The sequence below is a fragment of the Oncorhynchus clarkii genome, chromosome 2, assembly GCF_045791955.1.
Source record: "Oncorhynchus clarkii lewisi isolate Uvic-CL-2024 chromosome 2, UVic_Ocla_1.0, whole genome shotgun sequence".
NCBI classification, from domain to species: domain Eukaryota; kingdom Metazoa; phylum Chordata; class Actinopteri; order Salmoniformes; family Salmonidae; genus Oncorhynchus; species Oncorhynchus clarkii.
In genome coordinates, this window is record NC_092148.1 from 93,476,097 (window position 1) to 93,547,977 (window position 71,881).

The 71,881-nt window shown below is 44.1% G+C and overlaps 4 protein-coding genes across 4 annotated transcripts in view; all 4 read left to right on the top strand.

Annotated features, from left to right (window-relative positions):
• The first annotated feature begins 320 nt into the window (after positions 1-320).
• Positions 321-36,309, top strand: LOC139378553 (protogenin B-like). Its single transcript, XM_071120828.1, has 20 exons — positions 321-390; positions 1,161-1,460; positions 6,911-7,055; positions 7,396-7,532; positions 7,719-7,899; positions 8,176-8,291; positions 9,584-9,743; positions 10,026-10,273; positions 13,032-13,196; positions 13,625-13,930; positions 18,356-18,544; positions 24,957-25,052; positions 25,256-25,442; positions 27,371-27,498; positions 28,220-28,390; positions 29,696-29,884; positions 32,242-32,365; positions 33,762-33,909; positions 35,365-35,472; positions 35,608-36,309. The coding sequence occupies exons 1-20, from the start codon at positions 321-323 to the stop codon at positions 36,307-36,309; spliced, it is 3,870 nt and encodes a 1,289-aa protein (XP_070976929.1).
• An 11,376-nt stretch (positions 36,310-47,685) lies between these two features.
• Positions 47,686-50,880, top strand: LOC139383247 (probable ribosome biogenesis protein RLP24). Its single transcript, XM_071127697.1, has 3 exons — positions 47,686-47,823; positions 48,342-48,427; positions 50,717-50,880. Exons 1-3 carry the CDS (start codon positions 47,768-47,770, stop codon positions 50,821-50,823), a joined length of 249 nt encoding a protein of 82 aa, XP_070983798.1. The 5' UTR covers positions 47,686-47,767; the 3' UTR covers positions 50,824-50,880.
• A 5,240-nt stretch (positions 50,881-56,120) lies between these two features.
• Positions 56,121-58,734, top strand: LOC139383254 (cAMP-regulated phosphoprotein 19-like). The gene is made up of 3 exons (XM_071127706.1): positions 56,121-56,354; positions 56,943-57,065; positions 57,347-58,734. Exons 1-3 carry the CDS (start codon positions 56,292-56,294, stop codon positions 57,521-57,523), a joined length of 363 nt encoding a protein of 120 aa, XP_070983807.1. The 5' UTR covers positions 56,121-56,291; the 3' UTR covers positions 57,524-58,734.
• A 5,932-nt stretch (positions 58,735-64,666) lies between these two features.
• LOC139378560 (unconventional myosin-Va-like) overlaps positions 64,667-71,881 on the top strand; it is a 31,269-nt gene continuing 24,054 nt past the window's right edge. Inside the window, exons 1-7 of the mRNA XM_071120842.1 lie at positions 64,667-64,853; positions 66,240-66,350; positions 68,518-68,689; positions 70,599-70,743; positions 70,905-71,061; positions 71,195-71,338; positions 71,694-71,775. Of these exons, the coding sequence (XP_070976943.1) occupies positions 64,827-64,853; positions 66,240-66,350; positions 68,518-68,689; positions 70,599-70,743; positions 70,905-71,061; positions 71,195-71,338; positions 71,694-71,775 (838 nt within the window). The 5' untranslated portion in view covers positions 64,667-64,826. The remainder of the gene's footprint in view (positions 64,854-66,239; positions 66,351-68,517; positions 68,690-70,598; positions 70,744-70,904; positions 71,062-71,194; positions 71,339-71,693; positions 71,776-71,881) is intronic.

The following is a 71,881-nucleotide window of genomic DNA, read 5'->3' on the forward strand; positions in this document are numbered from 1 at the left end:
AATGAGTAGGTGTGTCCAAACTTTTGACTGGTACTATACATGTAGTGTGTTTCCACTAGTGGTTCCCCCCTGCCCACACCCGCGGCCGACCCGCAGACCCCTCGCCACACAGTTTGGGAACCACTAGTGGAAACCCACCACATGCGCCCCACGATTAAAGCTTGGCTCAAGAAGCGCATGCGCCGTCAGGGGGGTGGGGTCTCAGCCGGAGTCTGTCTCAGGAGTTCTCAGCACCGGTGTCATTCGTCATTTGAGGGAGGCTCGCAGCACGATGGGGAACGGCGGTCCTCCTTTATAGAATGACAGGACAATCGGAATAAATGGCGATTTTGAAAAGGAATCGATACCAGCAGTGTTTGCTGTGTTTTGTTTTGTTTATTCAACTATCAGGTTAAGTAATTTTTGTTTTCTTCCTGTATCTTTTCTGTGTCAGTAGTTCTTTGCAACTGCAAGAGAGTTTGAGGTCCGTGTGTGTGTGTGTGTTGTGTGTGTGTGTGTGTGTGACCAGACATAAACTGTACCAGACCGGATGACCACAGAATGTAGCCACAACCTTTTGGGCGGATAATATACCGGGCAAAAAAAAGGATGCACGATGAAAATTTTTTTATATAGTTTATAACGTAAAAGGAAAAAACAAGTTAATATTCTGTGTAAAATGCTATGATTACATAGTTTAGAGGAATCGAGTGACTGACTTGAGTGGCGGTGATTGTTTTGGCCAGTGTCCAGTTGTTAATTTCTGCATGGACCAAAACCATGCATTCAAATATTCAAATTAACGGATTTTTCCCAATTCAAACGGACAATTTGGTATATATTTTTTGGTCTCATCAACACTGTATTGTGTACCAAGTAACCTGAGCAATAACTAGGCTATACACTGTATCAGAGTTATTTATTTTTCTTTCTATTTGTAATGTATTTATCAGGAAATACATGAAACGGTCGAGAATTTTACACTAAAAGCTATACACTGCTATAATACACTGCTATGGTAACCATGCAAGTATTGTGCAATACATAAGTGCCCAATAGAGTCCCCCAGATCTGACAGGACAGACCTAACATATGAATGCCTTCCTCTCCATCCATCCATTTCTCCATCCTTCCTCCTCCTTCCATCTCGTTAACGGTCCCCTCTCCTTTCCATTTCCCAGGTGTTTTTTGTTTCAGTGAGCTCTCCTTCATCACAGAACCCAGTGATGTTGTAGTAATAACCAGGGATCCAGTGACCCTGGACTGTGTGGCCCACGGACAGCCTCCCATCACCATCAGATGGCTGAGGAATGGAGTCAGGGTAGAGGAGAGCGAACGGCTACAAATCCTGTCCAACGGATCACTGTACATACCTGAGGTCAGGAGAGACGGAGAGGAGTCAGACAAAGGGTTCTATCAATGCCTCTCTCAGAATAGATATGGAGCCATATTAAGCCAGAGATCCCGACTGACTATCACAAGTAAGTATGGAGCATGAGGCAAATACAATGTGTCACTGGAAAGCATTGTGTATACCTCTTAACAGGTACATCAAACACATCGTCGCAGGTTGTATGTAGAATGCTATAGAACAACAACAACAACAACAACATTTGTAATGACACACACAAACACGTTATTGAGAAAAGTCCTCAGTAAAGTTTTGCCTGTCATTAGAAGTTGTCCAGTGTTTTTAGGAAGTGGACAGGCCTCTCCTTATTGGTGGTAAAATATTATTGTGGAGTTATAGACTTCTTTCAAAGTTTTTTTTAAACATCAATTAAGTACTGATGGACAGTCTGAAAGATAATTAAATACTCAGGTTAACAGGTTATATGTGTAATTTAGGAAAAGTAATATGGAAGCGCGCGCACACACACACACACACACACACACACACCATTTCCTGGAAAATGGGATCAGTCAGTCTGCCGTGTTCTTGTGTTGGTTCATTGTCAGTGGAGACCAGTGCTCTCTCTCTCTCTGTGATTGTCTGTCACTTTTAGTCCTTTGTCTGGCCTGCCTTGACTGTTCCTTACTGGCCCTGACGGTTCCTGACTGTTCCTGACTGTTCCTTACTGGCCCTGACTGTTCCTGACTGGCCCTGACTGTTCCTGACTGGCCCTGACGGTTCCTGACTGTTCCTGACTGGCCCTGACGGTTCCTGACTGTTCCTGACTGGCCCTGACAGTTCCTTACTGGCCCTGATTGTTCCTGACTGGCCCTGACTGTTCCTGACTGGCCCTGGCTGGCCCTGACTGTTCCTGACTGGCCCTGACTGGCCCTGACTGTTCCTGACTGGCCCTGACTGTTCCTGACGGTTCCTGACTGTTCCTGACTGGCCCTGACTGTTCCTGACAGTCCCTTACTGGCCCTGACTGTTCCTGACAGTTCCTTACTGGCCCTGACGTTTCCTGACAGTTCCTTACTGGCCCTGACGGTTCCTGACAGTTCCTTACTGGCCCTGACGGTTCCTGACAGTTCCTTACTGGCCCTGACTGTTCCTGACAGTTCCTGACTGGCCCTAAAGAAAAGACTCTGTTGCAGGGCATTAGTTGTGTCCACATCTCAGTGGACAGGACAGCTGTATTCCAGCTATATATTCTTTGTTTATCAAAAGCAACACCAATATCGATGTTGCTTAGTTTATTGTAAGTTTTGATAATAGTTGTTAGATCTGGCAATGATGAGTGTGGCTCCTAAAGGGTTAAAGGTTTTGGCCAGCTGTATGGAGGCTGGGGAGGCAGAGGTTGGAGGAGGGGCATCTCTCTTTCTCTCTGCTGCTCCCCATCATTCCCAGAGGCCCAGAGAGGTCAAGGGTTGCACGGGAAAGTCTTTGTGATGTCACCGCCCGGCCTAGCCTGCTCTGAGCTCTGTGCTGGGTCTGGGGGTTGCCCTGTCCTGCTGTCCTCTGTCCTTTCACTAGTCCGTTGGTCCTTTCAGTGGCTCTCTAGTCGCTGACCTCTCCCACACTCACTATCATTGTCAAGGGCAACTCTATTGTTCTATGTATGTATAGACTAGGCCCGATCTGTCATGCGGGTGACTAGGTTGTATTATCAAACATCTGAAGAAGAAAAAAATGCTCAGGAAAGGAAAGCTACGAGAGTTCTGTGATGTTTATTATTATGTCTGATTTCAGTTTGATAACAGTCGTGTTCTACCACTGATGTCATAGAGCAACGTGCTCTATGACATCACACTACACCCGCATCTTTACAATCATACTACAGCAACATTGTTTCATATTCTAAAACAAAACAACTAACAAAAAAACAAAGTCTCTTTTTTTTTTTTTTTTTTTTTTTTTTTGGGTAGACAATAGCTGACCAGACCGATAACAGTCTTCGATCCGACCAGGTCTCCCCCCCCCCCCCAATTTGGGCTGAAATTGGATGGACATGGGGGGGGGCTGGGTTTGAACCCTGACCTCCTTTAAGGGAACCTTTGTGCAGTCTGACCTGTCCATTGATCTGCTGTTTACGACAAAGCTAGACTGGGCTGACCATATTAGTGGAGTAGTCTGCTGCCCGGGCCACACCCCCCCCAACATGGCTGACCCCGACCACCGGCAGAAACCCCCACCAGAGAGGATGGCCTGGCCTCTTATCTATGGGTGGGCATTTAGATCATCTTAGCAGGGCCCAGGGTAGTTGGCTCTGGGTGGTGAGGACCTAGGCCTACATTCCATGGTGCCATTGTTATCAAGATGTTTCTCATGTTACAAAAAAATATTTTTTTAAATTTAATATTTTTACAATCCCCCCTTTTTCTTCCCAATTTCGATCTTGTCTCATCGCTGCAACTCCCCAACGTGCTCGGGAGACGCGAAGGTCGAGTCATGCGTCCTCCGAAACATGACCCGCCAAGCCGTGTTTCTTAACCCGGAACCTGGCTGCACCAATGTGTCGGAGGAAACATCGCTCAACTGATGGCCGAGGTCAGCTTGCAGGCGCCCGGCCCGCCACAAGGAGTCAGTAGAGCACGATGAGCCAAGTAAAGCCCCTCCTGGCAAAACCCTCCCGGTTTTGGTTGTGACACAGCCTGGGATTGAACCCAGGTCTGTAGTGACGCCTCAAGCACTGCGATGCAGTACCTTAGACCGCTACACCACTCAGGAGGCCCTTAACATTTTTTTAATAAGATATTTAGGTGATTATCATATGCAATGGGGAAGGCAGCCATTTGATTGCTGTTCTCTCCAATACAGGGCAAGGATGACCTTCTCAACATTAGGTTTAGCTTTTATTTGTGTACAATATTGTTCTTATTAGGCTTCAAATTAAATAGGAAATATTTTTTATTCAAATCTGCTTGGGGTCTTTAACATGGTATTGATCTGGTCCTGTGACTGGGGTCTTTAACATGGTATTGGCCTGGTCCTGTGACTGGGGTCTTTCACATGGTATTGATCTGGTCCTGTGACTGGGGTCTTTAACATGGTATTGATCTGGTCCTGTGACTGGGGTCTTTAACATGGTATTGATCTGGTCCTGTGACTGGGGTCTTTAACATGGTATTGTCTTGGTCCTGTGACTGGGGTCTTTAACATGGTTTTGTCCTGGTCCTGTGACTGGGGTCTTTAACATGGTATTGGCCTGGTCCTGTGACTGGGGTCTTTAACATGGTATTGGCCTGGTCATGTGACTGAGAGAGGTCAGATGTGTTATCACTAAAAACACACATATTGAAGGGTAAACATTGATCTGGTACCTACCTATATGTTTCCAGTGGATTTGTGTGAGTTTTAGGGTATGCTTATGGAAAGATTCCTAGTTAACATCACTGAGCTCATCACTCAGCCATCCTGACTAAAATGGACACGACGTTAGTTTCTGTTGTTTCCAATGACACATTGTGTTTGTATTACATACTCAATGGTCAGGCAGACATAACCTTCTAGTGTTCGTTATTGAAGATCTCTGTGATGATTCATTATCATACTTTTATTATTTATATTCCTCCTCCTCCTCGTCTTCCTCCTCTTCCTCCGCCTCCTCCTTCTTCATCTATCTGCAGTCTTAAAGCCCTATCTCCTGAGAGCCAGCCCATTGATTCGTGTTAATTTATGACCTAATCATCATTCAATGCCATTCTCCCATTGATCTATTGATTGTTCTATTGATCCGGCCAGCTGACCAGCTGCACAGATGATTGGCTCAAAGACAAGAGCGTGGTGGCTGGGCTGTATTAAACTCCCTCGTGGGTTCAGATCACATTTATCAACGTCAGGATTTGACAAGACTTGACCTTATATCTTCAAACTATTAGATTGAAAGGTGAATATTCAAATTCCCAAGCAAAGTTGTTGAAATCAATGCAGACGTTTTGTGAAACACTTGATAACAAGTTCATCAGAGAAACGTTTTTAAATGGTTGGGGTCCTACAGACCATCCAGGCAGCCATTTGTTATTAACTGCCTCACCTGGACTTAATGGTCAAGTAAATAAATTCATTTGAATATGTTGCACCAATTTGCATCTAGAACTCATGAACTCCCTGGTTATTCTATGTGTGTTCTGAGGGCAGTCTGTGTGTTCTAAGGGCAGTCTGTGTGTTCTGAGGGCAGTCTGTGTGTTCTGAGGGCAGTCGGTGTGTTCTGAAGGCAGTCTGTGTGTTCTGAGGGCAGTCTGTGTGTTCTGAGGGCAGTCGGTGTGTTCTGAGGGCAGTCGGTGTGTTCTGAGGGTAGTCGATGTGTTCTGAGGGCATTCGGTGTGTTCTGAGGGCAGTCGGTGTGTTCTGAGGGCGGTCGGTGTGTTCTAAGGGCGGTCTGTGTGTTCTGAGGGCGGTCTGTGTGTTCTGAGGGCAGTCTGTGTGTTCTGAGGGCAGTCTGTGTGTTCTGAGGGCAGTCTGTGTGTTCTGAGGGCAGTCTGTGTGTTCTAAAGGCAGTCTGTGTGTTCTAAAGGCAGTCTGTGTGTTCTAAAGGCAGTCTGTGTGTTCTGAGGGCAGTCTGTGTGTTCTAAAGGCAGTCTGTGTGTTCTGAGGGCAGTCTGTGTGTTCTGAGGGCAGTCTGTGTGTTCTGAGGGCAGTCTGTGTGTTCTGAGGGCAGTCTGTGTGTTCTAAAGGCAGTCTGTGTTCTGAGGGCAGTCTGTGTGTTCTGAGGGCAGTCTGTGTGTTCTGAGGGCAATCTGTGTGTTCTGAGGGCAGTCTGTGTGTTCTAAGGGCAGTCTGTGTGTTCTAAAGGCAGTTTAGAACATTGAGACTCGTGGGCAGAAATACATTGAGTCTTAAGTTGAGTGAACACTGCTTCCTTTGGCCAGACTGTGTGTTGTGGAGAGTCAATACCAAACAGAGTGACCACTGCTTCCTTTGGCCAGACTGTGTGTTGTGGAGAGTCAATACCAAACAGTGACCACTGCTTCCTTTGGCCAGACTGTGTGTTGTGGAGAGTCAATACCAAACAGAGTGACCACTGCTTCCTTTGGCCAGACTGTGTGTTGTGGAGAGTCAATACCAAACAGTGACCACTGCTTCCTTTGGCCAGACTGTGTGTTGTGGAGAGTCAATACCAAACAGAGTGACCACTGCTTCCTTTGGCCAGACTGTGTGTTGTGGAGAGTCAATACCAAACAGAGTGACCACTGCTTCCTTTGGCCAGACTGTGTGTTGTGGAGAGTCAATACCAAACAGTGACCACTGCTTCCTTTGGCCAGACTGTGTGTTGTGGAGAGTCAATACCAAACAGAGTGACCACTGCTTCCTTTGGCCAGACTGTGTGTTGTGGAGAGTCAATACCAAACAGAGTGACCACTGCTTCCTTTGGCCAGACTGTGTGTTGTGGAGAGTCAATACCAAACAGAGTGACCACTGCTTCCTTTGGCCAGACTGTGTGTTGTGGAGAGTCAATACCAAACAGAGTGACCACTGCTTCCTTTGGCCAGACTGTGTGTTGTGTCCCATAGCTAATTGGTCTTTCATTGTGTGCTCCAGATATCTCACCGTTCGTGGTGCACCCTGTGCTTTTGGAGGTGACTGAGGGTTCCGTGGCCAGGTTCACCTGTCAGGTGACCTCTAACCCTCCTGCCAGCGTGACCTGGGAGCTAGACCAAAGCACACTACCGCTGGAGACAGACAGGTACAGTATATATGAATATAATGTGTTTTAATGTAAAAAGGTTCTTACAAGCGATGTTCAGGGTCTGCAGCTGGACCATGCTTACCTTGACCACGAGTTGTGGTCAAGAAGCATTTGTCATTCCACTCCATAGCTGTATAGTTTTTAAAATATTCTTAAAATCAGACTAGTATGGTATTAATATGTGTGTTTATGTTAGGGTACAATTCAATATACAAGACCGCATTTGTCTCTTGAGTTTACTTCAATCTCATTGCTTTTTTTGGGGGGGGGGGTTGTGTTTATACTGTTCTATCAGGTCCTGGTACTAACTATCACTGACTATACCGTGTCTCTCTAGAATCACAGTCCTGCCCAACGGAGTTCTCCAGATCCACAACGTCCAGCTAGAGGATGCTGGGAAGTACCGCTGTGTGGCCACCAATATCGGCAACCGCGTCAACAGCAGCGAGGCAACGCTCTCCGTTATCAAACCAGGTAATTGAGAATAAGAACTGTCAACAAAAACATTTATTCAATAAAAGAAGCAATCTGTGTATTTATCCTATGGACAGCTGTATCACGTCTCCACTTCCTGGTATATTTCCATTAATGTACATAGAAACGTTGTTTATTGCTTTAATGCTTACTTGACATGTGTCTTGGTCTTCCTGTCTGTTTCAGGTGTTGGCCCTAAGCCTCGTCAGACGCCCCGGATCGTAGCGGGCCCCCAGAATGTGACGGTGTCCCTCCACCACACTGTGGTTCTGGAGTGTATCGCTACGGGCAACCCCAGACCCATCATATCCTGGAGCCGAGCCGACAGTAAACCCATTGACGTGTACAATGCCAGGGTGCTGGGCAGGTAAGACAGACAAACACCATGGATGGTTTTTGAATCACGCTTAAACTGAGAATAAATGATCTGACGTTCGCCCCCAATACTGCTGTTTACTTCGTTCGTGGCCGACTGTACCTTTAATCAACGTCCTATATAGCTTGGCCTTTTAAATCAGTGGTTGTATTAGTATTATTTAAGACATCTGTTGTGTTTTATGTTCTTTTGTTTTCACTACGGTGTTTTGTTTTAATGGTAAAAGTGTGTTTGAAATGCGTCAAGTTTGATGTGTTTTTCTGTCAGTGGGAACCTCTTGATCAGTAATGTGAAGCCTCAGCACAACGGAGTCTACATCTGTAGAGCCTCCACACCAGGAACTCGTAACTACACCAACGCTGCTGCCAACCTCACCGTGCTCGGTGGGTACAATACTTGGGGTACATTTCCTTCCTGCACAACAGAATAAGCCTGTTCAGTCGATAATCTTCATTGAAAGTGTTTTTTTGTTGTTGTTGTCCAGGATTGTCTTAAATCTGTGTCTCCGATTCCAGAATCTTATGCCCGTATTCATTGCTCCAATATACAGTGGGGCAAAAAAGTATTTAGTCAGCCACCAATTGTGCAAGTTCTCCCACTTAAAAAGATGAGAGAGGCCTGTAATTTTCATCATAGGTACACTTCAACTATGACAGACAAAATGTAGAAAAAAAATCCAGAAAATCACATTCTAGTATTTTTAATGAATTTATTTGCAAATTATGTTGGAAAATAATAATAATGATGAAAATTACAGGCCTCTCTCATATTTTTAAGTGGGAGAACTTGCACAATTGGTGGCTGACTAAATACTTTTTTTACCCCACTGTATGTGTTTTCAGACAACAATGTAAAGTACTGGAACCACAGAGATCGAACTGTTATATTGTCTTTGACCTCAACCATCATCCGTGTATCTTTTGGATGGAATTGAATAGTGTTTTTTTCAGACGCTCAAAGAGCTTTATAATGTAAAGGGGAAACTAACCTCATCTACCTGTTAAAGGGGAAACTAACCTCATCTACCTGTTAAAGATGGAAACTAACCTCATCTACCTGTTAAAGAGGGAAACTAACCTCATCTACCTGTTAAAGATGGAAACTAACCTCATCTACCAGTTAAAGATGGAAACTAACCTCATCTACCTGTTAAAGAGGGAAACTAACCTCATCTACCTGTTAAAGGGGGAAACTAACCTCATCTACCTGTTAAAGATGGAAACTAACCTCATCTACCTGTTAAAGAGGGAAACTAACCTCATCTACCAGTTAAAGAGGGAAACTAACCTCATCTACCTGTTGAAGAGGGAAACTAACCTCATCTACCAGTTAAAGAGGGAAACTAACCTCATCTACCAGTTAAAGAGGGAAACTAACCTCATCTACCTGTTAAAGAGGGAAACTAACCTCATCTACCAGTTAAAGAGGGAAACTAACCTCATCTACCTGTTGAAGAGGGAAACTAACCTCATCTACCTGTTGAAGAGGGAAACTAACCTCATCTACCAGTTAAAGAGGGAAACTAACCTCATCTACCAGTTAAAGAGGGAAACTAACCTCATCTACCTGTTAAAGAGGGAAGCTAACCTCATTTACCCGTTAAAGATGGAAACTAACCTCATCTACCTGTTGAAGGGGAAACTAACCTCATCTACCCATTGTTATGTCCCTCCAGAGCCTCCGTCCATGGTGGAGAGGCCAGAGAGCCAGACTCGTCCCAGGGCTGGCACTGCCCGCTTCATGTGCCAGGCTCAGGGTGTGCCCCCACCTCGCATCACCTGGCTGAAAAATGGAGAGGAGGTGCACTTGAACGGCAGGATCAAGATGTACAACAGGTAGAACCTTAACGTATTCCACCTTATTAAACTTATTAGACAATTCACCACTTATCCCTAAACAAATCAAAATAGATTTAGCTGTTTCATTTTCTTTTGGATTAGAAAACTTCACAGTTTCAGTATAACAAGAACAGATTGTAGTAATAGTGCCCTACAATAAATTTGCGGAAATCTAAACACAATGTCTACATAATAAAAACTTTATAAAAGGGAATTGGGAGAACCCCCCCATTTCCTGATTTTACTCGATGTTCACTAATTCTGTGTTTCCCTCCACAGTAAACTGGTGATCACTCAGATCATCCCGGAGGATGATGCCATCTACCAGTGTGTGGCGGAGAATGAGCAGGGCAGCGTTCTGTCCCTGGCACGCCTCATCGTGGTGATGTCTGAGGACCGGCCCAGCGCGCCCAGGAACATCCACGCTGAAACCATCTCCTCCTCAGCCATCCTACTTGCCTGGGAGAGACCCATCTACAACGCTGACAAAGTCATTGCTTACTCTGTACACTACATGAAAGCTGAGGGTAAATGACTTGTTATAAGCTTGTATGAGCCTTAATAATGTCCTTATTACAGATGTAGGATCTTAATTTGAGCAAGTTTGCTACAGCAGGAAAATAATCCTGCAGCAGCAGGAATTATTATTATGTGGATTCTAATTAATGGACATTTTTGGAAAGGGTTGAAATATATTTCATGAGGGCAAATCAAGTCTGACGTTTCAAAGTGGAAATTACAAACTTTAGAAGCCTTTTTAAACCTCAAAAACATTGCAAGTTTGCATTTCCTGCCGTGCAGGAAAATTCTCAGCAACAAAATAGTGATCAAATTAAGATCCTACATCTGTATAATGCTGACATAAGTCATCACATACTCTGTACGCGACATGAATCCTGAAGGCAGGATTAAAGACAGAGAGAGGGAGAAATAAACATGTCGTCTTACAAGGATAGATGACAAAAGGAATGTCTACAAGCCGCAGCTATCGGATCCCTCTAGGAAAAGAGATGATTTATCGGAAGGGACTTTCTGGTTAAAACACGATGACAATTCAAATACTGTTTGATATGTGGGCGTTCTAAAGAAATCACTGGCGAGAATAACAGAGGCGTGGAAAATGTATTTTTTCTTCATACATTCATCTTTTCTGTCCAGAAAATAATTTTATAAAAAAAATATATATATTTTGTACCAATTTATGTTACAGGCGCCAAAAGTCACTGAGAACTGTTGCAAATTGTGGTTGAAGTTTGTTGAACTTCACAATGAAGGTATTGAAAGGAGTGAGTCCAGTCCACCTCAATAGACTATGGAGGCAGGCAGGGCTCTAACCTCTACGGCTCTAGTAGTCTAATGTGTGACCAGCTTTCCTTGGAGGCCATCTGTTGTCGCCACGGCGAGGTCGAGGTTTAAGCAGGAAGAATGGCCTACGCTCCAAAATAACAACAGCTACGGCGCGCCATTGTCCACCCTCAACCTTCTCAACCACACCGCTCTCGCTCTTAAAGGGACAGGACACCATTTTCTTTAAAGCCTGATATAATGGTTTTGAAATAGGACTTACTCTGTCTACTATTCCAGACCAAACAGACCTCCAAACACTTGTAATGTTAGAAGATAAAATCTACAAACTATCAAAATAAAGAAAGTCACACACTCCATATATAAACTCCCAGCAATTTAATGGGTATTTACCAACATTTCGACATCACTGTGCCTTCCTCAGGGTCCACAAGGAGAACCTGAAGAAGGCACAGTGATGCCGAAACGTGATGCATTAGTCAGCACCTCCACACAAATAATGTTTTTAAATCAGAAGATAATCTAGAAACATTAGTTAACTGACATTTTAAACAACAATAATTGCTGACAGTTGCTAAAAAAAAAAACACTTAAAAAGTGGATACAGACAAATGTAAACAAAAAGTTTTTCTTTAACTTACAGGTTAGGACTGTTTAAGGCCTTTAGGCAGGAAAGACATGTCACAGGGAATGTGACTCTGCTCTGCATTAGGTCAATGTTTACAGAAAAAAGACTACCCAGCAAACCAGAAACATTCCCGGAACATTAGCTAAGATTCCCTGCAATAGTCCAAGGGCCACCTACCAAAAATGTGTTGCTCCGTGACCCAGAAAACTGAACTGCAACATTATGTATATAGTGTTATGAGCATGAATGATTCAAAACTTGTAAAAGTTGCACATACATTTTTTTTTTCTTTAATCAAAGTTATGATATTTAGCATCAAAAACACAGTTTCACTTTGGTTACTTTTGTTGCACACTGGCTCACAGAACTTCTCGGTTAATATAAGGCCCTTTGGGCAGCTGTACTTAGCCTACAAGGGCCATCATTGCTCTTTCCTGCTCGCTAAACTAAAGACAGGTCAACGTTTGCTAGCTTACACTGATCTCAAAACATGCAAGGGTCCTGACAACTAAATAAAATACTGTTCTGGCATCTGATATTTTTGTTGTTGTTGCTATTTAGCTTGTTATCTCGCATTGTTTTTGGATTCCTCCGGTCCGGTCCGGTCCGGCGCTTTCTTTTTGCAGACATGGACAATGGAATGTGTGTAACAATGGTAACCAAGATTTAACATGGCAACCTCATAATGTTGCTAGGGGAAATTACCCAAAATGGGATATGATTTTGAAATTGTACCTTTTATTTATAATATTTTAATTAATTTGCCATTTTTACAAGTCACAATTTTTTCAACTTAATTACAATTATCTACGAAATAATGTTGCCATTTTCCAGTTCTGTTTCAAGGCTGGTGGGTAGCCCTTTGACTGCAAGTTATAGTTAAGGTTTTATCTAGCGTTAGGATAACATCCCCCCCCAAAAAAACATTCAAACAATGTTTTTTTAAATGAAATATCCGTAGAACGTTCACCTAACTATAATGTTGTGCACAACATCTGTAACAGCCACCCACAGAACATTCCCCAAACGTTCTAATTAGGTTTCCAGATCATGTAATAACACACATTTTGAGCATACAAAATGTCGCAAACAAAATGTAAGAGCAACGTTCACAGAACCAATTTTGGTTTGCTGGGTAGTTTACCCAAACAGTGAATTCAATTTGTTTATATACCACAGAGTTATGAAGATCTCTGGTCTTTTTATATCTATTTTATTAGTTTTTATTTCTCATTTATTTAACCAGGTCCCATTTGAGGTACTTCCTCTTTTTTTAAAGGGAGCCCTACATTTGAGGCATCTTACACGTTACGTTAAACCTATGCTTTTCATCTGCTGCCTGTCCGTTCCAGGACTAAACAATGAGGAGTATCAGGCAGTGATTGGCAACGACACGACCAGCTACATCATAGATGACTTGGAGCCAGCCTGGAACTACTCGTTCTACATTGTGGCCTATATGCCGATGGGAGCTAGCCGTATGTCTGACCAAGTCTGTCAACACACTCTGGAGGACGGTGAGTATAAGGCCATACAAATTTGTATACTTTTTATTTTCTTTCACACCAATAAAATATACTTGAATTGAGTTGAGTTGAGTTGAGCAGTAGAGGACAGGGACTCAATGATTCCTTTCACTAAATCGCTTCATTTGAGATAATATTGCCGTAATATTCAGGTGAACGATGTGAGTCAATGTATTATCATATTATTATATCATATTACTATTTATTATATTGAATATACGTATTCACTCGCGTTATTCTTCAGATATTGGCTCTTCTGAAGAAGGTTTTTTACCTTTTGTAATGATGTTAAACATATTATGTGATCGTTTTACCTCGATTAGTTGATGCACTGATTGGAAAGTCGCTTTGGAAATGAGAATCTGTTAAATGACTAATATATAATGATGTATATGATGTCGCTCTTCCTGTTCCCTCAGTGCCCCTACGTACCCCGGAGCTCAGTCTGACCAGCCACAGCCCTACAGACATCCAGGTGTCGTGGCAACCCCTGTCCACCAAACTGTCCCGTGGTAACATCTGGGCCTACCGACTCTCCTACCGCACGGCCACAGACGCCACGGTTTTGTCTGTGGAGCTGGCCCAGAACAACACCCAGTACCTCCTCGGTGACCTTCAGCCTGATACCATCTACCTTCTCCGGATCTCTGCAGCCACCAGGGTGGGGTGGTGTGAACCCTCCTCCTGGACCTCCCACCGCACTCCCAAAACCTCCAGTAATAAAGGTGACTAACATCACACCCTAACCCAAAACCTCCAGTAATAAAGGTGACTAACATCACACCCTAACCCAATACCTCCAGTAATAAATGTAACTAACATCACACCCTAACCCAATACCTCCAGTAATAAAGGTAACTAACATCACACCCTAACCCAATACCTCCAGTAATAAAGGTGAATAACATCACACCCTAACCTAATACCTCCAGTAATAAAGGTGACTAACATCACACCCTAACCCTAACCCAATACCTCCAGTAATAAAGGTGACTAACATCACACCCTAACCCAATACCTCCAGTAATAAATGTAACTAACATCACACCCTAACCCAATACCTCCAGTAATAAAGGTAACTAACATCACACCCTAACCCAAAACCTCCAGTAATAAAGGTGACTAACATCACACCCTAACCCAATACCTCCAGTAATAAAGGTAACTAACATCACACCCTAACCCAAAACCTCCAGTAATAAAGGTGAATAACATCACACCCTAACCTAATACCTCCAGTAATAAAGGTGACTAACATCACACCCTAACCCTAACCCAATACCTCCAGTAATAAAGGTGACTAACATCACACCCTAACCTAATACCTCCAGTAATAAAGGTAACTAACATCACACCCTAACCCAATACCTCCAGTAATAAAGGTGACTAACATCACACCCTAACCCAATACCTCCAGTAATAAAGGTAACTAACATCACACCCTAACCCTAACCCAATACCTCCAGTAATAAAGGTGACTAACATCACACCCTAACCCAAAACCTCCAGTAATAAAGGTGACTAACATCACACCCTAACCCAATACCTCCAGTAATAAAGGTGACTAACATCACACCCTAACCCAATACCTCCAGTAATAAAGGTGACTAACATCACACCCTAACCCAATACCTCCAGTAATAAAGGTGACTAACATCACACCCTAACCCAATACCTCCAGTAATAAAGGTGACTAACATCACACCCTAACCCAATACCTCCAGTAATAAAGGTGACTAACATCACACCCTAACCCAAAACCTCCAGTAATAAAGGTGACTAACATCACACCCTAACCCAATACCTCCAGTAATAAAGGTGACTAACATCACACCCTAACCTAATACCTCCAGTAATAAAGGTGAATAACATCACACCCTAACCCAAAACCTCCAGTAATAAAGGTGAATAACATCACAGCCTGATAGGGTGATCCAGATTGGTCAGGCTACTGTAATGATGTAGTCAGGTCCACATCTGATTGGTCAGGCTACTGTATTGATGTAGTCAGGTCCACATCTGATTGGTCAGGCTACTGTATTGATGTAGTCAGGTCCACATCTGATTGGTCAGGCTACTGTAATGATATAGTCAGGCCCACATCTGATTGGTCAGGCTACTGTAATGATGTAGTCAGGTCCACATCTGATTGGTCAGGCTACTGTATTGATGTTGTCAGGTTCACATCTGATTGGTCAGACTACTGTATTGATGTAGTCAGGTCCACATCTGATTGGTCAGACTACTGTATTGATGTAGTCAGATCCACATCTGATTGGTCAGACTACTGTAATGATGTAGTCAGGTCCACATCTGATTGGTCAGACTACTGTATTGATGTAGTCAGGTCCACATCTGCTTGGTCACTTATAGAAGTGTATCCCAACTGGTGGGTCATGGTCAGTTCCTCATGGCTTATGGATAAAGTTTAGGGTTATGTGGTAGGGATAGTCTTCTCACACACAGTGGTTGTGTTTCTCTCTGTGAATTCCTAGCCTAACCTAGCCTAGCCCCATGCAGAGTTCCTCAAGCTGGTTTCAAGCGCACAGCGCAGCAGGTGTTTATTGTAAAGGACCACAGGAGGAGGCAGGTAACTGGGTCCAGGGGCAGACAGAAGGTCATACACAGGAGGAGGCAGGTAGCAGGGTCCAGGGGCAGGCAGAAGGCCATACACAGGAGGAGGCAGGTAGCTGGGTCCAGGGGCAGGCAGAAGGTCATACACAGGAGGAGGCAGGTAGCAGGGTCCAGGGGCAGGCAGAAGGTCATACACAGGAGGAAGCAGGTAACTAGGTCCAGGGGCAGGCAGAAGGTCATACACAGGAGGAGGCAGGTAGCTGGGTCCAGGGGCAGGCAGAAGGTCATACACAGGAGGAGGCAGGTAGCTGGGTCCAGGGACAGGCAGCAGGTCATACACAGGAGGAGGCAGGTAGCTGGGTCCAGGGGCAGGCAGAAGGTCATACACAGGAGGAGGCAGGTAACTGGGTCCAGGGGCAGGCAGAAGGTCATACACAGGAGGAGGCAGGTAGCTGGGTTCAGGGGCAGGCAGAAGGTCATACACAGGAGGAGGCAGGTAGCTGGGTCCAGGGGCAGGCAGAAGGTCATACACAGGAGGAGGCAGGTAGCTGGGTCCAGGGGCAGGCAGAAGGTCATACACAGGAGGAGGCAGGTAGCTGGGTCCAGGCGCAGGCAGAAGGCCATACACAGGAGGAGGCAGGTAGCTGGGTCCAGGGGCAGGCAGAAGGTCATACACAGGAGGAGGCAGGTAGCTGGGTCCAGGGGCAGGCAGAAGGTCATACACAGGAGGAGGCAGGTAGCTGGGTCCAGGGCAGACAGAAGGTCATACACAGGAGGAGGCAGGTAGCTGGGTCCAGGGGCAGGCAGAAGGTCATACACAGGAGGAGGCAGGTAGCTGGGTCCAGGGGCAGGCAGAAGGTCATACACAGGAGGAGGAAGGTAGCTGGGTCCAGGGGCAGGCAGAAGGTCATACACAGGAGGAGGCAGGTAGCTGGTCCAGGGGCAGGCAGAAGGTCATACACAGGAGGAGGCAGGTAGCTGGGTCCAGGGACAGGCAGCAGGTCATACACAGGAGGAGGCAGGTAGCTGGGTCCAGGGGCAGGCAGAAGGTCATACACAGGAGGAGGCAGGTAGCTGGGTCCAGGGGCAGGCAGAAGGTCATACACAGGAGGAGGCAGGTAGCTGGGTCCAGAGGCAGGCAGAAGGTCATACACAGGGGGTCCAAAAAGGCAACAGTACAGGCAGGGAAAAGGCTAGTAACGTCCTCCGGGAGACCAGCAATAGGTTGATAACAGGAAATCCGATAGGCTTAAAGTACATGCATTGAATAGGAAAAAAGGTGTCGTTAGTGAGGCAGGCCAAACTATCATACACGGGAGGAGTAAATCACGGGAAAAACAGAGCTCCGAAAGACGTGCGTCACATAATACCTCACAGTGACGGGGTGCAAAGAACTCAACTAAATAGTGTGTGATAATGACATACAGGTGTGTGAACAGGTGATTAGAATTTAGGTGATTGGGATCTGCGTTCAGGGGATCTAGGTGTTTGAGGGTGTGAGTTGGAAGCAGACGTTACAAGATGTGTGTAGGAAAGACGTAAACTCCTAAATCCGAATCGGCCCCTATGTGCCCTGGCCTGAAGCGGTGCCTGTATGTGTCCTTCATCATCCTCTTCATACCGACTCTCCTTCCTGTGTCCTTCATCATCTTCTTCATACCGACTCTCCTTCCTGTGTCCTTCATCATCCTCTTCGTACCGACTCTCCTTCCTGTGTCCTTCATCATCCTCTTCTTACCGACTCTCCTTCCTGTGTCCTTCATCATCCTCTTCATGCCGACTCTCCTTCCTGTGTCCTTCATCATCCTCTTCATGCCGACTCTCCTTCCTGTGTCCTTCATCATCCTCTTCATGCCGACTCTCCTTCCTGTGTCCTTCATCATCCTCTTCATGCCGACTCTCCTTCCTGTGTCCTTCATCATCCTCTTCATGCCGACTCTCCTTCCTGTGTCCTTCATCATCCTCTTCATACCTGTTCTTCCTGTGTCCTTCATCATCCTCTTCATGCCGACTCTCCTTAATGTGTCCTTCATCATCCTCTTCCTCCCTGCTCTCCTTCCTGTGTCCTTCATCATCCTCTTCATGCCGACTCTCCTTCCTGTGTCCTTCATCATCCTCTTCATACCTGTTCTTCCTGTGTCCTTCATCATCCTCTTCATGCCGACTCTCCTTAATGTGTCCTTCATCATCCTCTTCATGCCGACTCTCCTTAATGTGTCCTTCATCATCCTCTTCATGCCGACTCTCCTTCCTGTGTCCTTCATCATCCTCTTCATACCTGTTCTTCCTGTGTCCTTCATCATCCTCTTCATACCTGTTCTCCTTCCTGTGTCCTTCATCATCCTCTTCCTCCCTGCTCTCCTTCCTGTGTCCTTCATCATCCTCTTCATGCCGACTCTCCTTCCTGTGTCCCTACATCATCCTCTTCATACCTGTTCTCCTTCCTGTGTCCTTCATCATCCTCTTCGTACCATACTCTCCTTCCTGTGTCCTTCATCATCCTCTTCGTACCGACTCTTCTTCCTGTGTCCTTCATCATCCTCTTCGTACCAACTCTCCTTCCTGTGTCCCCACAGTGCCACCTGCCCCACTGCTGCAGCAACTGGAGCCTCTCAACTGCACCTCCATCTTGGTTCGATGGCAACCATCTCCAGGCTCCGTGGTCGTCCAGGGTTACCGGCTCTGTTACCATGAGGAGGGCCAACCAGAACAGCCCTCCATCCAGCTCCAGCCTGATGACACAGAATACACCATCAGTGGCCTGGGTGAGTGATAGTTACAGTAGGTATAGATTGGGTATAGGCGGGTATAGAAATAGATTTGGGGATAGATTGGGTATAGATTGGGTATAGGCGGGTATAGGTATAGATTGGGTATAGGTTGGTTATAGACGGGTATAGATATAGATTGGGTATAGGTGGGTATAGATATAGATTGGGTTTAAGTGGGTATAGGCGGGTATAGGTATAGATTGGGTACAAGTGGGTATAGATTGGGTACCACTGGGTATAGATTGGGTACCACTGGGTATAGATTGGGTACACGTTGGTATAGATTGGGTACAAGCGGGTATAGGTATAGATTGGGTATAGGTATAGATACCCAATCTATACCTATACCCACCTGTACCCAATCTATACCTATACCCACCTGTACCCAATCTATACCTATACCCACCTGTACCCAATCTATATCTATACCCACCTGTACCCAATCTATACCCACTTGTACCCAATCTATACCTATACCTGCCTATACCCACCTGTACCCAATCTATACCCACTTGTACCCAATCTATACCTATACCCGCCTATACCCACTTAAACCCAATCTATATCTATACCCACCTATACCCAATATATACCTGCCTATACCCACCTGTACCCAATCTATACCTATACCTGCCTATACCCACCGGTACCCAATCTATACCCACTTGTACCCAATCTATACATATACCCGCCTATACCCACTTAAACCCAATCTATATCTATACCCACCTATACCCAATCTATATCTATACCCGTCTATAACCAACCTATACCCAATCTATACCTATACCCGCCTATACCCAATCTATACCTATACCCACCTGTACCCAATCTATATCTATACCCACCTGTACCCAATCTATATCTATACCTGCCTATACCCAATCTATACCCACCTGTACCCAATCTATACCTATACCCACCTGTACCCAATCTATATCTATACCCACCTGTACCCAATCTATATCTATACCCGCCTATACCCAATCTATACCCACCTGTACCCAATCTATACCTATACCTGCCTATACCCACCTGTACCCAATCTATACCTATACCTGCCTATACCCACCTGTACCCAATCTATACCTATACCCACCCGTACCCGATCTATACCTTTACCCAATCTATAGACCTGTACCCAATCTAAATCTATCTAAATGTATACCCGCCTATACCAAATCTATACCTATATAGATTGGGTACAGGTGGGTATAGATATAGATTGGGTATAGATATAGATTGGGTATAGGCGGGTATAGATTGGGTATAGATATAGATTGGGTATAGGTGGGTATAGATATAGATTGGGTATAGACATAGATTGGGTATAGGTGGGTATAGATATAGATTGTATATAGACATAGATTGGGTAAAGATATAGATTGGGTATAAGTAAGGATTGGGTATAGGTGGCTATAGATATAGATTGATATAGACATTGATTGGGCATAGGTGGGTATAAGTGTAGATTGGGTATAGATTGGGTATACGTGGGTGTAAGTATAGATTGGGTGTAGGCGGGTGTAAGTGTAGATTGGGTATAGATTGGGTATAGGTGGGTGTAAGTATAGATTGGGTATAGGTGGGTATAGATATAGATTGGGTATAGGTGGATATAGATTGGGTATAGGTGGGTGTAAGTATAGATTGGGTATAGGTGTGTATAGGTGGGTGTAAGTATAGATTGGGTATAGGTGGGTATAGATATAGATTGGGTACATGTGGGTATAGAACTCCAGCTTGAGGACACAGAATGAAACATCAGTGGCCTGGGGAGTTTCTGGCTCCCTGTGTAGTTGTTAAACATTAGGGAGGGAGTGGGGAGTTTCTGGCTCCCTGTGTAGTTGTTAAACATTAGGGAGGGAGTGGGGAGTTTCTGGCTCCCTCTGTAGTTGTTAAACATCAGTGGCCTGGGGAGTTTCTGGCTCCCTGTGTAGTTGTTAAACATCAGGGAGGGAGTGGGGAGTTTCTGGCTCCCTGTGTAGTTGTTAAACATTAGGGAGAGAGTGGGGAGGTTCTGGCTCCCTGTGTAGTTGTAAAACATCAGGGAGGGAGTGGGGAGGTTCTGGCTCCCTGTGTAGTTGTTAAACATTAGGGAGGGAGTGGGGAGTTTCTGGCTCCCTGTGTAGTTGTTAAACATCAGGGAGGGAGTGGGGAGGTTCTGGCTCCCTGTGTAGTTGTTAAACATCAGTGGCCTGGGGAGTTTCTGGCTCCCTGTGTAGTTGTTAAACATCAGGGAGGGAGTGGGGAGTTTCTGGCTCCCTGTGTAGTTGTTAAACATCAGGGAGAGAGTGGGTAGTTTCTGGCTCCCTGTGTAGTTGTTAAACATTAGGGAGAGAGTGGGGAGGTTCTGGCTCCCTGTGTAGTTGTAAAACATCAGGGAGGGAGTGGGGAGGTTCTGGCTCCCTGTGTAGTTGTTAAACATCAGGGAGGGAGTGGGGAGGTTCTGGCTCCCTGTGTAGTTGTTAAACATTAGGGAGGGAGTGGGGAGTTTCTGGCTCCCTGTGTAATTGTTAAACATTAGGGAGAGAGTGGGGAGGGGCTTATTTTGTGTATGCACTGACATCTTTTAATGTCTTCTTGCTCTTTCTCCCCGTCCGTGCCCGATCAGTACGGCCTGACCCTTGTTTCCAAAACAGACCCCCCTCTCCATCTCTGTCCTGGTCCTGTTTGTGCTGTCTTACCAACTCTTTGTGGTCATTGTCACTTCTGGCATCACGATGACCGTATGAGTTGTGAAGACGGCACACACAGAACTGGGACCAGGCTACTCTAGTCACTGTCCAGTCCCCTCCCCAGTGTCTCTCCATTCCCTCTCCCAGCATTGTGTGAGCAGCAAAGCCTCCAAGGGGGTCAGAGGTCAGGGCCCAGATGTTCTTCCCACCACCGTTTCCCATGGATCTCATCCTTGGCTTGCATACGTTATCCCTGGCTATTGTACTATAGCCACTGGGCCAGAGCTCCCCCCTGACTCCTTGACTAGCACTCGATTTCCAGCAGGATGGGGTGAGGTTACCACCACACCCCACGGCCCCCTGGGACTGGCCAGAGCTAGACAGACAAAGGACCTATGACCTATGGTCTTGAGACAGTGCAATTCTCTAATCCAAGTCCACTGTCTGTCCGCTATTTCACAATGGCCTCTGTGATGTCCGAGGGCTGTGGGTTCGATTCCCACGGGGGACCAGTATGAAAATGTATGCACTCACTATTGTAGTGACTCTGGATCAGAGACTCTGCTAAATGACTCACTACTGTAGTGACTCTGGATAAGAGAGTCTTCTAAATGACTCACTACTGTAGTGACTCTGGATCAGAGAGTCTTCTAAATGACTCACTACTGTAGTGACTCTGGATAAGAGAGTCTTCTAAATGACTCACTACTGTAGTGACTCTGGATCAGAGAGTCTGTTAAATGACTTACTACTGTAGTGACTCTGGATCAGAGAGTCAGTTAAATGACTCCCTAATGTAGTGGATCAGATAGTCTGCTAAATTACTCACTACTGTAAGTCTCTCTGGATAAGAGAGTCTGCAAAATGACTCACTACTGTAAGTATCTCTGGATAAGAGAGTCTGCAAAATGACTCACTACTGTAAGTCTCTCTGGATAAGAGTGTCTGCTAAATGACTCACTACTGTAAGTCTCTCTGGATAAGAGTGTCTGCTAAATGACTCACTACTGTGAGTCTCTCTGGATAAGAGAGTCTGCAAAATGACTCACTACTGTAAGTCTCTCTGGATAAGAGAGTCTGCAAAATGACTCACTACTGTAAGTCTCTCTGGATAAGAGTGTCTGCTAAATGACTCACTACTGTAAGTCTCTCTGGATAAGAGTGTCTGCTAAATGACTCACTACTGTAAGTCTCTCTGGATAAGAGTGTCTGCTAAATGACTCACTACTGTAGTGGATAAGAGAGTCTGCTAAATGACTCACTACTGTAGTGGATTATAGTGTCTGCTAAATGACTCACTACTGTAGTGGATAAGAGAGTCTGCTAAATGACTCACTACTGTAAGTCTCTCTACCTGCCGCCCCCGTCAGATACATAATATGATTAGATCTCAATCTAGGCTTTTAACAGTTAAAGGATTTATCTGGAAGTAAGTTAATAGATTTATCTAGAAAGAAGTGTATAGATTTATCTAGGACGTTTATAGATGTATCTAGAAGGAAGTTTATAGATTTATCTAGAAGGAAGTTTATAGATTTATCTAGGACGTTTATAGATTTATCAGGAAGGAAGTTTATAGATTCATCTTGAAGGAAGTTTATATATTTATCTAGAAGGAAGTTTATAGAGCCTGGAGGAGGGTAGATAGAAAGCTGGAGGGGCGGCCAGGTGGAGGGTAGATAGAAGGCTGGAGGGGCGGGCAGGTGGAACAGAAGGTCCCGACAAGGGGAAACAAAGGGGGCTCCTCCTCTACTCAACTCTACTCAACTCTACTCTACTCAATTCAATTCAAGGGGCTTTATTGGCATGGGAAACATGTGTTAACATTGCCAAAGCAAGTGAGGTAGATAATATACAGAAGTGAAATAAACAATAAAAATTTACAGTAAACATTACAGATACAGAAGTTCCAAAAGAATAAAGACATTTCAAATGTCATAGAATGGTCTACTCTCTCCTCTCCCACAGTCCTGAAGCCCAGATTCCTTCTGTTCTATCTTGGCCTGACCCTTGACCCTAGTCAACCCCCCTTGTCCCAGGGGCCTTGGGTCCTAGCAGCTGAATGCTGCCTCTGGCCCCCGCACCCCAGCCCCTAGCCCCAGGACTCCCACCAAGCCTCCTGGTCTCATCCCCCCCATCACCACAACAACAGGCCTGGACACACACACACACACCACCCCTCCCCTTTCCACTGGTCAATACCCAGAACCTAACCTTTCACACCAAGATATAAAACAAATCCTTAACGGTCCCCTAAAATACGTCATGATTTAGGAGATGGTTAGCGTGTGGTGCGTTTTCAAGTGAAAGACACTGAATTGAATTGCACCATTTTTAAAGAGCGATTGGCCCTAAAAATCAACTTCTCATTTTGAAAACGGCCAATCTGGCATCGGCATATGAGTCAGAAACATTGATTCTAGTGTCAAAATCGACTATAAAATGTAAATGGAATAATTTTAGCATTAAGTATCTAGCAAGCTCAAAAGTAGGTGCCAGGCTCACCATTTTGTGTCAAGAACTGCAACGCTGCTGGGTTTTTCACGCTCAACAGTTTCCTGTGTGTATCAAGACTGGTCCACCACCCAAAGGACATCCAGACAACTTGACACAACTGTGGGAAGCATTGGAGTCAACATGGGCCAGCATCCCTGTGGAACGTTTTCAACACCTTGTAGAGTCAACATGGGGCCAGCATCCCTGTGGAACGCCTTCGACACCTTGTAGAGTCAACATGGGGCCAGCATCCCTGTGGAACGCTTTCAACACCTTGTAGAGTCAACATGGGCCAGCATCCCTGTGGAACGCTTTCAACACCTTGTAGAGTCAACATGGGCCAGCATCCCTGTGGAACGCCTTCAACACCTTGTAGAGTCAACATGGACCAGCATCCCTGTGGAACGCCTTCAACACCTTGTAGAGTCAACATGGACCAGCATCCCTGTGGAACGCCTTCAACACCTTGTAGAGTCAACATGGACCAGCATCCCTGTGGAACGCCTTCAACACCTTGTAGAGTCAACATGGACCAGCATCCCTGTGGAACACTTTCAACACCTTGTAGAGTCAACATGGACCAGCATCCCTGTGGAACGCTTTCAACACCTTGTAGAGTCAACATGGACCAGCATCCCTGTGGAACGCCTTCAACACCTTGTAGAGTCAACATGGACCAGCATCCCTGTGGAACGCCTTCAACACCTTGTAGAGTCAACATGGACCAGCATCCCTGTGGAACGCCTTCAACACCTTGTAGAGTCAACATGGACCAGCATCCCTGTGGAACACTTTCAACACCTTGTAGAGTCAACATGGACCAGCATCCCTGTGGAACGCTTTCAACACCTTGTAGAGTCAACATGGACCAGCATCCCTGTGGAACACTTTCAACACCTTGTAGAGTCCAACGCCTCGACGAATTGAGGCTGTTCTGAGGGGAAAAGAGGGGGGGGAGACACTGAACTCTGTGTGTGTAGGGAACGATCAGCTAAGACCAAGAGGTCGTCTGCCCTCCAGCTCTTAGGGGCTAGTACTTTAACTGAAAAAAGCAAACTTTTGTTAACTTTTCATATATTTCTTATGTTTTGACTGATAATGGCCATTTCAGATTCGCCTTTTGTTCGCACTGATGTTTTTAACGCGAACGTGGGTCAGTTGACAATAGACAGAAAATATAATATATATTTCCACAGAAATGATTTATTAATCTATCATTCAATGTTTTCCAGACCCAAGGAGGAAGTACCATGTGAAACTGTTGGCATTAAGCCTTGTAGGAGATGGTTACCAGGCCGACCAGACACTCAGCACCCCAGGATGTGTGTGTAAGTAAACAGAAAAATCGGTTAAATCCGCTTCAGCTTCTGTTCATCCTGAATTCTACGTGGGCCTCTAACACATCTCCCACTACCATAAAAATACTTATTCAACAATCTGAAACAATCGCACACATTTTCTACAGGAAATGTTATTTTGTTTTTGTGACAAATTGTTTTGTTTTCCATCTGTGTGTGGGTGTGTCTTGTAGCTGTACGAGATCACCCGGTGGCCTCCCCTCCAGCCCCGGACCATGTGAGTGCGGTGGCTAACAGCTCGTCAGCGGTGTACCTGCGTTGGAGCCGTCCTGCCTTCGCCTCTAGGAAGGCTGTCAGCTACACAGCTCGCTGTACGCCTGTGGGCCTGATGAACGCATCAGCCATACGCTACATTCAGACGTGAGTTCATGACCATTTTTTCTGCAACAGAACTGCTCGTGATCTACAAGATACTTATGATCGTCAATAAGAAAAGAGGCACTCTTCATATAATTAATACATATAATAATTAATAATTATAACAAATAATAATTCATAATTATAATAATTAATACTTATAATAACTAATAATTATAATTATTAATAATTGTATTAATTAATTATTTTAATAATTAATCAATAGTAATTATATTAAGTGATTAATAATAATTAATAATAATAATAATTAATGAATAATAATGAATAATTATAATGATTAATAATTATAATAACTAATAATTGTAATAATTAATAATTGTATTAATTAATAAGTAATAATTCATCAATAGTAATTATATTAATTGATTAATAATAATGAAGACACACTAATTATAATAATGAATTATATGAAGAATGTGCCTTGGTCCTTCTTTTTGATGACCAATTCACCCCTTTGACCAAAGAGCCCCTTCTGTCTACCAAAACGTACTATTGTTTACCTTAGTAACGCTCCCCTTCCTCCTCTTTCTACAAGATACTTATGATGTTTATACCTGTATCCTGGAGTCCGTTGAGGAAGAAAAATACTTTACTACTAAGATTATTATACTGAACAAAAATATGAATGCAACAATTTAATTGATTTTACTGAGTTACAGTTCACATGAGGAAATCAGTCCATTGAAATAAATTCATTAGGCCCTAATCTATGGATTTCACATGACTGGGAATACAGATATACACATCTGTTGGTCACAGATACCTTTAAAATAAATGGGGCTCAGGATCTCGTCACGGTAGTTTTGTGCATTCCAAATTGCCATCGATAAAATGCAATTGTGTTCGTTGTCCGTAGCTTATTGCCTGCTCATACCACAACCCCACCGCCACCATGGGGCACTCTGTTCACAATGTTGACATCAGCAAACACCATACCATACCATAACCCCACCACCACCACCACCACCACCACCATGGGGCTCTCTGTTCACAACCCCCCCCCCCCCATCACCATGGGGCTCTCTGTTCACAACCCCCCCACCACCACCATGGGGCTCTCTGTTCACAACCCCCCCACCACCACCATGGGGCTCTCTGTTCACAACCCCCCCCCCCCCCCATCACCATGGGGCTCTCTGTTCACAACCCCCCCACCACCACCACCATGGGGCACTCTGTTCACAACGTTGACATCCGCAAACCACTCGTCCATTTGACGCCAAACACGTGGTCTACTGTTGGGAAGCCAGTGGGACGTACTGTCAAATCCGCTAAAATTATGTTGGAGGCGGCTTATGGTAGAGAAATTAACATTCAAACCTCTGGCAACAACTCTGGTGGACATTCCTGTAGTCAGCATGCCAATTGCACGCTTCCTCAAAACTTGAGACATCTGTGGCATTGTGTTGTGTGACAAAACTGCACATTTTAGAGTGGCCTTTTATTGTCCCCCCCCCCAGCACAAGGTGCACCTGTGTAATGACCGTGCTGTTTAATTAGCTTCTTGATATGACACACTGGTCAGGTGGATGGATTATCTTTGCAAATGAGAAATGCTCACGAACAGGGATGTAAACAAATTTGTGCACAACATTTTAGAGAAACAAGCTTTTTTTTGTGCGTATGGAACATTTCAGGGATCTTCTATTTCAGCTCATGAAACGTGGGACCAACACTTTCTACATGTTGCAGTGTACTTCACTACTATGCTATTGTCCATTTACATTGTCATTTTTCCGATCGTGGAAATTGATATTGCACGTGGTGATTTAGTTTTACACTTTTACTTCTCTTCTGACAAGAGATTGAAACGCGACATTGTTATGAACATGGGAGTGTGTTTCTTTTTTTATTGAACCCTCTCACGATTGCTAATATTTATTCTGGGATGTCTGTTTTGTCCTCGTCAGTACCAACCAGAGTGTGCTGATACAGAGCCTGGACTCCAACACTCGCTATGAGTTGGTGGTGCGTCTCCATGTCGACCAACTGGACAGTCCCTGGAGCGTGGTTGTCTTTCAGAGGACTCTACCAGCAGGTAAACAAACCTCTTATTCTCTTCTGACGCATCATGTCACGTTTCCCAAGGATAACGAGGATAAAGAGTCCTTCATGATCTATGCATTATGAAGGAGTCTATTTAACTTTTTTTAAGTGACATCAACAGCTTCCTTCCCAGTCTACTCTGAGATGTTCCCGGCCGGTTCTCTGCCCTGCACCTTGAGACTGATGCCCCATGTATATAGATAGAACAACAGTCACCTCATATTCTGTGTGTATATATACTGTTGTTGACTCACTGTTTATGTATATACTGTATTCTCAACGTAGCTCATCCTAATATACCTACTACTGTACATACCATTTTCTTCCAAGTGATCTACTGTCTGAACACAGCAGGTATTTATATTGTGTATTCAGACACCGTTCACACTGATTTATCTACTCTCGTTTGTTAGACTCATTCTGACATTTTTGTTGTTGTTTTGTATTTGGATTATTTCTGTATTTGCTAGACATTCTACAGGCGCTGTTTGAGCTAGTAACGTAAGCATGACGCTGCACCTGCTATAACACCTGACAATTGTTTTTGTACGCGACCAATAAACTTTTTAAAATTAAAATTGTATTTGAGATGGGCGAGAACCAGCGAACCCATGTGCACACAATAACATTCACCAATCAAGGCCAACTGTACTAGATGACGGATACATTCAAGCTAATTAAGATATTTAAATGACCCCTTTTCTGTTCATCAGCGCCCAGCCACCCTCCCGAAGGTGTGAGGGTGTCTCTGATTGAGGACGGCACAGCCCTGGTTTCCTGGAGGGAACCAGAGGAGAACAACCTGGCAGTGACGCACTACACCATCCTGTACGCCTCACAGAGGGCCCGGCTGGCCGGATACTGGCAGACACTGCACAGGGAGGGTGAGTGGAACAGCTAGATACTGGCAGACACTGCAGAGGGAGGGTGAGTGGAACAGCTAGATACTGGCAGACACTGCAGAGGGAGGGTGAGTGGAACAGCTAGATACTGGCAGACACTGCAGAGGGAGGGTGAGTGGAACAGCTAGATACTAGCAGACACTGCAGAGGGAGGGTGAGTGGAACAGCTAAATACTGGCAGACACTGCAGACGGAGGGTGAGTGGATCAGCCAGACACTGCAGAGGGAGGGTGAGTGGAACAGCTAGATACTGGAAGATACTACAGAGGGAGGGTGAGTGGAACAGCTAGATACTGACAGACACTGCAGAGGGAGGGTGAGTGGAACAGCTAGATACTAGCAGACACTGCAGAGGGAGGGTGAGTGGAACAGCTAGATACTGGCAGACACTGCAGAAGGAGGGTGAGTGGATCAGCCAGACACTGCAGAGGGAGGGTGAGTGGAACAGCTAGATACTGGAAGATACTGCAGAGGGAGGGTGAGTGGATCAGCCAGACACTGCAGAAGGAGGGTGAGTGGATCAGCCAGACACTGGAAGATACTACAGAGGGAGGGTGAGTGGAACAGCTAGATACTGACAGACACTGCAGAGGGAGGGTGAGTGGAACAGCTAGATACTAGCAGACACTGCAGAGGAGGGTGAGTGGATCAGCCAGACACTGCAGAGGGAGGGTGAGTGGAACAGCTAGATACTGGAAGATACTGCAGAGGGAGGGTGAGTGGATCAGCCAGACACTGCAGAAGGAGGGTGAGTGGATCAGCCAGACACTGCAGAAGGAGGGTGAGTGGAACAGCTAGATACCAGAATATACTACAGAGGGAGGGTGAGTGGAACAGCTAGATACCAGAATATACTACAGAGGGAAGGTGAGTGGAACAGCCAGATACTGCAGAGGGGGGATGCATGCAACAGCTAGATACTAGCAGATACTGCAGAGGGAGGATGAATGTGATGGTTAGACAGCCAGATACTGCAGAGGGAGGGTGTGTGGAATAGCTAGATACTGGCAGATACTGCAGAGGGAGGATGAGTGATATGGTTAGACAGCCAGATATTACAGAGGAATTGTAAACACAGGTGGACATTTTGGAAGGGGAGGGTCTGGAGACAGGCTTGGGCAGAAGCTTTGAGAGCAGAGTGTTTGAGTCCGTTGAGTGCAGATTTAAACCTTTCTGACGTATCTGACCAGTGTGCATCCCAGATTTGTGTCTGGGGTTTTGGGAATGGCTGTGTTATGATGCATTCTATTCCAGTCCGCTTTAAAAACCTGTCTGCTGTCCCTACAGGAAGTAACACCATGGCCCTGCTGGAGCGTCTGGAGCCTGGTAACGTCTACCTGGTGAAGATCTCTGCCTCCAACCAGGTGGGAGACGGGCCCTTCTCTACTACTGTGGAGCTGGCCCTGGGGCCTGGGTCTAGACACCGAGGGAAGAGCCCCAGGCACTCAGGCAGCGGCTCCTCCTCAGACACCACAGGTTAGTTATGTCGTAGTGTTGTTGGACTGGAGAGTGTTGTCGCAGTGTTGTTGGACTGGAGAGTGTTGTTGGACTGGAGAGTGTTGTCGTTAGCATTGTCGTAGTGTTGTTGGACTGGAGAGTGTTGTCGCAGTGTTGTTGGACTGGAGAGTGTTGTCGCAGTGTTGTTGGACTGGAGAGTGTTGTTGGACTGGAGAGTGTTGTCGTTAGCATTGTCGTAGTGTTGTTGGACTGGAGAGTATTGTCGTAGTGTTGTTGGACTGGAGAGTGTTGTCGCAGTGTTGTTGGACTGGAGAGTGTTGTCGCAGTGTTGTTGGACTGGAGAGTGTTGTTGGACTGGAGAGTGTTGTCGTTAGCATTGTCGTAGTGTTGTTGGACTGGAGAGTGTTGTCGTTAGTATTGTCGTAGTGTTGTTGGACTGGAGAGTGTTGTCGCAGTGTTGTTGGACTGGAGAGTGTTGGACTGGAGAGTGTTGTAGTTAGTATTGTCGTAGTGTTGTTGGACTGGAGAGTGTTGTCGTTAGTATTGTCGTAGTGTTGTTGGACTGGAGAGTGTTGTCGCAGTGTTGTTGGACTGGAGAGTGTTGGACTGGAGAGTGTTGTAGTTAGTATTGTCGTAGTGTTGTTGGACTGGAGAGTGTTGTCGTTAGTATTGTCGTAGTGTTGTTGGACTGGAGAGTGTTGTCGCAGTGTTGTTGGACTGGAGAGTGTTGGACTGGAGAGTGTTGTAGTTAGTATTGTCGTAGTGTTGTTGGACTGGAGAGTGTTGTCGTTAGTATTGTTGTAGTGTTGTTGGACTGGAGAGTGTTGTCGCAGTGTTGTTGGACTGGAGAGTGTTGTTGGACTGGAGAGTGTTGTCGTTAGCATTGTCGTAGTGTTGTTGGACTGGAGAGTGTTGTCGTTAGTATTGTCGTAGTGTTGTTGGACTGGAGAGTGTTGTCGCAGTGTTGTTGGACTGGAGAGTGTTGGACTGGAGAGTGTTGTAGTTAGTATTGTCGTAGTGTTGTTGGACTGGAGAGTGTTGTCGTTAGTATTGTCGTAGTGTTGTTGGACTGGAGAGTGTTGTCGCAGTGTTGTTGGACTGGAGAGTGTTGGACTGGAGAGTGTTGTAGTTAGTATTGTCATAGTGTTGTTGGACTGGAGAGTGTTGTCGTTAGTATTGTCGTAGTGTTGTTGGACTGGAGAGTGTTGGACTGGAGAGTGTTGTCGTTAGTATTGTCGTAGTGTTGTTGGACTGGAGAGTGTTGTTGGACTGGAGAGTGTTGTCGCAGTGTTGTTGGACTGGAGAGTGTTGGACTGGAGAGTGTTGTCGTTAGTATTGTCGTAGTGTTGTTGGACTGGAGAGTGTTGTTGGACTGGAGAGTGTTGTCGCAGTGTTGTTGGACTGGAGAGTGTTGGACTGGAGAGTGTTGTCGTTAGTATTGTTGTAGTGTTGTTGGACTGGAGAGTGTTGTCGTTAGTATTGTCGTAGTGTTGTTGGACTGGAGAGTGTTGTCGTTAGTATTGTTGTAGTGTTGTTGGACTGGAGAGTGTTGTCGTAGTGTTGTTGGACTGGAGAGTGTTGTAGTAAGTATTGTGGCTAGTGGTCAGTGTTGTTGGACTGGAGAGTATTGTCGTAGTGCTGTTGGACTGGAGAGTATTGTCGTAGTGTTGTTGGACTGGAGAGTGTTGTCGTAGTGTTGTTGGACTGCAGAGTGTTGTGGCTAGTGGTCAGTGTTGTTGGACTGGAGAGTATTGTCGTAGTGTTTTTGGACTGGAGAGTGTTGTAGTAAGTATTGTGGCTAGTGGTCAGTGTTGTTGGACTGCAGAGTGTTGTAGTAAGTATTGTGGCTAGTGGTCAGTGTTGTTGGACTGGAGAGTATTGTCGTAGTGTTGTTGGACTAGAGAGTGTTGTCGTAGTGTTGTTGGACTGCAGAGTGTTGTAGTAAGTATTGTGGCTAGTGGTCAGTGTTGTTGGACTGCAGAGTGTTGTAGTTAGTATTGTGGCTAGTGGTCAGTGTTGTTGGACTGGAGAGTGTAAGTAAGTATTGTGGCTATGTACAGGGTGTTACGGTACAGAGTCAAGGTGGAGGCTATATACAGGGGGTACCGGTACAGAGTCAAAGTGGAGGCTATATACAGGGGGTACCGGTACAGAGTCAATGTGGAGACTATATACAGGGGGTACCAGTACAGAGTCAATGTGGAGACTATATACAGGGGGTACCGGTACAGAGTCAATGTGGAGGCTATATACAGGGGGTACCCGGTACAGAGTCAATGTGCGGGGGCACCGGTGTCAAGGTAATATGTACATGTAGGTAGAGTTATTAAATTGATGTGATTACTCAGTGTGACATGATTTCTCATGTCTTCCAGTGTTCTCTGACGGCCAGTACCACACGGAGCAGAATTCCATGACCGGGATCATCGTGGGGGTCTGCATCGCTCTGGCCTGTATAGTGATGTGTACCATCATCCTCATCAGCAAAGGCAGATCCAGGTATTTACACGATGTCCATCTTAGGAATAGTCGTCTGTTTCTCCTCCTTCTTCTTCTTCTGTTTCTTCTTCTTCTTCTGTTTCTTCTTCTTCTTCTTCTGTTTCTTCTTCTTCTGTTTCTCCTTCTTCTTCTTCTTCTTCTTCTTCTGTTTCTTCTTCTTCTTCTGTTTCTTCTTCTTCTGTTTCTTCTTCTTCTGTTTCTCCTTCTTCTGTTTCTCCTTCTTCTTCTTCTTCTTCTTCTTCTTCTGTTTCTTCTTCTTCTTCTTCTTCTTCTGTTTCTCCTTCTTCTGTTTCTTCTTCTTCTGTTTCTTCTTCTTCTGTTTCTTCTTCTGTTTCTTCTTCTGTTTCTTCTTCTTCTGTTTCTTCTTCTGTTTCTTCTTCTGTTTCTTCTTCTTCTTCTTCTTCTGTTTCTTCTTCTTCTTCTGTTTCTTCTTCTTCTGTTTCTTCTTCTTCTTCTGTTTCTTCTTCTGTTTCTTCTTCTTCTTCTTCTGTTTCTTCTTCTTCTGTTTCTTCTTCTTCTGTTTCTTCTTCTTCTGTTTCTCCTTCTTCTTCTTCTTCTTCTGTTTCTTCTTCTTCTTCTTCTTCTTCTTCTTCTTCTTCTGTTTCTTCTTCTTCTTCTTCTGTTTCTTCTTCTTCTTCTGTTTCTTCTTCTTCTTCTGTTTCTTCTTCTTCTTCTTCTTCTTCTTCTGTTTCTTCTTCTTCTTCTTCTGTTTCTTCTTCTTCTGTTTCTTCTTCTTCTGTTTCTTCTTCTTCTGTTTCTTCTTCTTCTGTTTCTTCTTCTTCTGTTTATTCTTCTTCTTCTTCTGTTTCTTCTTCTTCTGTTTCTTCTTCTTCTTCTTCTGTTTCTTCTTCTTCTGTTTCTTCTTCTTCTGTTTCTTCTTCTTCTTCTTCTGTTTCTTCTTCTTCTTCTTCTGTTTCTTCTTCTTCTCTTTCTTCTGTTTCTTCTTCTTCTTCTGTTTCTTCTTCTTCTTCTGTTTCTCCTTCTTCTTCTGTTTCTTCTTCTGTTTCTTCTTCTCTTTCTTCTGTTTCTTCTTCTTCTCTTTCTTCTGTTTCTTCTTCTTCTTCTGTTTCTTCTTCTTCTTCTGTTTCTCCTTCTCTTTCTTCTGTTTCTTCTTCTTCTGTTTCTTATTCTTCTTCTGTTTCTCCTTCCTCTTCTGTTTCTTCTCTTTCTTCTGTTTCTTCTTCTTCTCTTTCTTCTGTTTCTTCTTCTTCTTCTGTTTCTTCTTCTTCTTCTGTTTCTTCTTCTCTTTCTTCTGTTTCTTCTCCTTCTGTTTCTTCTTCTCCTTCTCAGACTATAGTCCATTTACTCATTCTAATGCTTCAGCCATTTTTGAAAGAACTCTCTTCAAATAGATTATTTTATATTGTCCCCTAACTTCTACTCTTTGCTCCAATAGGAAATCTTCCATCTGTAAGATCATGGACGTAGTGAACGGTGAGGGAACCCATGGTCCACATACTGGTTTGGCCCTGGCCAATGAACACCAGGCTGAGAACATAGAGGCCCTGATGCCCATGATGGCACCACACTTCATTGATGCCAAGGTGAGACATGACTCCACAGACACAGGCCATGAGTGTGTATGTATGAGACTGTATTTATGTCATATACTGTGCCTTCGGGAAAGTATTCAGACCCCTTTAGACTTTTTCCACATTTTGTTAGGTTACAGCGTTATTCTAAAATGGAGTACATTTTATCAACCTCATCAACCTACAAACAATACCCCATAATGACAAAGAAACATTTTTTTATTTTTTTATTTTTGCAAATGTATTACATCGGGTTCAAGTCCGGGCTCTGGTTGTGTCACTCACGGACTTTCAGAGACTTGTCCCGAAGCCACTCCTGCGTTGTCTTTTGTCTGTGTGCTTAGGGTGGTTGTCCTGTTAGAAGGTGAATCTTCGCTCCAGTCTGAGGTCCTGAGCGCTCTGGAGCAGGTTTTTATCAAAGATCTCTCTGCACTTTGTTCTGTTCATCTTTCCCTCAATCCTAACTAGTCTCCCAGTCCCTGCAGCTGAAAAACATCCCCACAGCATGATGCTGCCACCACCATGCTTCACTGTAGGGATGATGCCAGGTTTTCTCCAGATGTGACGCTTGGCATTCAGACCAAATAGTTCAATCTTGGTTTCAATTTTGTTTCTCCATGGTCTGAGAGCCCTTTAGGTGCCTTTTGGCAAACTCCAAGCGGCCTGTCATGTGCCTTTTACTGAGGAGTGGCTGCCATCTGGCCACTCTACCATAAAGGCCTGATTGGTGGAGTGCTGCAGAGATGGGAGAAACTTCCAGAAGGACAACCATCTCCACAGATGAACTCTAGAGAGGTGTCAGAGTGACCACCGGGTTCTTGGTCACCTCCCTGACCAAGGCCCTTCTCCCCTGATTGCTCAGTTTGGCCTGGCGGTCAGCTCTAGGAAGTCTTGGTGGTTCTAAACTTCTGCCATTAAATAATGATGGAGGCCACGGTGTTCTTGGGGACCTTCAGTGCTGCACAATATTTTTGGTACCCTTCCCCAGATCTGTGTCTCGACACAATCCTGTCTCGGAGCTCTACGGACAATTCCTTCAACCTCATGGCTTGGCTTTTGCTCTGACATGCACTGTCAACTGTGGGACCTTATATAGACAGATGTGTGCCTTTCCAAATCATGTCCAATCAATTGAATTTACCACAGGTGCACTCCAATCAAGTTGTAGAAACATCTCAAGGATGATCAATGGAAACAGGATGCACCTGACCTCAGTTTCATGTCTCACAGCAAAGGGTCTGAATACTTATGTAAATCTGAAAGAAAAAAAAATATTTTTTTTTTCTCGCTTTGTCATTATGTGGTATTGTGTGTAGATTACTGAGGATTTTTTAAATTTATTTAATCCAGTTTAGATTAAGGCTGTAAAGTAACAAAATGTGGAAAAAGTGTAAAGGGGTCTGAATACTTTCTGAATGTACTCTACGCCTTTATCTGTCTCTAATCTGGTTCTCTCTCTGTTTTCAGGGTGGGACAAACCTGGTGATTACAGGAGCCGGCCCGGTCTGCGGTATCAACCGCAGCAAGAGATGGCACTTTTTTAAGAGGGAGAGATACAATAGAAATACAAGCCAGGTCGGTCTTCAGACATGAACCAAATCATGTTGCTGCTATCAAAATACCAGTCATGGAGTTTACAGTATTGAGTATTGGTCATTTGTTATACAATGTTGTTATACAACAAATATCTCTCCTCTCCTTTATCTCTAGGCTGAGAACAGAGCATATCTGTACGAGGCAGGGAAGACCGTTCTGTGTTACGAGGAGAAGGAAGGTGCGCCTCCCCTCCAGCCCTCCAGCCTGCATATCCTGTTCGGGCCACTAGGGGACTTGGAGAGCTCCGGGGGCTTCAGTGAGGGAAACAGCTCTGGAACTACTGAGACCAGTGACGGAAGTCGGGAGACAGGAGACTCTGGTCACTACTCCAACGAAGAGATAAGCAATGAGATGAGCAACCCGTCCACCGCCACCTCAGGCCGTAACTCCAGGCCTCCGTCCTTCGGGTCGGAGTTGGATGACAGCCCAACTCCAGAGAAGGAAGAAGAAAAAAAGCCTGGTTTTAAAGTGGAATCTGAGGTGACGCCACCAAGACCTCCTTACCGTCTCCACCATGGTCTCCACCAGCCTGGTCATGACACTGTCCAGCATCCCTGTTCCCTCTCGGCTGAGGAAGCTGTTTATCCTGCCCAGGCTACCGTCCAGCATCCCTGTTCCCGCTCGGCTGAGGAAGCTGTTTATCTTGCCCAGGCCACGGTCCAGCATCCCTCACGGCCCTGTTCCCTCTCGACTGAGGAAGCTGTTTATCCTGCCCAGGCCACCGTCCAGCATCCCTCACGGCCCTGTTCCCTCTCGGCTGAGGAAGCTGTTTATCCTGCCCAGGCCACGGTCCAGTCAGCAGGCTCGTCCTGGTGATAGGTTACCCAACCTGAATGCGGCTTATTTTCAGTTGAAGCAGCCCACCTTTCTCGCTTCTTTGCCTCCTGAAATAGGTCCTTGGGCAAGGAACATACACTTACATAGAGGGATCAGGAAGTTTAAGCTTTAAGGAGGAAATGGGTGTTTGCTTCAGGTCTACCTCAAGATATTTATAATGAATGTTGATGTTTTCCTGATTCATTTGGATCTTATTTTCAGTCTGTCTGGTTTTTGTCTTTGTGTCAAGTCTTTAGGGATGATTTCTTAGACACCTACCTCAGCGGGGTTGGTGACAACCGGATGCATCCGGTTGTCAGGGGAACTGGAAAGAGAGACTTCTGCTTTAGGACGTTAACAAGTCGACATTCCATCTTAACTCCTCCTCCACATTTACAGGATTGGTTGAACAGTGTAGAAGAGAACCCCCCCCCCCATTAGCAAAGAAAGAAACACCACACAGATGATGCTTTGTCATGAATTGTTGAAAGGGATGTTATGGGATCCTGATAAGAATGTTCAGTGAAGATTGGACATTGGAAGGGGCTTTACATTTTTTTTTTTTTTTATAATTTTTTTTACAAAACTAAGCTTAATCTTTGTCCGGGAAACCAGTCCTTAATGTCTGTCCTAAACCAAAGCTCACCCAACAATGAATGTTCAAAAGAATGTAAAAAATATATTGCTTCATGATACATTCTATAATTAAGGAGATTGTTTTCTTCCATTGAAGCAGAGTGACCCTCCTCATTGCTGATTGTCTACCTCAGTTACTCTGACTCTGTATATATAGTACTACCTCATTTATAACAATCTATTGTGCAAGTACCGTATTATACTACTACCTCATTTTAAGAGTATATTGTGCAGTATTATTTTCCCTAACTCAGGGTAATGAGGTTGAAAATATTTCCAAGCCATGTCGTCTTACCTGCAGGAGTTATAGTTACAGGCTGAATTTAGTTTGAAGATTTGTGAAAATTCCTTTTGGAATTATTTGTTTGTTTTTTTGTAAGGTTGGAAAAGCGTTTACGTTTTTTTTTAAAAATGTATGACGAGCCTCTTCAGTATAGTTCTAACATTGAAGCATTAGATACTGTATCACCAGTCTCTATTTGAGTAAGATCAAGTAACTAAAAATTAAACGTTGAACTGGCATTTGCAGTACGGCGTACCTTAAAAAGCTTTAAAATGGCCTTATTACGTGGAAAAGGGCTTGGCAGATGATTGTAGATACAGAGAACCAAAGAAAGAGTAGGAACACGCGACATAACAGCCCTACAGTATTGTAAGTGTCCTCTGAATCATTTCGCTGCCGTGTCAAGTATGTATATTTCTCATTGAATTATCGAGTTGAATACAATTCTTATTGTACATTTTCAAGACACGTTTTTATATCTGGTTGAAAGCTTTAGTGTTCTGTCTTTCAGACGAGTGTTCTCCATTTGCCTTCTATGTACAGTAGATCATTGATGCTAAATGCAGCGTTGACACTGTGCTATTAGATGCCAAAGAGTTGTCTACTTCCTCAGATGGGGGGATTCAGATAGATGATAGATCAGACTGGAGGACTGGTGGGTCCTCCAGATAGATCAGACTGGAGGACTGGTGGGTCCTCCAGATAGATCAGACTGGAGGACTGATGGGACTGATGGACTGATGGGTCCTCCAGATAGATCAGACTGGAGGACTGATGGGGGAGGACTGATGGATCCTCCAGATAGATCAGACGGGAGGACTGATGGGTCCTCCAGATAGATCAGACGGGAGGACTGATGGGTCCTCCAGATAGATCAGACGGGAGGACTGATGGGTCCTCCAGATAGATCAGACGGGAGGACTGATGGGTCCTCCAGATAGATCAGACGGGAGGACTGATGGGTCCTCCAGATAGATCAGACGGGAGGACTGACGGGTCCTCCAGATAGATCAGACGGGAGGACTGATGGGTCCTCCAGATAGATCAGACGGGAGGACTGATGGGTCCTCCAGATAGATCAGACGGGGGAGGACTGATGGGTCCTCCAGATAGATCAGACGGGAGGACTGACGGGTCCTCCACATAGATCAGACGGGAGGACTGATGGGTCCTCCAAATAGATCAGACGGGATGATGTCACAGGAGATTCCAGAGTTGGGGCTAGTTCCATTTCAATTCAGTCAGTTCTGGGAGTAAACTGAAATTCCAATGCTTTTCAAAAGGGAAATTTGGGAATTTTGAAATTTCAGTTAAACTTACAGAATTTACTGAATTGAACTGGAAATAAGCCCAACACGGACAGGAGTTTGTCTCACACCAAAACAAAGAATCCAGTCAGTGTATTGACAGAGCTAGTGGATGGATGAAGAAGCATTTGCATTCATCAAGCTGATATCACCTGCGGTCAACAATTCACATGAATACCATTTTTTAAATGAATGTTGTATGATGGAGAAATGTATATTTGTATCCACTATATTTCTAGCCTGGTACCAGATTTGTTTGTGCTGTATAGCATGCCAGCCATGACAATGACCATAGGAGTTGGCTACACAGATCAAAGACATCTGGGAGCAGGCTGCTATTATATTACACACCCCAGTTTGACAATACCACAAGATTCTGACTATCAAATCAATAACCCCTATGTGTGAAGAGCAACGTAATCAAGTTTTATATCTTTGAAAAGCAAATAATCTTGGACCAAAGAAGATGTTGTTTTAATAATTAGTTATTTGGTTTTACTTTTTTTTTTTTTTCACAACAGTATTTGCATAATGTGTTATAAGTTGCTAGGATTTTTGATTAACTAGAAAAGGCATTTTTAAAGTCGAATCATTGTGATGCCAAGTTCCATTTTGTTTTGTGTGGCTTGAGAGGTCAAAGAGCGTTCAGTTGTCAGTTGGATCGTGTTCATGAGATTTCACCTGAAAGATGTTCAAAGTTTACTTTTGGGACTTTTTAAAACATTTTATGGTTTTGTTTATTTTAGGATAGTTTTATTTCGTGTTAAAGCATATTTTTCCTGAGGTCATGTCTACACTTGACACTTGCATGTGACTTCTGCTATCGGAATGCGAAGGTCGCATTGAAAAGACGGATCGCTTTGTGGTCTGATTGTGTTCAGACCTGGTTACCACTTCGGGAGTTGGTCAGGGATGCATTGTGTTCAGATCTGGTTACCACTTCAGAAGTTGGTCAGGGATGCATTGTGTTCAGACCTGGTTACCACTTCAGGAGTTGGTCAGGGATGCATTGTGTTCAGACCTGGTTACCACTTCAGGAGTTGATCAGGGATGCATTGTGTGCGGATTTCTCCTCAGTCTGGACACAATCAGGCTACCGAAAGTGCATACAGTGGGCGATGTCATCAGCACTCCTCTCATAAGTCTCCAGCAAGCTTGTTTTGAAATCGAGAGGCGCCTTTTTCATTATAACGTTGGAGGACATACATTGTTAGTGTGTGTGAGGAACGTGTTTGCTGGCCTCAGAAATGCTAGCCAACAAGCTAATATTTAGAATAGCTAAAAAAAAATGTTTGGCTAGAGTTATGCAAACCCTTTTGCAATCCCTTTAGTGTTGCTAGTTAGCTACAGAGGTTAGCTGGCTGGTTAGCTACAGTAGTTAGCTACAGAGGTTAGCGGGCTGGTTAGCTACAGTAGTTAGCTACAGAGGTTAGCTGGCTGTTAGCTACAGAGGTTAACTGGCTGGTTAGCTGCAGTAGTTAGCTACAGAGGTTAGCTGGCTGTTAGCTACAGAGGTTAGCTGGCTGGTTAGCTACAGTAGTTAGCTACAGAGGTTAGCTGGCTGTTAGCTACAGAGGTTAACTGGCTGGTTAGCTGCAGAGGTTAGCTGGCTGGTTAGCTACAGAGGTTAGCTGGCTGGTTAGCTACAGTAGTTAGCTGGCTGGTTAGCTACAGTAGTTAGCTGGCTAGTTAGCTACAGAGGTTAGCTGGCTAGTTAGCTACAGAGGTTAGCTGGCTAGTTAGCTACAGTAGTTAGCTATTGCCATCAGTTGTTGTTGTGTTATTATCATATTTAGCCTATTCCACCGTTTGTAGAATGCATACTGGCATTTGAATATAGCGCAGGAAAAAGGGGAATCCGGGCACTATGTGGACACGGTTACACATTTATTTGTAGGTGTAGACACATGACACTTTCGGAATTCCATGATCAGAATTCCCTGATCAGAATTCCATGATCAGAATTCCATGATCAGAATACTAAAGCTGCGTGAACTGTCAAGTCTAGACACGGCCTTAGATGGATATAAGAAAAGACTGGGCTATTATCCCCCTCTGTCTGTGTTCTCAGAGCCTGCGTCAGGGACAGGTTTTGTCGGCTATGGGAGCTTCGCTGCCTTTGCCGGACACCAATTTGAATGTGTCCTTTTATTTCTACTATTGAACATGTGTTTTTGTTGTAACTTCCTGATTTTTGTCATTCATATTTACCATATAATGTATTTCTTTCTCCCAAGTGTTAAAGTAAACAGTGTTTCCGTGTTACAAACCACATTATTTTATCCTCTCAAGATGGTCTCATCATTTGAATAAAAATGTTTCCTGAAAAAGTTTTCCAGTGATAGTTTTTTTCAAAAATCATTGATATGGATGTGATGAGGACATAGTTTTATCTCAGTGTCACCAAAATACACTATACAGTGTCGACAGATACAGGATTGGTTTGTATATGTGGATCTAAGTCTGTCTAGCAAACCAAAAAATGGTTCTGTGTGAAAATTGCATTCTGGGAACTTTTGCAGCAAATGTTCTCATAACTCAAAAAACTGTCTTGTCGTGCTGAGGATTTATAGAACGTTTGTTTTAAACATTTACCTGTTGTTGCAAGAACATTTCTAGAAAATATTGAATCTGTTCTTTGAAGGTTACCAGCATGTGTCATTAGGTTATTGGGAACATTGTGAGAACGTCACAAAAAGATAAGTTCACGAAAACACACACACACACACACACACACACACACACACACACACACACAAAACTCCAGTAGTGTCGACATTCAGATCATGTCTGTAAAAAAATGACAAGAATGTTGACAGAACAGCCTTTGAGGTTTAAAAAATAAAAAAAGGTTCCCAGAACATTTAATTAGGTTGTACATTACAGGCGATGGGTTCCCGAAACACAATGCTCAGTTGTGATGACATTCATACAATGTTTAAGTTAGGTTGCACAGAACATTCCCATAATGCTGTATGATGTTTCCACAGTTTCTAAATAAGTCTGTTTTTCTATGACCTCTTTGTTTTAGGTTTAACATAATATTAAAATATATAAATATAAATATATATATAAATATAAACACAACATGCAACCATTGTCAAAGGTTTTACTGAGTTACGGTTCATATAAGGAAATCAGTCAATTGAAATACATTCATTAGGTGCCTAATCTATGGATTTCACATGACTTGGAATACAGATATGCATCTGTTGGTCACAGATAGGTAGGGGTGTGGATTAGAAAACCCAGTCAGTATCTGGTGTGATCACCATTTGCCTCCTTCACATAGAGTTGATCAGGCTGTTGATTGTGGCCTGTGGAATGTCGTCCCCACTCCTCTTCAATGTATGTGTGAAGTTGCTGGATATTGGCGGGAACTGGAACACGCTGTTGTACACGTCGATCCAGAGCATCCCGAACATGCTCAATGGGTGTCATGTCTGGTGAGTATGCAGGCCATGGAGAACTGGGACATTTTCACCTTCCAGGAATTGTGGACAGATCCTCATGCTGAAACATGAGGTGATGGCGGTGGATGAATGGCACGACAATTGGCTTCAAGATCTCACCACAGTATTTCTGCCACCGATAAAATGAAATTGTGTTTGTTGTCTGTAGTTTATGCCTGCCCATAACATAATCCTACCGCCACCATGGGGCTCTCTGTTCACAATGTTGACATCAGCAAACCGCTCGCCCACACAACGTTGTTTGCCATCTGCAAGGTAAAGTTGAAACCGGGATTCATCCGTGAAGAACACACTTCTCCTGCATGACAGTGGCCATCGAAGGTGAGCATTTGCCCACTGAAGTCAGTTATGACATCAAACTGCAGTCAGGTCAAGACCCTGGTGAGGACGACGAGTATGCAGATCAGCTCGGGTCGATGAGACGGTTTCTGACAGTTTGTGCAGAAATTCTTTAAATGTGCAAACCCAGAGTTTCATCAGCTGTGCAGGTGACTGGTCTCAGATGATCCCGCAGGTGAAGAAGCTGGATGTGGAGGTCCTGGGCTGGCGTGGTTATACGTGGTCTGCTGTTGTGAGGCCAGTTGGGCATACTGCCAAATTCTTTAAGGCGGCTTATGGTAGAGAAATTAACATTCAATTCTCTGGCAACAGCTCTGGTGGACATTCAAAAGTCTTGGAACAAAGTATGGAACATTTCTGGGATCTTTTATTTCAGCTCATGAAAATGGGACCAACAGTTTATATGCTGCGTTTATATTTTTGTTCAGTGTACATTTAACTTTGTCTTAGAGGTCCTCAAAACATTTCAAGAAGATTTAGAAAATGTTATATTGAATTTTTACCACAACATTCTCAACATGCAAATGTGTAGCTCTTTAAAGCACATTGGAATACATGCCCACTATATTTCTCTCCAGATTGAATGGCAATACACATTTGAGGACTATATTGTAGGACCACTACAAGCTGATATAGACCCACAGGACATTTGAACAGCATTTAATCATAAACACACAAAAATTATTTATTTTACTGTTTATACCGTATGTTGACAATCAGCACATGTGGGGTTTGAAACTGTCACGACTTCCACCGAAGGTGGATCCTCTCCCTTTTCGGGCGGCGCTCGGCGGTCGTCGTCACCGGTCTACTAGCTGCTCTCCCTGTTCGGGCGGCGCTCGGCGGTCGTCGTCACCGGTCTACTAGCTGCTCTCCCTGTTCGGGCGGCGCTCGGCGGTCGTCGTCACCGGTCTACTAGCTGCTCTCCCTGTTCGGGCGGCGCTCGGCGGTCGTCGTCACCGGTCTACCTGCTGCCACCAATATTTTTTCCTTTTATTTTGGTTATGTCTGTTTTGTGGTTCACCTGGTTTCATTTTTGGTTAATTAGGGGGGGTATTTCATCTCGACATTTCCTTTGGGTTTTTGTGCGGGATTGTTTTCGCTAGTTCATGTTTGTTTTTCCCTGGACTGTGTCTGAGTGGGGTTTTATGACTACTGCTGTAGTCCGGTGTCCTGTGATTTTTGAGCTGGTTGATTAAACGCCCTTTTCTTTCATTACTTGTTTCTCCTGCGCCTGACTCCACACCCACATCTCCTTGGGGAGTTTTGACAGAATCGGCAATGCTCGGTTCCCTAGCCAAGTCTTTTATCCTCTGCCCAATCACGGAAGCTCTCTTATTGTTTTAGTGTGTAACCATGGCAGTATGCTCAATGAGGAATTGCATGGTTCCTTTTTTATCCTTCTTAAACATAACTAACCCAGGGATATACTGGCAACTGGGTTACTCACCATCACTTCCCCCACCCTCTTTATATGCTGTGTACTTCTGGTCCTATATTTATATCCAAGACTGTGAATGTTGATCTAGGATCACTTTTGCTTTTCAGATCATAAACAAATAAGAAAGAGGTGACTATGTCAAGCGTCTCAAAGTAGGGAATTATATTGGGTTCATTTAAAAAAGAAAAAGTTGGAACAGTCTAACAACCTGGGGGTGAATTATTGTAACGACCCTAGGTTTATAACCGCGGAAATCGACCTTGCCGCACGAGCATGCTTTTGAATGTCTGGTGCAAATTGAACATCTACCGTCAGTAGTTCAGGAGTACGTCCTGCAGAGGGCAGCAAAGCGCTTCAGATACCTGACGTCTGCTTAGACGAAGGAATAGAGGAAAGACGTAAAGACATGTTTGAACAATGCGGGGCCTGTTTAACTCCGGCCATGGGATGATGTTTGTACATAATGACTGCAAGTTATAACTATTTGGTGTTCTTTGCCTTGTTTAGCGTCGACAACTTTTGTCTGCATCTCTAGTTAGGTATGGACGGCTGTTATCGCGTTCAAAACAACTGGGAACTCAGGGGGGAATAAAACGAGATCCGACTGGGGAAAATTACTGACGTCATGATTTGACCTCGTATTTTTCCGAGCTCTCAGTTGTTTCAAACGCAGCATTTGTCCCACACACTACGAGCTGCGAGAGCATCCGATGTGTGGACCAACGCTAGCTAACTAACTACAGCGACACAGATACGGATGATAATTAACCCCTAAACAGCAAGTTATTATTTTTTTTGTGTGTTATTTCTTATATTATTAGCCCAAAACGTTTTTTTTGTGTTATTACATACAGCCAGAAATCCTTTTTGGATGTCAGAGCAGCGGTAACAGGCGATAACAGCAGGAATACAACTTTCCTGAATTGGATCCTTGGTTCGTCACTGTACACCTGTTGTATTCGGCGCATGTGACAAATAACATTTGATTTGATTTGGTGTGATTGTTATAACATACAGAAACACAAGTCCTTTTGTTAATCCGACCTAAAATACCTTACAATCAAATGCCGACCAAGAGAATTCCCTTCGGTTAGAGTCACAGCCTTGTATATTCCCCTTCAAGCCCATACCACGACGGTCCTCAAGGAACTACACTGGACTTTATGCAAACTGGAAACCACAGAGGCTATCTTTATTGTAGCTGAGGATTTTAACAAAGCAAATTTTGAGGAAAACTCTACCTAAGTTCTTCTTCCTGTAGGCAGAAACTCAAACAGGAAGTACCCGTGCCATCGCACTGCACACTGCCCTGTCCCATCTGGATAAGAGGAATACCTATGTAAGAATGCTGTTGATTGACTATAGCTCATCATTGAGCTCGGGGCCTGGGTCTGAAACCCGCCCTGTTCAACTGGGTTCTGGACTTCCTGACGGGCCGCCCACAGGTGGTGAAGGTAGGAAACGACACCAACACTTCGCTGATCCTCAACACAGAGGCCCCACAAGGGTGCATGCTCAGCCCCCTCCTGTACTTCCTGTTTACCCATGACTGCGTGACCACGCACTACTATCTCTTCACTATAGCACTTGTTTTTCTCAATTATTTTAAATCGCCTCCGCATAGGAGATTCGATTGACTCCTCAAAACTTTTGCCACCTCAATCTCCTTCACCCTTACAGGGCACTCCAGGAACTCAGGATCATGAACATGATCCCCCACCAACACCGTCGTCCTTCTACACACTTTCGTGCGTTTTGCCAGCAGCTCTTCGTTGTGCGTCAAGCATTTCGCTGTTTATGACTTCAAGCCTATCAACTCCTGAGACTCATTGTAAAAGGAACCACCAGCTTTCATATGTTCTCATGTTCTGAGCAAGGAACTGAAACGTTAGCTTTCTTACATGGCACATATTGCACTTTTACTTTCTTCTCCAACACCGTTTTTGCATTATTTAAACCAAATTGAACATGTTAATTTTATTGATGTATTATATTAAGTTAAAATAATTGTTAATTCAGTATTGTTGTAATTGTCATTATTACAAATAAAAATAGGCTGATTAACCGGTATCGGCTTTTTTTTGGTCCTCCAATAATCGGTATCAGTATCGGAGTTGAAAAGTCATAATCGGTCGACCTCTAATACACATTCTTACGCAACAAACACATCTCAACAAGAAGCGATGTATTATCCTCCATACACGTATCCTCCACTCCAATTTGAGACAATTTCACGTTTTGTTCGATACTTCTGTTGTCCGAACATTCGTCTTTACCGACTTTGCTCTACGTGTTGCTTGATTCCAACTCAGCTTCCTCCATCTTTTCCTCTCTCCTCTCTCGGTTTCTTCCTTTCTAAGGATGTTTTTCTTCTTCTAGCCACTTGTGCTTCTACATCTGCATTGCTTGCGTTTTAGGCTGGGTTTCTGTATAGTAGAGCCGGGATGATATCAGTATCGCGATACTCTTAGTATCTTAGTATTGTGGCAAGGAAACAAAACACAAAGCAGATTTTTAACTATCCAGGGTCACATTTATTTTCTAAGCTATATGTCCCACAATGTTACATCCAGCAGGTTTTTTAAAGGACCAAAGAGTCTAGTCTGCTTTGCTTTGTGTTTTAATTTTTGGCCATGGAAAAAAGTTATTGCGATACTGGCATCGTCACAGCCCTTAGTGTATAGCACATTGTGACAACTGCGGATGTAAAAAAAAGGGCTTTATTTAAAAAAAAAAACATTTTGATTGAATTTGATCAAGTATTCATAAAGTAAATATCCTTATGTAGCTACTACTAGTAGTCGTAATATTCGTTCCCTGTTTTATTTGTTCCGTGCTTCAGGACAACTCGTTGGAGTTTGAGAAGCGCGGACATATTCCAGTCAAGTACAGAAGGGAGTTGTGGGGCAAGATAAGGTAATTTATTGATCCAGTTTTTTTTTATCCTCTCACATGGCTCTTCAAGTCACCTCAGTTCATCGTATCATTGTTTACATTGGACTAATTGCGTTGTTAATGTGTGAGTCCATTTTAAATGCTGACTAGAATAGCAGCAACCTAACTTCTTTTTTGTTATTTTAGTGGAGGCGATTGTTAAGAGGAATTTTGTTCCTATGTGTTCATTAACCAATGCGATTAATACACTCTGTCAGTTTCTAAGAATTTGTAAGGTTCTAATTTAAATGAAACGGACAGAGATCAGTCAACTTCTTGAAGACTGGGAAAAGCAATGTAGGTTGGATCTCGTCACTACCTCTGTCGTGTACCAGTTCACCACTGGCCTGAAATATACCCTCAATTCAGAGGTCAGGTCTTTCTTTGCCTTACGGATCCTGGATCCGCCCGTGCACGGTTTTCAGCAGTTCCTCGGGACGACAGAGGTATCGAAGGACCAATTGATAAGAGAGTTATGTTCTCCAGGTACATAACCCAATTTAATTATATTACTCTCAGTCTGCAAACCAAAATTTGTAAGATCCTGGTCGAATGAAACAGACGGAGGCCCATCTAAAACAGTCAAAAAAGGTTTATTAACGGGAACATTCTAAAGTCAAGAATACAAATCAATTCATTTTATACTGACTTCTCACGCCTACACATTCACACAGCCATACACACACACACACACACACACACAAACAGACGCACATACACACATACCCACACACACACGCACACAAACAGACGCACACACATGTCCTGCTACGCACACACTGTCTCACCACCCAGCCGACAGAGATAGGGACCTTGTCCTTGAGACGTACTCGTTCTCTCCCAAATCTCTAGTCAGGTCGGCACCAAGCTCAGACAGTCTGTGTTTAGAATACCATAAAGACATATTGTCTTTACCCTAATTCTGACTAGGACTACACATTTATTGATTATGATTTCATACATTCTAATCAATTCCATACAATTATATGTTTCAGGGCGGAATATTCTAATCATTCAATTAACAGACAATTCTCACCTATCAGCGATGAAGAAGGTGGAAGAGATCAAACAGAAACAACAGGCAAAGTTTATCATGAACCGGTGAGTAAAATTCATAGTTTTCTGTTTTTGGTATGGTAAATAACAAGCAAAGTCCTAAATTAAAAAAAAAATGGCACATGCTTCGTAAACAACAGGTGTAGACACAGAGTGAATACTTCCTGACCCTGGGATAGTAATGCTTCCTGACCCTGGGATAGTAATGCTTCCTGACCCTGGGATAGTAATGCTTCCTGACCCTGGGATGGTAATGCTTCCTGACCCTGGGATAATAATGCTTCCTGACCCTGAAATTATAATTCTTCCTGACGGGCCCTTTAATTATAGGCAGAAGTTGTGATCTGATATTTGAAGGAACTTTGGGAGTAGTTTGCAAAGTCTTTGTGCCAATGTGTATATATTGGATACAAGGCAGCGTTATGATATGATTATATATTATTATTATTATATTATGATATCTCAGTAAATCAGTGGATTAGCAAGTCGTTGTGTCAATCTGTATGTATGGAAATGATAGCTCAATGAGCTCATACCTGTTTCTCCATCTGCTCATCCTACAGGCGGAAGAAGGGCAAACAGTTGGAGAAGGAAGAGGCCATAAGCGAAGTGAAGAAGAATATTCACCTCATCAAAGCACCTCATGCAGGTGAGACACCTGACTACAACATACACAGCTATTACTACAACATACACAGCTATTACTACAACATACACAGCTAGTACTACAACATACACAGCTATTACTACAACATACACAGCTATTACTACAACATACACAGCTATTACTACAACATACACAGCTATTACTACAACATACACAGCTATTACTACAACATACACAGCTGGTACTACAACATACACAGCTATTACTACAACATACACAGCTATTACTACAACATACACAGCTAGTACTACAACATACACAGCTGGTACTACAACATACACAGCTATTACTACAACATACACAGCTATTACTACAACATACACAGCTATTACTACAACATACACAGCTATTACTACAACATACACAGCCAGTACTACAACATACACAGCTGGTACTACAACATACACAGCTATTACTACAACATACACAGCTAGTACTACAACATACACAGCTGGTACTACAACATACACAGCTGGTACTACAACATACACAGCTATTACTACAACATACACAGCTAGTACTACAACATACACAGCTGGTACTACAACATACACAGCTGGTACTACAACATACACAGCTATTACTACAACATACACAGCTAGTACTACAACATACACAGCTGGTACTACAACATACACAGCTATTACTACAACATACACAGCTATTACTACAACATACACAGCTGGTACTACAACATACACAGCTAGTAGTACAACATACACAGCTATTACTACAACATACACAGCTATTACTACAACATACACAGCTAGTACTACAACATACACAGCTGGTACTACAACATACACAGCTATTACTACAACATACACAGCTATTACTACAACATACACAGCTGGTACTACAACATACACAGCTAGTAGTACAACATACACAGCTATTACTACAACATACACAGCTATTACTACAACATACACAGCTAGTACTACAACATACACAGCTGGTACTACAACATACACAGCTGGTACTACAACATACACAGCTATTACTACAACATACACAGCTAGTACTACAACATACACATCTGGTACTACAACATACACAGCTAGTACTACAACATACACAGCTGGTACTACAACATACACAGCTAGTACTACAACATACACAGCTAGTACTACAACATACACAGCTAGTAGTACAACATACACAGCTAGTACTACAACATACACAGCTAGTAGTACAACATACACAACTAGTACTACAACATGCACAGCTAGTACTACAACATGCACAGCTGGTACTACAACATACACAGCTAGTACTACAACATACACAGCTATTACTACAACATACACAGCTATTACTACAACATACACAGCTAGTACTACAACATACACAGCTATTACTACAACATACACAGCTAGTACTACAACATACACAGCTGGTACTACAACATACACAGCTAGTAGTACAACATACACAGCTAGTACTACAGCATATACAGCTGGTACTACAACATACACAGCTAGTACTACAACATACACAGCTATTACTACAACATACACAGCTAGTACTACAACATACACAGCTGGTACTACAACATACACAGCTAGTACTACAACATACACAGCTGGTACTACAACATACACAGCTAGTACTACAACATACACAGCTATTACTACAACATACACAGCTAGTACTACAACATACACATCTATTACTACAACATACACAGCTATTACTACAACATACACAGCTATTACTACAATATACACAGCTATTACTACAACATACACAGCTATTACTACAACATACACAACTATTACTACAACATACACAGCTAGTACTACAACATACACAACTATTACTACAACATACACAACTATTACTACAACATACACAGCTAGTACTACAACATACACAACTATTACTACAACATACACAACTATTACTACAACATACACAGCTATTGCCTCTTCTCTCCTTCCCTCTGATCACCTCTTCTCTCCTTCCCTCTGATCACCTCTTCTCTCCTTCCCTCTGATCACCTCTTCTCTCCTTCCCTCTGATCACCTCTTCTCTCCTTCCCTCTGATCACCTCTTCTATCCTTCCCTCTGATCACCTCTTCTCTCCTTCCCTCTGATCACCTCTTCTCTCCTTCCCTCTGATCACCTCTTCTATCCTTCCCTCTGCTCACCTCTTCTCTGCTACATGTTCAGTTTGACAAGAGAACAAACGTCTCCTTGACTGACTTTAAAGGGGTTGAATGCTTGTTGAGAGCAGCTTTTTAAATACATGCCCTCATTGATCTGCAGGCCAAGCCAAACAGCTGGAAGAGAAGATGTGGAAATGGGTAATGATTAACGTGTTGCTTTCGATGTGGTTGGTTTCAACAACTCATATTTCTGTTTGCTGTGTTTGAAATGTAACTGTTCCAAAGACAAGTGGTGTCAGTCTTCAAAGCATACTGTGTATAATACAGAGGACATGTGTTTTTAAAGACATTGGATACATAAAAGGAATTGATGTATCCTGCCAAGTGAAATAGGTTTCTGATGTTCTTATGCATTCCGTCTTATGCATTCCATCTTATGCATTCCGTCTTATGCATTCCGTCTTATGCATTCCGTCTTATGCATTCCGTCTTATGCATTCCATCTTATGCATTCCGTCTAATACATTCCGTCTTATGCATTCCGTCTTATGCATTCCGTCTTATGCATTCCATCTTATGCATTCCGTCTTATACATTCCGTCTTATACAGTCCATCTTATACATTCCATCTTATACAGTGCCTAGTGAAAGTCTACCCCTCGCACAGTCTTTACATTTTGCGGCCTCAAAAATTAATCTAAAAAGGATTACATTCTATTTTTCCCCCCTACAGATCTACACAACCTACTCCACGTTTTGAACGTGGGAAAAAAAGTTGTAGAGCATTTTCCAAATTAATAACAAAAATTCACACCTTGTCTCTGATTTTCAAGCAAATTTAAGTCGGGACTGAGACTCAGGAACACTCAACACATATTGGAAAGACATTCTGGTGTGTCCTTGGCATCATTTCTTTGTAACTGTCTCGCTGAAAAATAATACTATTCCAGAGTTAGGTTTTCCTTTAACTTTTCACCTGAGCTTTGCTCGTTTCATATTTATTTTGATCCTGACAAACTCCCCGGTCCCTGCCGATGACAAGCATACCCATAACATGATGCTGCCGCCCCAGTACTTGAAAATACAGAGGGTTTCACACTGTTGTGTTGTATTGGATATGACCAAAACCTGTAGTTTTTCCATTTAGGCCAAAAAGTTAATGTCTTTGCTGTGTTATCTTGCAGTATTACTTAACAGTCTTGTTGCAAACCAAATGGATGGTTTGGAGTGGATTTTTTTTAAAACACATGCTTCCTTCTTTTCTCTTTGTCATAAAGGCCAGCAATGTGAAGTGAATACAATGTTGTTGATCCCTTTGTATTTTTAAAGTATTGTGGTGGCAGCATCATGTTATGGGTAGCCTGGCGAGTAGGAGCGTTGGGCCAGTAACCGAAAGGTCTCTGGGCTGACAAGGTAAAAATCTGTTGTTCTGTCCCTGAGCAAGGCAATTAACCCACTGTTCCCCGGGCCCTGAACAAGGCAATTAACCCACTGTTCCCCGGGCCCTGAACAAGGCAATTAACCCACTGTTCCCCGGGCCCTGAGCAAGGCAATTAACCCACTGTTCCCCGGGCCCTGAGCAAGGCAATTAACCCACTGTTCCCCGGGCCCTGAACAAGGCAATTAACCCACTGTTCCCCGGGCCCTGAGCAAGGCAATTAACCCACTGTTCCCCGGGCCCTGAACAAGGCAATTAACCCACTGTTCCCCGGGCCCTGAACAAGGCAATTAACCCTCTGTTCCCCAGGCCCTGAACAAGGCAATTAACCCACTGTTCCCCGGGGAACAGGAGCTAGGAGCTCAGATGCAAAAAATATTTATGCCCAACGTATAATACCCTGATGAAGACAGCTTGTCTGTCGAAACGATGAAACGATGGACATAAATATTTTTGCATCTGAGCTCCTGGAGTGTGTGGCCTCTTTTTTTAGAGGGAAATCTAACCCTGGGATAGAGTTTCATTTGTTCCATGGGACAATTACACCCGTTTATGCTAAAGACGTACCACAATGCATTTCAAGAGGTGTTGAGTATTCCAGTCTCCATCCGGACTTAAATGTCATGTATTGTCATGTTGTGTCCTGTTCCTGTTCTTTCTCTTCACCCTGTCTCCCTCTGCTGGTCGTATTAGGTTACCTTTTCTTCCCCTCTTTCCCCCAGCTGTTCCTTGTCTTCTCTAACTACCTCGTTCACCCCTTTTCCCACCTGTTCCCTTTTTCCCTCTGATTAGGTCTCTATATCTCTCTCTGTTTCTGCTTCTGTCTTTGTCGGATTCTCGTTTGTGTTACTCATGCCTGAACCAGACTATCGTCGTGTTTGCTGCAACCTTGTCCTGTCCTGTCGGAATCTGCCTGTCCATCTGAGCCTACGTGTGTTTCGTCATTAAAGAAACTCTGTTTTGTTAATTCGCTTTTGGGTCCTCATTCACGCACCTGACATTAAATCTGTCAAATATATTTAAAAAACAATCTGAGACAAGGTTTTGAATATTGCTGTCCGTCAATGATTCCCAACCAAATTCACTGAGCTTGAGCAATTTTAACAGAAACAATGGTTGTACGTTACACTAAGAGTTGGGCAAGGCTGGTTGAATCATATTAAAAATGATTCACAACTGTAATGGCAAGGCTGGTTGAATCATATTAAAAATGATTCACAACTGTAATGGCTGCCACCAAGTGTTAACTCAGGGGTGTGAAGATATACGCAATCAATACATCCCACATTTTTTATGTCTTAGTCATTTGGAAATTTTGACATTCTTACATGTGTTGATCGATTGGAGAAAACAATCTAATTGAATCAATTTTGTAGGTTTAATTTTAAAGAACTAGTTTACTATTTTATAGGTTGATGTCTGAAAAGTAGTCTATGGGCCAGGAGAAACTAATAAATGGTTCATTTTTCTATAAAAAGCCGTTACAAACTTCAGCTAACTTCAACCACCACTAGTTAAAATCTATGGAAGGGATGTGAGCATGTTGTTGATTTTTTTAAATGGCCAAATCACCTTCTAACTAACATTAAACCAAATATGGAGTTGATTTCAGGTGAGTTTTGACATTTCATTTTTTTTTAAAACATGCCCCCATCACTTTAATAGATGTTTAGCTAGTGGTTGCTAAAGTTAGCTAAATTTAATGGCCGTTTACAGTTTCCCCTGGTCCAGAGACAACTTCCAGACAACTTTTAGTAATTTGTTATTCGTTATTCACTGTGTGTATGTAACGGATGTGAAACGGCTAGCTTAGTTAGCGGTGGTGCTGAGGTAACGGATGTGAAACAGCTAGCTTAGTTAGCGGTGGTGCTGAGGTAACAGATGTGAAACAGCTAGCTTAGTTAGCGGTGGTGCTGAGGTAACGGATGTGAAACAGCTAGCTTAGTTAGCGGTGGTGCGCGCTAAATAGCGTTTCAATCGGTGACGTCACTCTGAGACCTTGAAGTAGTAGTTCCCCCTTTGCTCTGCAAGGGCCGCGGCTTTTGTGGAGCGATGGGTAACGATGCTTCGAGGGGTGACTGTTGTTGATGTGTGCAGAGGGTCCCTGGTTCGGGCGAGGGGACGGTCTAAAGTTATACTGTTACATGTATATATATTCTTTGTCATATTGTTTATTTATTTAATGTTTTATATCGAAAATTCATTGTTGAAAAAGCAACCCGTAAGTAAACATTTAACTGTTAGTCTACACTGTTGTTTACGAAGCGTGAAAATGTGATTTTATCTGTTTGGGGGAAATGCATATAATCAGGGATGCAGCTTAAGCCCCACCCTCTTCAACATATACATCAACGAATTGGCGAGGGCACTAGAACAGTCTACAACACCTGGCCTCACCCTACTAGAATCTGAAGTCAAATGTCTACTGTTGGCTGATGATCTGGTGCTTCTGTCACCAACCAAGGAGGGCCTACAGCAGCACCTAGATATTCTAAACAGATTCTGCCAGACCTGGGCCCTGACAGACCTGGGCCCTGTCAGACCTGGGCCCTGACAGACCTGGGCCCTGTCAGACCTGGGCCCTGTCAGACCTGGGGCCCTGACAGTAAATCTCAGTAAGACCAAAATAATGGTGTTCCAAAAAAGGTCCAGTCGCCAGGACCACAAATACAAATTCCATCTAGACACTGTTGCCCTAGAGCACACAAAAAAATATACATACCTTGGCCTAAACATCAGTGCCACAGGTAACTTCCACAAAGCTGTGAACGATCTGAGAGACAAGGCAAGAAGGGCATTCTATACCATCAAAAGGAACATAAAATTCAACATACCAATTAGGATCTGGCTAAAAATACTTGAATCAGTCATAGAGCCCATTGCCCTTTATGGTTGTGAGGTCTGGGGTCCGCTCACCAACCAATACTTCACAAAATGGGACAAACGCCAAATTGAGACTCTGCACGCAGAATTATGCAAAAATATTCTCCGTGTACAACGTAGAACACCAAATAATGCATGCAGAGCAGAATTAGGCCGATACCCACTAATTATCAAAATCCAGAAAAGAGCTGTTAAATTCTATAGCCACCTAAAAGGAAGCGATTCCCAAACCTTCCACAACAAAGCCATCACTTACAGAGAGATGAACCTGGAGAAGAGTCCCCTAAGCAAGCTGGTCCTGGGGCTCTGTTCACAAACACAAACACACCCTACAGAGCCCCAGGACAGCAGCACAATTAGACCCAATCAAATCATGAGAAAACAAAAAGATAATTACTTGACACATTGGAAAGAATTAACAAAAAAACAGAGCAAACTAGAATGCTATTTGGCCCTAAACAGAGAGTGCACAGTGGAATATCTGACCACTGTGACTGACCCAAAAGTAAGGAAAGCTTTGACTATGTACAGACTCAGTGAGCGTAGCCTTGCTATTGAGAAAGGCCGCCGTAGGCAGACATGGCTCTCAAGAGAAGACAGGCTATGTGCACACTGCCCACAAAATGAGGAGGAAACTGAGCTGCACTTCCTAACCTCCTGCCCAATGTATGACCATATTAGAGACACATATTTCCCTCAGATTACACAGATCCACAAAGAATTAGAACACAAATTCAATTTTGATAAACTCCCATATCTACTGGGTGAAATTCCACAGTGTGCCATCACAGCAGCAAGATGTGTGACCTGTTGCCACAAGAAAAGAGCAACCAGTGAAGAACACACACCATTGTAAATACAACTCATATTTATGCTTATTTATTTTCCCTTGTGTACTTTAACCATTTATACATCGTTACAACACTGTGTATATATATATATATAATATGACATTTGTAATGTCTTTATTGTTTTGAAACCTCTGTATCTGTAATGTTTACTGTTAATTTGTATTGTTTATTTCACTTTTGTATATTATCTACCTCACTTGCTTTGGCAATGTTAACACATGTTTCCCATGGCAATAAAGCCCCTTGAATTGAATTGAGAGAGAGAGGCACAGAGAGAGAGGGAGAGAGAGAGAGAGAGAGAGAGAGAGAGAGAGAGCACAGAGAGAGAGAGAGAGAGAGAGAGAGAGAGACACAGAGAGAGAGAGAGAGAGAGAGAGAGAGAGGGGCACATAGAGAGTTTTTTTTCTCTCTGTCTACATACAATCTGCTGCACCACGAGAGAAAAGGGAAGGAGCCACACGGCCTTTTTGTGTGTAGGTGGTCTGGCTAGTAGCTGTGTGTCTGTAGCGTTGTTGGTGTAAACCTCCGTTTTTAGAGAAAACTGGACATTTACATAGTTCGCCATGTCCGAGGAGATTGAAGGAACAAGGCCTGCCGTCGGGGAGGCAGCCCACGAGGAACAGCAGGTTAGAGTTGTATTACGTTGATGCTAACAAGCTAGGTTAATGATACATTGCTAGTAGCCATGTCAAATATGTCTGTCAAAGCAGCAGTTTAGTTAGTTAACGTTTAGTAACTTAATTTATTTTAAATGTATCATCACCGTGCATTGAACTGTGCACATTACCATTATTTTGTATCTATCAAGATGAGTGGTTAGCTAGTTAGCAACACAGAGATAGCTTTATTAATTTTACCGGTAGCTAGCTAGCTATGTAGCCTAGCTAGATGTTTTCCACGATTTTGTCTGCCTGCGTTCATGCATGCCGCTAAACTACGCTTTTTTTGGGGGGGGAGGGGGGCACATTGCAGATAAGCTGAAGGCTATGTTGCCAGCTAGCAACCTAACCCCACTCATTGGAGAATCAAATCAAAAGTCATAATTTATCTGATAGAATCATAACCAGTAGCTAAACTAATCGACTTGTCAACCCTCGAGATGGACAAAAACACCATTTTGTTGCTGTTGATCATGGTAACATGGCATACCATGTCACCACAACCCTATTCATTTGTGTTTATACTGTGTATTGTGTGTTGTTCTGTCAACACAGGAGATGGATGACACAGTCCTCAGCCCGGAGAAGGCAGAGGAGGTGAAACTCAAGGCCAGGTTCCCTCATCTTGGAGCCAAGCCTGGGGGCTCTGACCTGCTCCGGAAACGGATTCAGAAAGGGGTAATAATGGCCTGATGGTTGTGCCCTGCAAACACAACACTTTGGTAGCTGTAGATGATTCTAGTTAGGCTGAACATGCAAACTAGGCTATTTACACTTTACATTCACTTGCTTTCACAGCAATGCATTTTTGTTATGGAATCATTGTCATGCTTTTTTTTTAATAAGCATTGGTTTTCATTTTCTTGGACAACACAAACATCTTTGTAAAGGCTGTAACATATCTGATCTGTGATTTATTTATATATACAGTATATATATATTTTTTTTTCTCTGTTCAGCAAAAGTTCTTTGACTCTGGGGACTACAACATGGCCAAGGCTAAGGTGAAGAACAAGCAGCAGCTCCCTGCAGTGACGCCGGCTGAGAAGGCAGAGATAACCGGGGACCACATCCCCACACCCCAGGACATCCCCCAGAGGAAGCCCTCCATCGTGGCCAGCAAACTGGCTGGCTGAGGGGCTGATGGAAACTTGAAATCTGTTCTGTTCTGGTGTTACCATTCCATCGCTCTCTCTCTCTCCTCTCTCTCTCATGCCAGTCCCAATTCAATCCCTACTTCCTTTACCTCTTGGCCCTAACCCTTCAATGTTTGATATATCTTGCTGTGGCTTCCTCCACAGTACCTACACCTTACAGATTTGCAAACATTGAATGGTTAGGGCCAGAGGGAACGGGCAGAGAGGTAATTCCGATCAGTGCATTCTCTCTCCCTCCATCTCTCTTCTTTCCTAGACAGCTGTCTTCTGCCCCCCAATTTGTTTGTCCTCAACATCACCACCATCTCTATATGAATTCTGAAAAAATAATATTTTTGAGAATCAAGCAGAAAGACTCCTGAGAAATATTGCTGCCAGAGGAGGACTGTCTTCGGATACTGACTGAAAAAAATGGTTTAAAGGGACACGTTTTTTGCAAAGTCTAGTTCAAAGTGGCCTGTATCTACTGTAGTGACTTATGTAAACTGTACATAGCCTATCACCATGTATGGGAGAGGCCAGGTCAATATCTTAGACATGTTTTACCTTCTATGGCTTCCGTTGACATTTTAAATTGTGAGGTAATATTCTAGAACCAACCGATGAGAATTCTTGATCACTCTTAGAATCCTGTTCTGGTTCCAGATCTATTTCTGTTTGTCTGGACAGCTTCTTGACCTTACAGTCATTGTCTAGACAACACAAACCGATCTGGTACCATCAGTCAAATGCCCTCCTCCACTGTCCAAAAGCTATGTTGTTTGTTTTGATGCATTGATTGAAAATAGCCTGTATCGCACAGTAGCTGTCATGTATATTATGAATCTCATCTAAACCTCTTACATGACCTTTAACAGTTTATGAGCCTCTGTTTTCTCTTGGGCAATATTTGCTCACTCACTCCAGTGAGAGAATCTCCGCTTGTCTGATATGGATCCCCAAATATAGTGCACTCCCTGTGAGGCTCTGGTCAAATGTAGTGGACTAGGGGTTAGGATGCCATTTCTGATGACATAGCCTCTGTGAATCTAGCCTAGGAATGCCTGCCTGCCTCTATATCTGAGACTCGGGTAAATTAGGTTTAGTAGTCGAGCAACTCGCTTTAAACGAAGTGTCGGTTTGAACGGTGTTCATGTGCATTGACTGTGCAGTCACGTTGTGCCATTTGTAAATAAAATAGTTTTACACAATAGCTTTTGTTCTCTTGGTTGATGTTTTACTTGTTTTCTGCTTTCACAGTAGCTCTAATAATACAGCTTTAATGTTCACGTTGACCAACACTGGCAAAGAACACAATGAACGTGGAAGAGAATGTAATAGGCTCATTTATCTTCAAATCCATCCATTTATTAGTCTGGGTGACGGTCTGTAGCCTGGGTGACGGTCTGTAGCCTGGGTGACGGTCTGTAGCCTGGGTGCTGGTCTGTAGCCTGGGTGCTGGTCTGTAGTCTGGGTGACGGTCTGTAGCCTGGGTGCTGGTTTGTAGCCTGGGTGCTGGTCTGTAGCCTGGGTGACGGTCTGTAGCCTGGGTGACGGTCTGTAGCCTGGGTGCTGGTTTGTAGCCTGGGTGACGGTCTGTAGCCTGGGTGACGGTCTGTAGCCTGGGTGACGGTCTGTAGCCTGGGTGCTGGTCTGTAGCCTGGGTGCTGGTCTGTTTGCTGTCTTGACAACTCCTTATGGAATTGTCATACCAAATGACCGCAATGGGAGCTGGCAAGAACACAAACTGATCTGGAAACAGGTCGGCTCTATGAGCTCATCTGCATTTGACAATCAATGTGTTCTTTTAATATTTCATATTGATTCATCCAGTATCCCACATGTTTGGCTTCTTTTCCCCCCCAAAACAGAACCGTGAACTGTTGAAACAAAGTTGATTTATAATAATAATACACATGGGATTTATGTAGAGACCCGTAAGTCACTTTTCAATTGTTTTTCAATTTATAATTTGAAATGACTTGTAATCTTCATAACCTAAAAGTTTTTTAACATTTATTTTACTTACTTGACACATTTGTAATTTGACAAATCTGAACTGTGTTTTCAATAACATTATTAAATAAATCTGAACTGTGTTTTCAATAACATTATTAAATAAATCTGAACTGTGTTTTCAATAACATTATTAAATAAATCTGAACTGTGTTTTCAATAAGATTATTAAATAAATCTGAACTGTGTTTTCAATAACATTATTAAATAAATCTGAACTGTGTTTTCAATAACATTATTAAATAAATCTGAACTGTGTTTTCAATAACATTATTAAATAAATCTGAACTGTGTTTTCAATAACATTATTAAATAAATCTGAACTGTGTTTTCAATAACATTATTAAATAAATCTGGACTGTGTTTTCAATAACATTATTAAATAAATCTGAACTGTGTTTTCAATAACATTATTAAATAAATCTGGACTGTGTTTTCAATAACATTATTAAATACATCTGGACTGTGTTTTCCATAACAATATTAAATACATCTGGACTGTGTTTTCCATAACAATATTAAATAAATCTGGACTGTGTTTTCCATAACATTATTAAATACATCTGGACTGTGTTTTCCATAACATTATTAAATAAATCTGGTTGTTTTTATTCTTACCGATTGAATTTATTTTGGGTAACATACATATTCAACAAAATGTACAATGTGGACCCAGAGGATATCACAGCTTGTTTCCATAGTGATCCTCCATGGTAAAAACAATAACACGTCTAATGATTAAAAGACAAAGAGAAAATTACAAAATAACCATAAATACGTTCATGTATTTTAACATCCTAAAAAGTGGCACTATTCACAGCACTTCTCCCGAACCTTAAAAATCAACCGTTATTAATTTCACGTTAAAACAAATCTATTAATCCTTCAAATAAATACACCGTACCAGCAGTAGGGGGCGCAAGAGGCAATGTAGTGGTTTCTCTGATTTAGACAACCTTGTCCAGATTAAAATCTTTGCCTGCTTTTTGAAGCTATTTCAGAGGCCATTCCATAGACAAATGCCTGTATAAAAAAAAACGTGCTCCTCACAGTACTGTTTACTCTTGGGATTTTACAAGACATAACAAACACTAGCTCTGCTATTGTTACTGTGTTGGTTATGGACCATATCAATGTGGTTTTTCATATAACCTGGGGTACGATAATTTAAGATTGATTGACATGAGGCTGATTCCAATAGGGCTCTTGGTGACAGGATATTAAATTCTGCGTGACTTGGTTATTTTGTATAAATGGATAATACACTAATATTGGTTTTAAACTAAACCTTTACCGTCCGTACATAGCCGTTGTAATACCTACTAATTTGTAGTATTGTACGGGTATAAAGGGTTAAATTATCAAGCCCAAAACCTCACCTTAACATTCACTCTCCTCTCTCGGATGCCAGCGCTCTCACCCTGGACCCCAACACAGCCTACTGCCAGCTGTACCAGTCTAGAGGCAACAAGAAGGTGGACCCCAACACAGCCTACTACCAGCTGTACCAGTCTAGAGGTAACAAGAAGGTGGACCAGCACCAACACAGCCTACTGCCAGCTGTACCAGTCTAGAGGTAACAAGAAGGTGGACCAGCACCAACACAGCCTACTGCCAGCTGTACCAGTCTAGAGGTAACAAGAAGGTGGACCAGCACCAACACAGCCTACTGCCAGCTGTACCAGTCTAGAGGTAACAATAAGGTGGACCAGCACCAACACAGCCTACTGCCAGCTGTACCAGTCTAGAGGTAACAAGAAGGTGGACCAGCACCAACACAGCCTACTGCCAGCTGTACCAGTCTAGAGGTAACAAGAAGGTGGACCAGCACCAACACAGCCTACTGCCAGCTGTACCAGTCTAGAGGTAACAAGAAGGTGGACCAGCACCACCACAGCCTACTGCCAGCTGTACCAGTCTAGAGGTAACAAGAAGGTGGACCAGCACCACCACAGCCTACTGCCAGCTGTACCAGTCTAGAGGTAACAAGAAGGTGGACCAGCACCACCACAGCCTACTGCCAGCTGTACCAGTCTAGAGGTAACAAGAAGGTGGACCAGCACCACCGCAGCCTACTGCCAGCTGTACCAGTCTAGAGGTAACAAGAAGGTGGACCAGCACCAACACAGCCTACTGCCAGCTGTACCAGTCTAGAGGTAACAAGAAGGTGGACCAGCACCCCCACAGCCTACTGCCAGCTGTACCAGTCTAGAGGTAACACCACCGCAGCCTACTGCCAGCTGTACCAGTCTAGAGGTAACAAGAAGGTGGACCAGCACCACCACAGCCTACTGCCAGCTGTACCAGTCTAGAGGTAACAAGAAGGTGGACCAGCACCACCACAGCCTACTGCCAGCTGTACCAGTCTAGAGGTAACAAGAAGGTGGACCAGCACCAACACAGCCTACTGCCAGCTGTACCAGTCTAGAGGTAACAAGAAGGTGGTCCAGCACCACCACAGCCTACTGCCAGCTGTACCAGTCTAGAGGTAACAAGAAGGTGGACCAGCACCACCACAGACAGTACCTCAAGGTTCGACTGCCAGCTGTACCAGTCTGTACCTCAAGGTACCTCAAGGTTCGACTGTCTGCCCCAGGTCCTCTGCCAGCTGTACCACCTAATGCCAGCTGTACCAGTCTAACTGCGCCAGGTCCTCTGCAAGGATCCCTTGTCCGGAGGTGCCTACTACTGGGAGGTGGAGGGAAAAGGGGGGCCTGCACCTAAAAGGACCTCAAGAGGACAGGCTACGGGGACAGCTCCGATTCTAGCCACTCTGCCCAGCATAGTAAAGACCAACTGGATATCAATGCACCCTATTCATCCCGGATAGGGGTCTTCTTGGACCTATCGGCAGGCACCCTCTCCTTCTACACCATGAGGGGTACCATGTCTCTCACCTACCGCTTCAATGCCTCTTCCGCTGAGCACGTCTATCCAGGTTTCTGAGTCTGGTATCAGTCAGCGGTCACCATTGCGCTTTCACACCGAGGATTGGTGATTATCGAGGGGCAGATTTGTGGAAATATAAAAAAAATAAAATAGTTTTAATATATTATTATTCACTATGGATGTTCAAAAAGCTATGACTTACATTTCTGAGCAGCAGACCAGGTACATCTATATGTGCTCAGGCCCTCAACATGATCAGGACAGAGAAACCAGATACACGTTCCCTCAACATGACCAGGACAGAGAAACCAGACACACGCTCCCTCAACATGACCAGGACAGAGAAACCAGACACACGCTCCCTCAACATGACCAGGACAGAGAAACCAGACACACGTTCCCTCAACATGATCAGGACAGAGAAACCAGACACACGTTCCCTCAACATGACCAGGACAGAGAAACCAGACACACACTCCCTCAACATGACCAGGACAGAGAAACCAGACACACACTCCCTCAACATGACCAGGACAGAGAAACCAGACACACGTTCCCTCAACATGACCAGGACAGAGAAACCAGACACACACTCCCTCAACATGACCAGGACAGAGAAACCAGACACACGCTCCCTCAACATGACCAGGACAGAGAAACCAGACACACGTTCCCTCAACACGATCAGGACAGAGAAACCAGACACACGTTCCCTCAACACTCAGGACAGAGAAACCAAACACGTTACTCATTGCTCACACTCCAAACAAAAGACAATGAAAATAAATACATTTGATCAAATAAACCAAAACTTGTTTCTCACAAGTGTAGCAGGTTGTGAACTCTGCAAACAATGTTTCCTCTCCGAGAATGAGAACGGTAAATTACTGTAATTAATACATGCACTGTAATTAATACATGCATTAACAGAAATGAATGTAAACAAACGACAGGGGGATTAACGGTACATTTACTACAGGCGAGTGGCAACATATGTACTGGTGAATTAATAAAAATAAGAAATAAAAGGGAAAACAATTCACACAATGAAACAATGAATGAGAGAGACAGGTCTATATCTTCACCACACACCCCTGCCCTGCTGAGCCAGTCTGGAGAGAGAGACTGGTCTATATCTTCACCACACACCCCTGCCCTGCTGAGCCAGTCTGGAGAGAGAGACTGGTCTATATCTTCACCACACACCCCTGCCCTGCTGAGCCAGTCTGGAGAGAGAGACTGGTCTATATCTTCACCACACACCTCTGCCCTGTTGAGCCAGTCTGGAGAGAGAGACTGGTCTATATCTTCACCACACACCTCTGCCCCGCTGAACCAGTCTGGAGAGAGAGACTGGTCTATATCTTCACCACACACCTCTGCCCTGTTGAACCAGTCTGGAGAGAGAGACTGGTCTATATCTTCACCACACACCTCTGCCCTGTTGAGCCAGTCTGGAGAGAGAGACTGGTCTATATCTTCACCACACACCCCTGCCCTGCTGAGCCAGTCTGGAGAGAGAGACTGGTCTATATCTTCACCACACACCTCTGCCCCGCTGAGCCAGTCTGGAGAGATAGACTGGTCTATATCTTCACCACACACCCCTGCCCTGTTGAGCCAGTCTGGAGAGAGAGACTGGTCTATATCTTCACCACACACCTCTGCCCTGGGCCAGCTGCAGCTTAACTAGGTCTTTCCTTGCAGCACTGGACCCCATGACTGGACAGTAATCAAGATAAGACAAAACTAGAGCCTGCAGAACTTGCTTTTTGGAGTGTGGTGTCAAAAAAGCAGAGCATCTCTTTATTACGGCCAGACCTCTCCCCATCTTTATAACCATTGAATCTATACGTTTTCACCATGACAGTTTACAATCTAAGGTAACGTCAAGTCATTTAGTATCCTCAACTTGTTCAACAGCCACACCATTCATTACCAGATTCAGCCGAGGTCTAGAATTTCGGGAATGATTTGTACCAAATACAATGCTCTTAGTTTTAGAGATGTTCAAGGACCAGTTTATTACTGGCCACCCATTCCAACACTGACGGCAGCTCTTCGTTAAGGGTTTCAGTGATTTCATTAACTGTGGTTGCTGATGCGTGTATGTTTGAATGTTATTATGTTTGAATGTTTGAATGTAATATGTAATAAGCCAAGCAGCCACAAGGAGGTCACCTTTCAAGGCAACAGCCACCGGACGCGCGGAATAGATATACCCATAATGCACAGAGACTTCACACTTGAAGAAGTATGGAGATTCCTGTCGGCACGTAGCCGCTATTTTCTCTCTCTCCGCTACTTTTTCCTTTATATTTTTCATATTTATTAACTGGGTCGCAAATGAAGAGACAGAGGCCAAAGTGAAGAGTGGATATAAGGCATATTGAATGTCATGGCAGCTTCTGAACTATACTCCAAGGTAGGCTAATATGATTAGTATGTTTCTGTCAGTGGCATGTAAGTTAGTAGGACTATAGGATCATTTACGGATAGAGACAACAGTTAAATGGAGTTACGCTATTTTATCAACGTTGCCCTCAGTTTTGTTCTCACAGTTAATGTGTGTGTGTCTTTATGTAACGTTAGGTCATTGCGATAGACTTTTTGCTACATGTCAATAACTGCCACAGACAGTGAAGAGTGATGACACAGCTGAGGAAAGTTAAAGTTACTCCGTGTATATCGCCTCGATTTAAGAGAATGGGAGTTGAGCGTTCCTCAACTACTTTGTGAGTTGCATCAAGATTATAAAGTTATTAGTAACATCAATGGTTTTGTTGGTGAGAAATGTCAATGATGATTATTGACTGAATAAGTAATGTTGTCATCTCGTCCATAGTGATATTAGATTGTATATCCGAAGAGAATGGTCACAGATGTTTTTTTTTTTAAATGGCATTGATCATTTAGATTAGACTAGAATGCAGTTGTGTATCCAGAATAGATTCTGACTGTATGCTTGTTCACAGCTGCACTCGGATCGGACAAACTTCCTGTATAAATTAAGACACCGCAGAGCCGGCGCAAAATATGTCTGGGAAAATGGACCACAATCCAGGAATGAGACATCAGTTATACTCTGAATTGTCCCATTATCCAAACTCTTACACCGAGAAGATTGAACGAATGCTTAATTTTTTTTTATTTTTAAATTAGCTCGTGTAAGAGTTGGGATAATAGGACAATTAGGAGTAAAAATGCATTTCTCATCCCTAGATTGAGATTACATCCGGTTCTGCAGAAGCTTGTCTGACCCGAGTGTAGCTGTAAGCAAGCATAGGGGTCTGAATCTATTCTGGATAGTAGTAGTGCAACATTGTCCTTATGTTGACATGTCCATGCATTAACCTGTGTCCCTCTACTCCCTCTGTATAATTAGACTAGATCATACTGAAAAATGTCAGTATGTTGCCTAGCCATATCTATGACTCGTCGCTTTTTAAGTCCTAGATGTAGCTGTTATGTTGTTGACATTTCTATGCATTAACCTGTGTCCCTCTGTCCCTCTACTCCCTCTGTATAATTAGATTAGATCACACTAAAAAATGTCAGTATGTTGCCTAGCCATATCTATGACTCGTCGCTTTTTAAGTCCTAGATGTAGCTGTTATGTTGTTGACATTTCTATGCATTAACCTGTGTCCCTCTGTCCCTCTACTCCCTCTGTATAATTAGATTAGATCACACTAAAAAATGTCAGTATGTTGCCTAGCCATATCTATGACTCGTCGCTTTTTAAGTCCTAGATGTAGCTGTTATGTTGTTGGCATGTCCATGCATTAACCAGTGTTCCGCTGTCCCTCAGTATGCCCGGGTCTGGCTCCCAGATGCTGTGGAGGCATGGAAGCCAGCAGAGCTCACCAAGGACTACACTCCTGGAGACAGAGCTCTGTGTCTACAGCTGGAGGATGGCACAGTGAGAGAGGAGCTGGGTCTGGAGGGGTGGAGGGATGGGTCTGGAGGGGTGGAGGGATGGGTCTGGAGGGGTGGAGAGATGGGTCTGGAGGGGTAGAGAAATGGGTCTGGAGTTGTAGAGGGATGGGTTCTGGGTCTGGAGGGGTGGAGAGGTGGGTTCTGGGTCTGGAGGGGTGGAGGGATGGGTCTTGAGGGGTGGAGGGATGGGTCTGGAGGGGTGGAGGGATGGGTCTGGAGGGGTGGAGGGATGGGTCTGGAGGGGTGGAGAGATGGGTCTGGAGGGGTGGAGAGATGGGTCTGGAGGGGTGGAGGGATGGGTTCTGGGTCTGGAGAGGTGGAGGGATGGGTCTGGAGGGGTGGAGGGATGGGTCTGGAGGGGTGGAGGGATGGGTCTGGAGGGGTGGAGAGATGGGTCTGGAGGGGTGGAGAGATGGGTCTGGAGGGGTGGAGGGATGGGTCTGGAGGGGTGGAGGGATGGGTCTGGAGGGGTGGAGGGATGGGTTCTGGGTCTGGAGAGGTGGAGGGATGGGTCTGGAGGGGTGGAGAGATGGGTCTGGAGGGGTGGAGGGATGGGTCTGGAGGGGTGGAGGGATGGGTCTGGAGGGGTGGAGAGATGGGTCTGGAGGGGTAGAGAGATGGGTCTGGAGGGGTGGAGGGATGGGTTCTGGGTCTGGAGAGGTGGAGGGATGGGTCTGGAGGGGTGGAGAGATGGGTCTGGAGGGGTGGTGAGATGGGTTCTGGGTCTGGAGGGGTGGAGGGATGGGTCTGGAGGGGTGGAGGGATGGGTCTGGAGGGGTGGTGAGATGGGTCTGGAGGGGTGGTGAGATGGGTCTGGAGGGGTGGAGAGATGGGTCTGGAGGGGTGGTGAGATGGGTCTGGAGGGGTGGTGAGATGGGTCTGGAGGGGTGGAGAGATGGGTCTCTGGGTCTGGAGGAGTGGAGAGATGGGTCTGGAGGGGTGGAGAGATGGGTTCTGGGTCTGGAGGGGTGGAGTGATGGGTTCTGGGTCTGGAGGGGTGGTGAGATGGGTCTGCAGGGGTGGAGAGATGGGTTCTGGGTCTGGAGGGGTGGTGAGATGGGTCTGGAGGGGTGGTGAGATGGGTTCTGGGTCTGGAGGGGTGGTGAGATGGGTCTGGAGGGGTGGTGAGATGGGTCTGGAGGAGTGGAGAGATGGGTCTGGAGGGGTGGAGAGATGGGTCTGGAGGGGTGGTGAGATGGGTCTGGAGGGGTGGTGAGATGGGTCTGGAGGAGTGGAGAGATGGGTCTGGAGGGGTGGAGAGATGGGTCTGGGGGGGTGGAGAGATGGGTCTGGAGGGGTGGAGAGATGGGTCTGGAGGGGTGGAGAGATGTTCCTAAGTAGCCTAAACATTATATTTTTTTAGATCAAGCTAGATACAGGGACTGAAACGTATGAGGACACATCACCCGCGGTGCTTTTACTCCAAACCTTTTTACTGTTGCACAGCAGCTGACGGTTCAAGTTGAGGCATGTAAATCCATGTACTTCAGGTATGGAAATAAGCCCAAGATGTTATCCGAGTGGTTGGGCAGAAGAGGATCAGCATTTCAACTCTCTATTTAATGGAAGCATGGAGGAGAGACTAATTACACTATAAGGAGTTCAATGCTGCAATATGTCACTTTTTTTGGGGCGACCTGATGAAATTCACATAGAAATGTGAATTATAGATGTGTCATTCCCATTGAAAGCAAGTCTAAGAAGTGGTAGATATGTTCTATGTGCTCTATTTGTATTGTTTCTTGTTAAAAAAAAATGTCCGTTGGGTTTTGTACACCAGCTTCAAACAGCTGAAAATACAATATTTTAGGTGATGGAACATATATTTAACAGTGGTTTTAGACGGTACAATGATTCTCTACACTATACTTGCTTGTTTTGTTACATAAATTGAAATTAGGGGAACTATTAGAATTTTAGCAACCAGGAAATGGTGGAGCGGTTTTTGCATAGTGCCCTCTTTAATTAATTATAAGGCATACTGTATACAATTACAATGTTGAATAAACAACCCATATTAGATACATTGCACCATCTGACATAAGCTTGCACTAATTCCCGGTGCTTGTCCAGTGAATATATATATATATATATTTGTTATTGTTATTTTTGGGGTGTTGCTTTCATCTGATTGCGGTGTTTTCTTCCAGAACTTGGAACACAAGATCGACCCCCAGACCAATAGTTTACCCCCGCTAAGGAACCCTGATATCCTGGTGGGGGAGAATGACCTGACGGCTCTCAGCTACCTCCACGAACCAGCAGTTCTACACAACCTCAAAGTGCGCTTCGTGGAGTCCAAGATCATCTACACCTACTGTGGTAAAGACACACTCACACTCCATCTACACCTACTGTGGTAAAGACACACTCACACTCCATCTACACCTACTGTGGTAAAGACACACTCACACTCCATCTACACCTACTGTGGTAAAGACACACTCACACTCCCAAGTCCATCTACACCTACTGTGGTAAAGACACACTCCCAAGATCATCTACACCTACTGTGGTAAAGACACACTCACACTCCATCTACACCTACTGTGGTAAAGACACACTCACACTCCATCTACACCTACTGTGGTAAAGACACACTCACACTCCATCTACACCTACTGTGGTAAAGACACACTCACACTCCATCTACACCTACTGTGGTAAAGACACACTCACACTCCATCTACACCTACTGTGGTAAAGACACACTCACACTCCATCTACACCTACTGTGGTAAAGACACACTCACACTCCATCTACACCTACTGTGGTAAAGACACACTCCCAAGATCATCTACACCTACTGTGGTAAAGACACACTCACACTCCATCTACACCTACTGTGGTAAAGACACACTCACACTCCCAAGATCATCTACACCTACTGTGGTAAAGACACACTCACACTCCCAAGATCATCTACACCTACTGTGGTAAAGACACACTCACACTCCATCTACACCTACTGTGGTAAAGACACACTCACACTCCCAAGATCATCTACACCTACTGTGGTAAAGACACACTCACACTCCCAAGATCATCTACACCTACTGTGGTAAAGACACACTCACACTCCCAAGTCCATCTACACCTACTGCGGTAAAGACACACTCACACTCCCAAGTCCATCTACACCTACTGTGGTAAAGACACACTCACACTCCCAAGTCCATCTACACCTACTGTGGTAAAGACACACTCACACTCCCAAGATCATCTACACCTACTGCGGTAAAGACACACTCACACTCCCAAGTCCATCTACACCTACTGTGGTAAAGACACACTCACACTCCCAAGTCCATCTACACCTACTGTGGTAAAGACACACTCACACTCCCAAGATCATCTACACCTACTGCGGTAAAGACACACTCACACTCCCAAGTCCATCTACACCTACTGTGGTAAAGACACACTCACACTCCATCTATACCTACTGTGGTAAAGACACACTCACACTCCATCTACACCCACTGTGGTTAAGACACACTCACACTCCCAAGTCCATCTACACCTACTGTGGTAAAGACACACTCACACTCCATCTACACCTACTGTGGTAAAGACACACTCACACTCCATCTACACCTACTGTGGTAAAGACACACTCACACACCATCTATACCTACTGTGGTAAAGACACACTCACACTCCATCTACACCTACTGTGGTTAAGAGACACTCACACTCCCAAGTCCATCTACACGTGTTGCAGGTAAAAACTAAAGCCTTTAACTCTGTTCTGGTGACTCACTGTAGACTTTGGAGTCCCGTTCACAGGACTGTCAGTTCCGTTCGAGGTAATATAGATAGTGTCGATCATATATTCAGAAGTCCTGACATTCTGAACTACCGTTCAGAATGTTCTACCTAAATATGCTTCTTTTAACCGCTGTAAATATGCAATTGTGGTGGAGCTGCAGAGTTTTTTTATCGGGAAATTTCATGTGGAAATTAGATCATTGTTGTCATTGTTGTTATTTCTGTATCTGGCAAAATATTTGTTGTTAACTGCTATCAGACCTGGGCTATTTGAAATGTTTTAAATGCTGTGTGTGTGTGTGTGTGTGTGTGTGTGTGTGTGTGTGTGTGTGTGTGTGTGTGTGTGTGTGTGTGTGTGTGTGTGTGCGTGTGCGTGTGCGTGTGCGTGTGCGTGTGCGTGTGCGTGTGCGTGTGTTTTGATACATCATGTCACTGATTCGTTAATGTGAATTCATTCAGGCATCGTGTTGGTTGCTATCAACCCCTATGAGAGCATACCCATCTATGACCATGACATCATCAACGCCTACAGTGGACAGAACATGGGCGACATGGATCCTCACATCTTCGCTGTGGCAGAGGAGGCTTACAAACAGATGGCCAGGTCTGTCAATCACTCAGCTCAATGCTTTGTCCTTGCTTCCTTCCTCTCTTGACGTGATTGGACAGGTCTCCATCACGTGACTTTCAGCTGTCCAGTCATGCAACTTCAGTGATTACTTCAAGGATGGCTGTTCTATCTTGTTCTTCTTCTTCTTCTTCTAGAGATCAGAGGAACCAGTCTATCATAGTGAGTGGGGAGTCTGGGGCTGGTAAGACAGTCTCTGCTAAGTATGCCATGAGGTACTTTGCTACGGTCAGCGGGTCCTCCAGCGAGGCTAATGTGGAGGAGAGAGTGCTGGCCTCCAGCCCCATCATGGAGGTAAAGAGCCCACCGGTCTGTCTTTCAATTCAGTAAACTTTATTTAATCCTAGAAGGGCAATCGTTGTTGTAAGTCAACTACCCAAATGATACCCGGAGCTCGTTCATTCTATTCCCCCCCCCCCCCCTCTAGGCCATCGGGAATGCAAAGACGACTAGAAACGACAACAGCAGTCGCTTTGGGAAGTACATCGAGATTGGATTCGACAAAAACTATCACATCATCGGGGCTAACATGAGAACGTACTTGCTGGAGAAATCTAGAGTGGTGTTTCAGGTGAGGTCCAATACGCGGACTGTATTTGGTATGGCTGGAGTTCAGGGTGTGTTCTTTAGGGCAAACCCTAGCTAACTGGTTCATACCTACTCAACATTACCTCATTTATAAGTTTCTCATCTGTAATAAAAATTGTAAAAAAAATGAAGAAAAAAAATTCTTCACTGCATGTTGACTGGGGAGCCTGGGTTTTGCTACAGCTGAGATGTCCTCGTTCCTCTTCGTCCTAATGAATTATGGGGCTTTACGATTTTCTAACAAACACATTCCTGAAGAGAAAGAGGTAGTGTGCCACTGGCCCAGTCTGTCTTATTTTTAAAACTCGATTTGATTATACACTTTGTTGTCTTTGCAGGCTACCGAGGAGAGGAATTACCATATCTTCTACCAACTGTGTGCCTCCTCACACCTTCCTGAGTTCAAACCTCTCCAGTTAGGTATGGTGTGTTGGTACCATGTTTTACGAGCGTAAATAAAATATCCCAGAAATGCTCCATGCGCACAAAAAACATAATAATTTCTCTCAAATGTTCTGCACAAATT

Bases quoted from the DNA above. Each gene is read 5' to 3' on its own strand.
- LOC139378553 (XM_071120828.1), top strand. From the start codon at position 321: ATGGCGATTTTGAAAAGGAATCGATACCAGCAGTGTTTGCTGTGTTTT. The intron at 25,443-27,370 runs GTGAGTTCATGA...TGTCCTCGTCAG, and splicing joins GCCATACGCTACATTCAGAC to TACCAACCAGAGTGTGCTGA. The intron at 33,910-35,364 runs GTGAGACATGAC...CTCTGTTTTCAG, and splicing joins CACACTTCATTGATGCCAAG to GGTGGGACAAACCTGGTGAT.
- LOC139383247 (XM_071127697.1), top strand. From the start codon at position 47,768: ATGAAGAAGGTGGAAGAGATCAAACAGAAACAACAGGCAAAGTTTATC. The intron at 47,824-48,341 runs GTGAGTAAAATT...CTCATCCTACAG, and splicing joins GCAAAGTTTATCATGAACCG to GCGGAAGAAGGGCAAACAGT. The intron at 48,428-50,716 runs GTGAGACACCTG...ATTGATCTGCAG, and splicing joins CATCAAAGCACCTCATGCAG to GCCAAGCCAAACAGCTGGAA.
- LOC139383254 (XM_071127706.1), top strand. From the start codon at position 56,292: ATGTCCGAGGAGATTGAAGGAACAAGGCCTGCCGTCGGGGAGGCAGCC. The intron at 56,355-56,942 runs GTTAGAGTTGTA...CTGTCAACACAG, and splicing joins CAGCCCACGAGGAACAGCAG to GAGATGGATGACACAGTCCT. The intron at 57,066-57,346 runs GTAATAATGGCC...TTCTCTGTTCAG, and splicing joins GGAAACGGATTCAGAAAGGG to CAAAAGTTCTTTGACTCTGG.